Source organism: Castor canadensis, chromosome 5 (genome assembly GCF_047511655.1).
Source record: "Castor canadensis chromosome 5, mCasCan1.hap1v2, whole genome shotgun sequence".
In the NCBI taxonomy this organism is placed as follows: Eukaryota; Metazoa; Chordata; class Mammalia; order Rodentia; family Castoridae; genus Castor; species Castor canadensis.
In genome coordinates this window covers 145,652,015-145,724,103 of record NC_133390.1, presented here as the reverse complement: position 1 = coordinate 145,724,103, position 72,089 = coordinate 145,652,015, and the positions used below count along the sequence as shown (strand labels likewise).

Below are 72,089 nucleotides of genomic sequence, written 5' to 3'. Positions count from 1 at the left end.
GTAATCTTGAGACCATAAACTGGTATAGCATGTAGGCCCAATTTATTCCAAGATGGTTTTTATTTAACTCGTACAACATTTCTAAAGCATTTTAAGGTGCCAGTGTTTAAAAATGAAGGAATTTTACATAAAATTCAGAATTTCAGCCTCTTTTAAACAATTGTTCTGATGAGAACTGAACATCTAGGTTTGTGTTAAACATCATGTTAGGTATGTGTCCCCAAGTTGTGTTAGGTTCCACCATGCCCCTTCACTGATTCATTGGTGCTGCCAAAACTGATCACAGAAGATATGGAAATATTTATGACTTTTTCCTCAAGTGATAAACATCACATAGACTTAGAGGGCAGGGACAATATTTGATACTTCTTTATTGTCTTCCAACAGTTTTTTATTGTGTTTTTAGTATCCAACCATGGCTGATACTCTCCATTCTTATTCCTCCATCAAGGCTTTGTCATCCTCTATATCCCAAGACTGTATTCTAGATGTGTATGAACAACAAATAGTTCTCAGTCCCATCCATTACTGAATTTAGAAAATAAAGACAAGAGACAACTTCTAAGACAATAACCACTTGCCAAAAAATGGAAATCATGGGCTTTTCTAATGGTATAGAAAATAGAACATCTCTCATTTATGAATTTAAGACTCTCTTGTCTTTATGTGCAATAAAGATTATGTGTACACTAGTTGTACAGATTGACATGGTCTCAGGCTTCAACTCAACCTGAAGAATTTATCTAGCAGTAATGAGTGTATAATCTTTAATTATTCTTTAAGTATTGTCCTTTCAGACTATCTTCTCCTGCTCTTTGATAAATTACATAGGTTGATTGCATGTATGTTACCCAAAAGATATTTACAATCCTCTTTCAAATTAAGTAGAAGAAGCATTTGGTTACGGAAATGTGGTAACTGGGCCTAAGGTCATAGACATGTAGTCTTTTTCAGTTGTAGCCAAAATCAGATTTGGGGATTTCTGATGAGCATTTTTTGGTGGCTGTTATTAAAGAAAAAGGTTTCTTTCTGTTGCATGCATAGAAAACCAGACATTATCACCACTTGATTACTCATTTGCTAGTACAGCCTATTTCATTTACTAAAGGAAAGTCAAGGCTGAAATTGGATCTCTGCAATACATGTCCGTGGCTTTATGTGTTTGTGGATAATAAATAGCTTTCAGTGTTCGGTGTTGACTTTCTAGGTTATAACTTGGCATCATTTAGATTTTTCTTTGGGCTAGCAGACATTGTGGACTCTGTAACTTTAAATAAGAAAACATAAGGATGAGAGGGGCAAGCGGTCCCTTTGGAAGTCATCAGGGAGTTGGGAGGAAGGGGAAGCTTTTGTTCAGTCACGGAAAATGGACGTGTGTCTCATGGTGGCCGCAGTTTAAGTAAACATAAACTCTGAACCAGAGATGATACCCATCATTTCCTCAGTGCTAGCAGTACCAAACCAAAATATAGTTTTATTTGGCTAACCCCAAAGTAGGATGTGGGTGCCAACCTTAAAAACCACATGATCAGGTTTCCAGCAGACACCACGAGGGCCAGGCTTTGTCTTAGGCAGGAAAATCATAAAGACATTATTCCTCATAGCACCATCGTTATGTTTAGCAAACAGAGGCAACCATAACAACAGTTCACTGCAGAGAGAGAGGTCGAAGGGTCCTTGGCTGTCTAAGCATGATCTGAGATTGCTCCATATTATAACCCTACTGAGAGAAAGGACATTTTTAAAGGGTAGATGAGTGATAATGGAAAGCCTAGTGCAGAAGTAGTGGTGGAAGAAGATATTCTCCCACCCCAACCAATCTGGAATCCATTTCTTCCTTGGAAGCTCATTTTTTTTTCACCAAATAGTGATCCAGGAATCAACAAAACAGTAAAATGTAGTTTCCACATACCACCATTTTGTCTTCCTTTTGTAAGGAGGATTTTTTGGGGGAAATCCAGCTCATTCTAGACACCTCAAGTTTTGTAAGCTTCATGTTTGGGCTTGCTGCTTCAGGGATTTCCACGGTGAGAAGTTTTATTTATTTATTTACCATGGGATTGTTGTTTTTCCCACTCTCTGGAGCCAGGGAGGGATGGGTAGATGATAGAGTTGGATGCCTTAGTTAATGACTAGCTCTATATTCACAAGCTCGTTTGCTTTTGTCCTTACCTGACACCTCAATGCTTCCAATGAGTGGGAACTGATTTTATTGAGGACCTCTCAGTTCCTTAAAAGAAAAACTGTTCACTTGGCTGGAAATGCTTTGACAGAAGGCAGAGCAGCCGGTCGCATTCAAACACTGTGTCTTCTGGATTTGAGGGCAAAGGAGAATGGCAGATCCAGAGGAAGGAGGGGACCGAGTAGTCATTTCATAGGAGCTTTTATGGCTGACCTGAATCACAACAGGGTCCATCGAAAGCTCAAGACAGTCTGCTGTACCCTTTTCAGCCACTCCCCACTAAATCTGTGCATGACCCCTCAGCACCCTTCCCAACAATCAACTCCCTATAAGAAGGTAATCATCTTATGGTGAATTGGAGAAGAAGAAAAGGCACCCTAGGAAAATGTTATGACAATAGAAAACTTTTTAGTGTTGTAACCATCTGGTGTCCTGCGGTAACAAAGGAGTCAATAATTGAGTGCCCAGTAAGTTCTTTTGGCCCCAGATAATGGGCACTCACCCTGATTTGTGTTCTTCACAAGCCATCACTTCACACCACATCTGCACCACATTTTCTCCATCAATACAGCCTTACATATAAGTTACCACACTTAATTAAGTCCACATCATTCTCCCCCAAAGAACAGAAAAGTTTGTGTGGAGGCCCAAGTGGCAAAGAGGCACAAATGAGAATTTAGTGACTCTTGTTTTGTAGAAGAAATGGAGATTGATGGGGAACTCATGCCACCAGGGGTTGGCTCCAGGGTGGGGTGCAGTAAGGCGAGGTGGGGATGCACCCAGACAGCTTTAGGCTGGGCAACAGCTGTGGATAAGCTTAGGCAGGCAGCCTTGTGGCCAGGCGTGCTCAGGGAGAGGATGGGGACTGCATTGTCACATAATCTCGCTTTTGAAATTGTGCTACAATTGATTCAATCTGATTTGTAAGGTGCTGTCACCAGAGCATCATTAAAAGTCCTTAAGAAACTGGAGAATAGACTAGATTACCAAAGGCGGCTTTGTCGGCCTCTTCTCGGCCTTTCTTTAACGTGATTTCCCTTCTAGCTGACAGAAGGGGCAAAGCCTATAAGCTCAGTACAATTAACATGGATAATTTCATTTTTCTTTAATCAACAACACAAGGTTACTGCAAGAATCAAAGCAACACACTTTGGAAGACAGGGATTTTAAAATCTTTATTTCAGTCTTCTTGGCATGAGAAGAATGATTTCACATTCTTATGGCTAGCCTTAAGATTCACTTTACTAAGAAGTTTATTAGCTGTTTTGTGAGTGAGTGTGTGTGTGTGAGTGTATGTGTGTGTGTTTTCTCCAACAAACCACTCCCAGAGATTTAAAAGTTCCCTCCTCTAGGGGCTGTACAAGCAGCTGAGGGTGAGGAAGCCTGAGCCTAATGAGAAGGACATTAATCAACAGACCAAGTACCAATGGGTGAAAGCAGAGATTCTTCCAGTTTCCCAGCTATCTCAGTCATAAGTAAATTAGCAACTCTTTATCCTCTCTTTAAATGATAAGAAGGGAGCCACTGTGGGGACCTTTAAGATATTTCTCACAACAAGTGTCAAAATACCCCTGAAAGCTCCCAGGGGTCCACCTCCCACACACAGTATGCCCTTCATTTGTTTATCTAAATGCTGACAAATTGCAGTATTTTAACAGCCTATCTGTGGGCTTGGCTTCATTTGCATGGTGTGCTCTCTATCTTTGAGCGGATAATGAGGCTCAACATAAAGCCCTCTTTGAGGGCTCTGCTGAGCCTGACAGTGATGAATACTGAGCAGGAGAATTAGGTGGTTTAGAGAAGAATATGCTATTGTGCACAGCCCCTATCCTTTTATCTTCCCTGCTGCTCATTTTCAGGTCTTTCAAGGAAACTGCCTCCATACCATTTCCAGCTAGTGTCTTTTACCTCCCTTTCACTCTGAATGGGCACCATCTTCCAAATCGTCAGCTCAGCCTTGTACTATTTTAGTCACTATAATTATGATCTGGTCTTATCCTATGAAATGCTAGAGGTTTTCTTTCACTGTGCGAGCCACTGAGAAAATCTGTAAACCATTGTCCCAGGAGCATTTGGCCCCTCCACCCACTGGATTCTCAGATAATTTCTTTTGCACTACAGAAATCAACCACCTTCTGTCTGGAATATTCAGCTACTTCACAAGACAGAGTGGTCACTGACTACACCCTCGAGGTGTGCATGATGTTTAGGAAAGTTATAGAAATTCAGTTTTCTTCAGAAATTCAGTATGGGAAGGTAGGTAATTCTAGCTGATGTTGCTTACATTTTTAAATTGAACCCAGAGAGGATTAAGCATGTTTGAATGAGAGATGTTGCAGACAGCTTCTCTGGGAAGAGTCAATGGTTTCTCAACCTGCAAGGCATCCCTTAACATAATATGTGAGAGAAGAAGCCTTTGTTGATGAAACAATGGGCTTGTAGCATATGTTTAGGAAGTATCACATAAATGGATAGATTTGACTGATCAAATAGCCAAGGAGGCCCAGAAGGTGGAGTGATTTGTCCAAAATCACAGCAAATCTGTGAACTAATTCAGTCTCATTGCAAAGTTCAGGAGGAGATAGGAGCTAGCTGAGTTTATGCACAGGAAAACACACAGGCTGCTACATTCTACTTATCTCGGTTTCTGTAAGCAAAGGTCCCCACCTGTTTCATTTTGAGATACCTGCTAGAGTCACTTAAAAGGATTAACAATATTTCCAAGACCCCTGCCTCATCCCACACAGGTTCTTGGATCCAGGATACTTTATCGCTAATCTCAGGTAATGAAGTAGATAATCCTCATTTCATCCTCTTTCTGTACATTTCCACGTTAGCTGACCATGTAAATTCACCTGAAATCCTGGCTTCTTACATTCTGTACAACGAGACAGAAAAGGCCTTGGACCTACTAGAAATCAATGAAATGGTTGTAAAAACTATTGAGCTGATAACTGCCTACTAAGCCAGGATGATAGCTGAGATTCCATTCAACTTTCTTATTTCATGACACTCAAACTCTATAAGCTTATAATGTTTTAAATGTCTGTAATAATTTTACTTCTAAATCTTTATCTTTTTAGAGATGCATTTTATACAATTATTAATTTAATATGTGGTCATCACAGAAAATAGAAAAATACGTTTTACTCCTCACCATCTTCAGTTCATCATCTGATTTGTATTAATGTATTGGTGCATACATCTCAGTCTTACAAATATATCGATGTTCTGCACTTGCTATAATTTTGAGGGCTGCATTTCTTTGTATTGATGTATCTGATTTGCTGTTGATGTTATTGTTGTTTTTGAGATTGGGACTTAGTAAATGGCACCTGAAATTCTCACAATACTTTTGGCCTCCACCTCTCAAGTACTGGGATTACAGGCATGTACCATCACACCTGGCTCCATTTAAAAAAAAATACAGTTGCTATATAGTATATATCATGGGTCTAGGAAGTACTGTTTATATAACTGCTAATAAATGGCTGTCAGGTCCCATGAAGGAAGGTGAATAATAATAATTTCACACATAATGATAGGCTTGTATGCAGAAGAAAATTGAGAACTGTTATTACAGAAAAGTACTCAGTTTTGTAATTGGTTTAGTTGCAAGTTCAACTCTGAGGAGCTTCAACAGGCAGCATTCTTTTTAGAGTGTTCTGTATGTAAGAATCCACAAAATATGTGTAGGGTCAAACAAATGAGCACATGCTTTCAAATTTTGTCTTTATTCTTATCTGTAAATTTAGGAAAGTTTCTTAGTCTCTTTGAGTCATTTCTTCAGTTATAAATTGTGGGTAACAATGTTCCTCTCTTCTAAGATTGTTATAATGACTTATGATAACATGTTTTAGCCATTTAGTATATAGTGCCTGGCAAATAAGGAAGAGTTTCTACAAGGCTGGGGGCTTAATAAAGATGCTTGTGAGAGCTTCTGGAATTCATCTTAATGGTGGATTCTCATAACCCTAGGGAGTCTAAGTCTTTCTGGCTGCTTAGGAGAAGACCATCTGATCAGTTTCCATTGTGAAGGTATATTTGCCACCCCTCTTTACAAAGTCTGGGGACACACCCCAGCACTGCTTCAAGGGCCATTGAGAAAATGATGTTAAAACCCATCTGTCCTACTGGGATGGAGAAGTGATTGATAAAATTTTTCCACATGTTCTTTGTAAGTCAATGACTGGGGTCTGCTTGTGTCTGGCTATGCTGCTGTATAGTATTTGAACATATGTAGTGGCATTGGGGTGCTAATTTTTGCTTTGGAGAGAAAGGGAGATTTGCATTGGAAACATTAAAAACACAGATTGTGGATGTAGCATATGGGAAATAGGAAATAATCCTCACATTGCAGCATAATGGCATTCTCTCTGTGGAACTCAAGACAGCATATACATTTATGGTCCCAATTAAAAATAAATAAGATTTTAAAAAATACAGATCATTTGATAGTATGGCATAGCAGAATGCATTATGATGGCTAAAAAATAGGGTGTTCAGCTATACTAGAGTTCAGTTTATTTCCTTACAAATTGTGTGACTATGGACAAATCATTGATATACTTTGAAATTTAATTTTTTAGTTGTTCACAGAACAGTATATTTTCAAATTATCTTGCTGTAAAGTGAAGGACAGACCAAACATAATACTTAGAATAGCTTGAATGGCAAAGCCTCTAAGAAGGAAAACTGGGACACAGCTTCTGTTCTACCATGATCCTATTCATAGGAGACACATCCTCATCTGAGATGGAAAATGTCGCAGTCAGCTTTAAACAAATGCTTTTCCTGATGAACCAAAGCCTTACAAATTTTCTCTCCTGTCTGTTTTCATCTAATTCCTCAGCAGTAGAATCCTCAATTTAGTTAGGCAAATGACTTCTTAGATAAAGACTATATTTCCTAGACTTCCTTGCACTTAGACAGTAGTGTGGTTAACTTCTGTAATTGTAAGAAGTATCAGTCCATTTCTGGAAATGTCTTTTGGCTTGTCTTCTTGCATGTGAGCTGGAATGTGATAGAAAAAATAAGGGCTCCCTCTGTTCCCATATCCATCCTCAACTGTGGTACCTTGCAAATGCATCTACATGCCTCAAATCAACCAAACAGAGAACAAACACACCAAGCACCTGAGCCCTGACATCAAGTAGCATCAGAACCGTGAGTCTAAGACTTATGTAAAGAATTTATAAATGTCAAAGAAAATATTTTTGAAGCAATATCTTACAAAGGTTGTTTGCTTTATTAATATATTGAACCTAAGCTTATATTCATATTTAGCATCTCCTTTTGAAATTCAAATGGTTACCAGATTTTCGGAATTCTTACTACAGCATAACAAACAGTGATTTGTATTAGGAGGTGTGTTTGCTACCCCACTCTGTAAAGCCCAAAAGCTCACTCCTAACATGACTTTGAGGGAGGAGGGATTATAAGGCCTATAGCAAGAGTTCCTAAGGCAGGAAGATCTGAGCAAGTCACAGATGGTACAAGTAGTTTCCTGTGTAGAAGGTAGTGGGATGTAGAAGTTACATACAATAAACAAGAAAGAAAACAGCAAAATGTAAAAGAAGTAGAAGTCCTTTGGTTTGTTTAACAGACTTCTGGGTATAACGTTGTGACAAATGTTTAGATAGTCAAAATCAACCTTGGGCATGTCTGTCTACCTCACTATAGCAGTGTTTCCTCAACTGCAAAAGTTTATCCTTATTTGCAAATAATAATAATAGAGTTCTATCCAGGAATAAATGTGGTAATACATGTAAAGCACTTAGAACAGAATCTAATACATAGTACATACTCAATAAATCCAAGATATCATTATGTTGTTTTTATGCTTAGAGGATACCTATGTCTAGTGAGGCTGACATGTAAATATATTAATGGTAACACAGTATTATGATTTATATCACAGAGGTGTGGATACAGCACTTTGGACAACACAGGAAGAAACTAATTGTTGAAAGGCATACCAAAAAGACCTAGACTTGCAGAGGGGCCAAATTAGAATTTAGACATGCAGAAGGATTTCTCCCTTTCAAGAATAGCATTCCAGGCTGAGGCTAAGCTTGTGCAAAAACAAGGAAAGGAGACAAATATTGGGAATGTTGGAGGATGCTGACTGGTAGTGTGCAGAGGATGAAGTAAGGATGATGTATGGGTACAGATTGGTTTTAAGAGAGTGACTATTTATGGCTGGCATCCATCTGGTAGGGCCACATCTGTTCTGATTGGCTAGTGCCTATGTTACACTTATTGTTATTTTGAATATAATTCCTAAAAATGGTGAGAACCTATGTGGGAAATATCAATATAGGCTTTATAAACCTTAGTAAAGCATCAGGAATAAGTCCTGCATATTGTTAGTTAGCCCTGAAAATCAAACACTACTTCATAAGACATTAGCTATGGTTCTTTTTACTCTTTGTTACCAGTGATGTTCCTGGGCAAAGATTTTCAATATCATGTAGTTAATATTGGATAAACAATTTGTATGGAAAAAAAACCAAAAAATATATAGGTGATATGCTATGGAAGGGTCTAAGGTGTACCATTTGCCATATGAAAGATGTGGCTGGGTCTCACACAAATGTGTTGAGAAAGAAGATGCCCATGGAATTTCCATGTACTTCCCTGTCTTTCCCAGTTCCTGGACAACTTTTTTTGCCTAATCATAAGTGAATGGAAGCAGCATGACTTCTGGTCATGTGCTAAGAAATGATGTGAAGTTTCCATGTATTTTTATTTTTTGTTCTGCTGTGCCACTAGAAAGTAAAGAAATATGAGTAAAGAAATATGTTTGCTGACCATATATCATCAGTAAATAATGAAGCTTTGCTATGTTGATCAACTATGTTTTCAGAGTTAATTTGTAATCAAAACATGGCCTAGCATTATACTGACTCAGAATTGCTTTCAGAAATGAGATGTTACATATCAAAAACTTCAAATATGTAGCTTTGGCTTAGTTACTAGTAGTGGACAGTGATGACACTTGTTTCTAAGGTTAACAAAAACAATTCATGCTTTTGTGGAATAAACTATTTGGAAATAATTGTTATATGAGGAAATTTGCTTAGAACTAGGTGATATGGATTCTCAGTGAAAAACTCTCAGGGAAGAGGTTGAAAAACATAACCTTAACTTTGCTGTTGCTTTTCTTTCAGCTACATTTGACAAAGGATCCAAGAATTGAAAGGGGTGATTTTAGAGAAAACTGACAGATACATAGAAGATTTGAAGAGAAATAAAAATGGTAAAAAAAAAAAAAAGTAGAAATGGTTCAGAAATATGGGTCTGGTACTATGAAAAATTTGCCTGTGAGATCTGCCCCCCCAAACCATAAGAGTTAGGACATAATGTCAATTTCACTAATCAGATATTTCAGAGCAAAGATTTTTTTTTTTGAAAGTATGTCTTTCTCTCTCGGTCTGACAGCCTCTAGGTAGCCTTCATTACATTAACTAGATGTATATACTGAACAACTGAGGAAAAATGCATTTTGTATTATATCTAAAAGAGCTATCAGTGTGGTTATTGATATATGAGTATGAGTGGAAGTGAATTTGGTATATAACTTATTTTTGACAAGATTGTACTGCTAAAGCTGGAAGTCCTGTCTGAAAACATCTGTGACTACTTAGACTTAAAACAACTCTATCCATCAACCAGGCATGATCAGGAAGCAGAGTGAGACAGTTGTGCAGTCTCAAGAAAGAGTGCATTCCCTAATATCTATTAATAGTGATTAAAGAACAATAATGGACAAAGAAGACTGTCCTGGAAAAAGATCCAAGGACATTGGGAGAACAATGGGCAAGGAGTCCTCCCAGAGAATAGAATCAGCTCTAATGAAGTAACATTCTGCATCCTTAGAATCTCAAAAATTTGTCTTGATAGAGAGTCCACAAATGGCTGCTATGTTTTTTATGCTTTCCATTCTTCCTTCTTTTGGGTTCAGTCATATTCTTCTTCCACCATTGTATAATGGAAAGTGAGCAGAAAGTATGTTTATAGTTACCACATTTTAGGACAAAGAGAAGCCATATTTTTATATAACAGAAATCTTATCACATGTATATTCTGCATTTTTTTGGCATGACTAGGGCTTGAACTTAAGGTTTTATGCTTGCTAGTCAAGCACTTTACCACTTGAGCCATGCCTCCAGCCCTTTTTTCTCTGATTATTTTTGAGATAGAGTCTCACTTTTTGCCCAGGCCAGTGATCCTCCTATTTTATACTTCCCACTGTCACTGAGATGACAGGCATGTTACCATTCCCAGTTTTTTATTATTATTATTATTGAGATGAAGACTCTTGAACTTTTTTTTTTTTTTTTTTTTGTGCTGGCATGGAGCTAAGATCTCCCAATCTCAGTCTCCTGTATAGCTTGTGGTGGCAGGTACATGCCACTGTACTCAGCTATTTGTTGAGAGATGGAGTATTGCTGCCTTGAACTACAATCCTGATCTTAGCATCCCCAGTAGCTAAGAATACAGGTGTGAGCCACTGGTACCCAGCTGATATTCTGCATTTTTAGCAGGATACAATGGTAAAATAACATTTTAGATCATTCCTCATTTGGGAGGAGTTGGGTATTTTCTGTACATAATATGTATCAGGTAGAATTTCTATAAGAAACAGAAAGTACTTTCAAGTCAGGGCAAATCAAGGAAGGCTTATGTACAAAAGGATTAGTTACAAACATATAGTAGAGTATTAAGGAAATAATAAAAGTGGAATAATAAAGGATGCTGTAGAAATATGGGGTGATTGCCATCCATAGGCCCAAAGGAATGAGGAGAGTAACTGGTTGCCAGGACCTGAAGGGAAACAAGACCAAGTCATCTAGGCCAAGAGACTCAGAAAGCCAAGGTGATCTCATAGGGAAAGAACCAAGGGAATAAATACCCTGACCTCATTCTCTCCTTCTCCTAGTCTCATGGGTCTTTCTCTATAGCAATCATAGCTAGAAGACAGTAGGCACTGAAGCCTGTTGATGTAGTCCATATATATAAGCTTCTATGAAAAGAGAGTGAGATGAAAAAATGGGAAGAGCAAATCTAGAGGGCAAAGTGAAGATATATGTCATGGTAATGAAGGGAAGAAAGGATTATTCACTGACCAGAATGAAGATTTCAGGCATGTACTTTTTTTTTCTTTTATTATTCATATGTGCATACAAGACTTGGATCATTTCTCCCCCCTGCCCCCACCCCCTCCCTTACCACCCACTCTGCCCCTTCCCTCTCCCCCCCACCCCCTCAATACCCAGCAGAAACTATTTTGCCCTTATTTCTAATTTTGTTGTAGAGAGAGTAGAAGCAATAATAGGAAGGAACAAGGGTTTTTGCTGGTTGAGATAAGGATAGCTATACAGGGCATTGACTCACATTGATTTCCTGTGCATGTGTGTTACCTTCTAGGTTAATTCTTTTTGATCTAACCTTTTCTCTAGTTCCTGGTCCCCTTTTCCTATTGGCCTCAGTTGCTTTTAAGGTATCTGCTTTAGTTTCTCTGCGTTGAGGGCAACAAATGCTAGCTAATTTTTTAGGTGTCTTACCTATCCTCACCCCTCCCTTGTGTGCTCTCGCTTTTATCATGTGCTCATAGTCCAATCCCCTTGTTGTGTTTGCCCTTGATCTAATGTCCACATATGAGGGAGAACATACGATTTTTGGTCTTTTGGGCCAGGCTAACCTCACTCAGAATGATGTTCTCCAATTCCATCCATTTACCAGTGAATGATAACATTTTGTTCTTCATGGCTGCATAAAATTCCATTGTGTATAGATACCACATTTTCTTAATCCATTCGTCAGTGGCGGGGCATCTTGGCTGTTTCCATAACTTGGCTATTGTGAATAGTGCCACAATAAACATGGGTGTGCAGGTGCCTCTGGAGTAACCTGTGTCACAGTCTTTTGGGTATATCCCCAAGAGTGGTATTGCTGGAAAAAATGGTAGATCAATGTCTAGCTTTTTAAGTAGCCTCCAAATTTTTTTCCAGAGTGGTTGTACTAGTTTACATTCCCACCAACAGTGTAAGAGGGTTCCTTTTTCCCCACATCCTCGCCAACACCTGTTGTTGGTGGTGTTGCTGATGATGGCCATTCTAACAGGGGTGAGGTGGAATCTTAGCGTGGTTTTAATTTGCATTTCCTTTATTGCTAGAGATGGTGAGCATTTTTTCATGTGTTTTTTGGCCATTTGAATTTCTTCTTTTGAGAAAGTTCTGTTTAGTTCACTTGCCCATTTCTTTATTGGTTCATTAGTTTTGGGAGAATTTAGTTTTTTAAGTTCCCTATATATTCTGGTTATCAGTCCTTTGTCTGATGTATTGCTGGCGAATATTTTCTCCTACTCTGTGGGTGTTCTCTTCAGTTTAAAGACCATTTCTTTTGATGAACAGAAGCTTTTTAGCTTTATGAGGTCCCATTTATCTATGCTATCTCTTAGTTGCTGTGCTGCTGGGGTTTCATTGAGAAAGTTCTTACCTATACCTACTAACTCCAGAGTATTTCCTACTCTTTCCTGTATCAACTTTAGAGTTTGTGGTCTGATATTAAGATCCTTGATCCATTTTGAGTTAATCTTGGTATAGGGTGATATACATGGATCTAGTTTCAGTTTTTCACAGACAGCTAACCAGTTTTCCCAGCAGTTTTTGTTGAAGAGGCTGCTATTTCTCCATTGTATATTTTTAGCTCCTTTGTCAAAGACAAGTTGGTTATAGTTGTGTAGCTTCATATCTGGGTCCTCTATTCTGTTCCACTGGTCTTCATGTTCAGGCATGTACTTTTGCTCACACCCACTTCCACACATTCACAGTGGAGAATAAATACATACTGTGAGCTGCAAAGACCTGGTGTTATAGATTGGTAGAGCTTAGAGTGTAGCATATGTGACTTCTGTGTTCAGTTAGTGAGGAGTTGATCCAGGTGAAGACTCCAAGTTCATAGCTCCTTCCACGGTATCATGCTGCTGACCAAAGATGAGTTAGCATTTGATTAAAAGGAAGAAACCAGACATAGAGTGTGTGGAATTGACAGTGGAAGGACTCCATATTCCTGTTAACTACTCTGGTCACCTCTTTAATAATTCATTGCATTAATGATGTCAATTCTTTACCCCTCTTTATATTCATGACTTTTCAGTTCCTTTGGTGAAGTTTGTGTTACTACCCCTTTGAATGTAAGTTTCTCTTGCCATTTTCTTTGGTCAGATAGAAAGAGGCTCAAGTTACAAACCTAGGGATCAGGAGAATATGTCCTGGTCACCAAAGGAAGATAAAAAATACCGGGAGTTAGAGCCATGTGACCCTGATTTCTCTCTCCAGAGTCATCACAGGTTCAGCTAGAAAAACCCCATGTATGGAGTCTAACCTGACTGTAGGTGATTTAATGTTGACAGACACTGTCATATCCTACTGAGGTTTTCCTGGTTGTTACATAGCATGACTGGTACGGCAGATAACCAATATGTTTTCTCATGCTCCTTAGCCACAGCTTAATAGGGCTACTCTATTTTAATGACAGCTCTGATTGCAAAATGCCTGAGGGTCCAACTCTCTTGAGTAGCAATTTTCACATTGCCTTTTTCTTTAGTCCTTATGAGAGGTTGTTACACTCTTTTCCACACTTAAACTCTTTAATAACTTTTCAGCTTTAATTAAATATAGGCTGTAGAATTAACTGGTTCTGGTCTTAAGCTTTAGCTCTGGGGCTTTAATTGCTAATATATTGGGTAGATTAATTAATTAAATAAATCTCAAATTTCTTTTCAGTAAAATGGGAATAAGATGTTGTAAAAATTGAATGCAATATTGTATAATTCTACTCACATCCCCTTCTACACATTTATAATCTGAAGTTTTCAGTGGAGAACAAATACATGCCCTGAGCTGCAAAGATCTGGTGCTGCACATTAGAGATTAATAGAGCTTAGTATACAGCATAAGTGACTTTTAAGTTTTTTAGCATAGTGCCTTATGTTGTCTCAAATTGACCAGACTGAGTTTCAAAGAGAAAAGATCATATCTACTTCTTGCTATCACACTTGGAGCTGAGGTGTGATATATAAATTACCATGTAGGATAAAGGAATGAAGTGAACATTCTTTATAACCACAATTTTTTTTTCTGCTTGTTTGTTTGTTGTATCATTTTCAGGGAAGAAGTTTAATGGGGCCATTAATTTTAATAATAAAAACAAAGAGGCCAAGGGTCTTCTGTTTATTTATGGTTAGTGTTTACCTGTTCCTGAGAGAACCACATTTGAGGTGACTTAATTAAGTCAACAAAGCTTGGGGCAGGTGATTCCAATGGGATGTTGAAGCCAGCCTGTACATGTTGGTGACAGTCAATTGTGAAAGAGAGAAAATTTTCTATACTTATCACTTATTAATTATTTCACTACTACCCATAACTTTAAGGTATGTCAACTGTATGTGGATAGTGAAAATACTACATAATGTGTTCTGAACATCTTTTCCCAAATCCACGTTCAGTGATACAACATTGGTGGAGTGAAATTGGCCATAGTGGCAGTAGTGTATACCATGGAAGTCAACAAATTCTACAAGCCAGGGATTTTGTTTTGGAAGCCATTAGGTCAGTGTGGATAAGCATGCCTTTGGGTAAGTTACACTTAGAAGATATTGTTTTTGCAGTTGTCTAGAAGGCATTACTTTTGATTTACTTTTATGATGTTAGGACATTGCCTATCACTGTGCACATTCCTGCAAGGAAATTTTTCTTCTCTACCACTATACTAATGAGTCAAGCAAACTTAAGAAAAAGTCATCAGATTTAACTACAGAATGTGATCATTGTAATGCTTCTTAGCTACCTCATGGTCTGGCAAGGGGTGGGGTGAGAACACTATAGCAAGAATGAGGCAACCTTGGAAACCGGGTGCAAATATTTTCTGAGGAGTCTTTGATCTGACTCTTGACTGACTGTAGTGTGATGAAGGAAATATTGATTTGGGAGGCAAGAGATGTAAATTCCAAGGCCTCCCCAGTCAGTTCCTCACAATCTTTGTTACCTTGTTTAAGTCATTTTTATTCTGTTAGGCTTAATTTTAGAGAATGAAAGGATCATTTTATACCATATGTAATATCTTATTTAGCTCATAAACGTCATGGTGTCTAGTTCATAGAGGAAGAAAAAGAAAGAATAAACACCTCTGGAAGATAACCCATATTTGTATTACTGTTATTTTGGGTGACAAAGACATTTCAGGAGAATGTGACCAATCTGAGTTGTGATCGAATTGGAGAGAATTTAATGTAATGACAAAGATTTTTCATAGGGAGAATGTGATCCAGGCTGTACCTTCTAATTTTGCTACAGGTTACTCTGAAGAGAAAATTTTGGCACTTCAAGTCCCTGTACAATTATAAAAAGTGACAAGCTGTGCTTCAGCAGGTGACCAGAAAAAGGCTGCTTTGTGCATTCTTAGAGATTGTAGGTTTCTAGAACTACATCTCAGCAGGGGTTAGGGGTGGCAGAGATGAGAGAGAATTGGACCTCAGGGTTTGTTGAGTAAACAGGTCCTCTGGAACTGGTCAGCACTGGTTGTCCCCAGCAGGCCAGTGGCTTCCTCCAGGGCCCCACCTTCCTGCTGTGTTTGCTTCCATCTGACTGAGCAGGAGCTGAGCAGAGCCTTCCTTACCCTGAGTCAAACCCAGGCTGGAGAGTCTGACCTGCAAAACCACAGAACTTTCACTGCACACACACTGGAATGTGACTCAAGCCCACAAAACAGGACAGTCAGACTTTTGTGGCCAAGGTCCCCTCAACTCCTCATTTCCCAACTCCCTGGGTCAGTTCACCCATCCTGTGAATGCTCCTGATGGTTGGGAAGCCCTATAGCCTTTAAGGAGAAGAAAAAGTTTTTAGGGCAGAATGAATTGGACTTTAAAGACATGCTGAGGGTCAGCATTGTGTCCTCAGATGAAAATTGCTTTGCATGTTGCAAACAATTCCTGACATCTCTGGCTTTGACCTCCTCTTGTAATTTTGTCTCCCAACTCCACTGTAAGGCCCCAAACTCTCTTCATCTCATGCTTCTTCCAGTGGCAGTCACAAAACAGTACTAATTGGTTATTTATGACTTGATGAATCTTTCCCCCACAGGGCCCTGCTCTTCCAATGTGTGACCCCTCCAAGAGATGGCCTTCACTTGTCTGCTGATGTGGCAATGGCAGTGTTGGTCAGTGCTGTTGACTCAGTCCCCCTACTGCAAATGAGGTCTGCTTTTCTGTATACTTATATGAGAGAACAACATGCTTCAGAGGCCAAGATAACTGTGACTTACTCTTCCATTTTTCTTTCTTTGCTTCAGTTCCATGATGGAACACACACACAAATGCATGTATTTAATGCAAGACTTTTGCAATTTTGTACAAAATCTAGCTAGTCTGAATGTCATTATTACTAATTGATTAACATTGATGTGTAAATCAATTTTGAGGATTTCTCCTTATGTATCCAAGATATTTTTTCTAACTCATTCTTATAGTTCTTTATTAATTGGTTCATTGATCCAGATTGGGCAGCTAATAGTTATCATTTAATCTTATGAATATTAGTGGTCACTTATAGCTTTAAGAGTCATATATTCTACTCCTCAGTATATACCCAATAGAAACTAAAATATAAATCCATAGCAAAAGTTGCACATAACTGTGCACATCAGTATTATTCATAATAGCCAAAAATGAAAAAAATGTCCATCAACTGATAAATGGATAACTAAACTGTGATATATCTGTAAATAGAATACTATTCATCAATAAGAAGGAATAAAGTACTGATATAAATTACAGCAAGAATGAATCTTGAAAACATTATATGAGTGACAAAGTTAGCCACAAAGACCACATAGTCCACCGATAGGAAGGAACCAGACTAGGCAAATTTATAGACAGAAATCACATCATTGGGCTGCATAGGGATTAGGAGGAGTAGTGGAAAAAATGGAGAAGTAACTGTTCAGGGGTAGAGGGTTTCTTTTTGAGTGTGACAGTGGCTGTGCAACCATAAATATATTACAAGCCATTGAAATATGCACTTTAAATGGATTAACTAAATGTTATCTGAATATCTCAATAAAACTTTTATAATAAAAAATTAAGGAACCAATTTATTGACCTATTTTATCTTATAAATTAGCTTTCCTCTTTTGTATCTATTATATGCAAAATAGTTTAATGGTGTGTAATTAAGAAAAAATGTAAATGCCCTCACCTTATGTAGAACAAAGCCATTATCAATGTATTCATATCAAAGTCTTTTGCAAAAGGATTTTCTTTTCCTATGGAGCAAGAAGCAAGTACTATTTAGTTGAATGTGTTGGCAACAGCTCCTGTTTATTATGATATATGACCTGCTTTCCTGATTTTCCTGTGGTTTAATCTATTCCTTGTTGCTCAGCAGCCTCTTGCTTGCTCTCTATAACAAACTTGACATGCTTCCACCTCAGGACCTTAATCCTGGCCTGCATCTTTCTCGTGAATATTTCTCCCACATGTATGCACATGTCTTCTCACTCACTAATTCAAGTTTTGTCCAGAAGTTGACTTCTAACTGAAGCCTCCCCTGACCACCCTGATATATCTGTCAAATATACTAAGTGATGTACTTATTCTATTTACTATAATTGCACATTTCCCCTGCAAAAATACCTGCTCTACAAAGTCACGAATATTCAGTTGTTGCATTTCCTGATCTATCCCTGGCCTGCACAGCGGTGACTGTCACTCAATAGATGCCCCATTAATGTTTTATATGAATGAATGGGCACAGATACTTATGGTCCAGAGTTCTTTGTTGGTTAATTTATCAATGAGTTAATGTCAACTTTTAGACATCCTCCCAACTGGGATTGAATAAACAATAGAAAAAGACACCAATTTGCAAAACAAGGAAAATGTATCTTTGGAGATTTAGAATAAATCATCTTATAAGTGGAAACATAAAATATAATGTATTTTTAAAATCTGGAGTACAACTAAGTGGTTATTCTGGAATAACCACTTTGAGGTCTCCTTAAAGTTAATACCATATATAAATTTAGCCTGTCAAATAAACATTAATTAAGCACCTTCTCTGTGTTAGGAATATAATGATAGTGATGTAATAGTGGAGCTTATATTGTCATGGGAAGATCAACAAAAACCAGGTAAATAATTATATGAAGTCAACTGGTGCTGACAGCTATAAAGAGAGACCCTCAGAGAAAAGAATAAAGAATTAAAGGGATTCTGGAATGGTCAGCAAAGACCATCTGAGGTGGTAACATTTGAACAAAGACTTAAGTAAAGTTAGGTAAGAAACTCATGCACTAATTTATAGGAATTCCTCAAGGAATCAAATCATTCTGGGACCTTGCAGATTACGGTCAAGACTCATACCTTTATTGTTAGGGGTAAAGGAGCCTCTTAGGGCCAAGGGAGGCCAAGTTTGATCACTTCTAGATATGATCTGGTCTACATTTCAGAAGACTGTCTTAATGTCAGAAATACAAGTATAAGAAAATCAGTATAGAATGCATGGCATATGGAAATCAGATGGAAATGTGAGGCTATTCTTGACCTGGAAGGCAACAATGCGCTCCAAGGCAAAAGACCTAAGGTGATCAACTTTGGAAAGATCAGATCCAAATACAACTTTGCCTCTATCCTGGTGGCTGCTGGCATGCATCTAGGGAACAAACAAGACACTGAAAAGGATGTACCTCTTCAGGTGAGGATCAGCCTGTGCTGCATGTGGTGGGTTCTGTTTTCTCAAAGGCAGGATCCAAAAATATGGCGTATCCTCTCTCTGGTTCCGGATGTAGTGTCAAAATGCTCTACTAGTTCCCCAAAGTTACATAAAACAGGACATCTTAACCCCAAGATTGAGTCTCACAAAAGAAGTCTTGAGACATAATTCTATGGCAAGTAGTTTCATGGGGGAGGGCAGTTGGAGATATAGATAAGGGAGAGGGAAAGTGAAACAGGGAGAGGAAGGTAGTCCTTAAAGGGTGTTTTATCAAGCCAGCTACCACCATGAGCAACTAAAATTTAAACTTGGGGACTGCTGCTGGGAAAGGGTGTGCGTACATGACTTAGATTATCCCACTTGAGCAGCAAGGGACCTGGGGTATGTATTCACCAACTTCTTTCAGTCCCCACACTAGGATATTTCCCAGGCAGTGTTAATTTCCCATATTTCTGGCCTGTGTGAATGGCTAAGTTGGCTCAGGGAGTCAGAGAAAGACTTTGGGCAAAGAAGAAGTTGTGTGGCCATGTTCAAAAGAAGTAAAGTCAGTGGGTATGGAGAGGTTACCCACAGGATCTGCTACAGTCGCCATTCATTTAGGCTACCATAAAAGTGGCACCACTTGGGGTTTGGCAAAGAGTAGCTTGTTTCTTCTGCACCAACCCCCATCACTGTGACATAGGCAGTGTAGGAAGAATACATAATTCTCAACATCTAACCTTTGGATCCAGCCTTTAGTGAATTCACAATATCTGTAGAGCAGTGAGCAGTGAAGAGCAGAGAGAACTTGGGTGAATTCATTTCATGTCAGCAATAATGCTCTACAAAATTCTTTGGGGAATTCAATTACAGGAAAGCAAAAGTTCATTGCTGAGAATCAGGTTATCTCCAACCACTTGTGGATGGAGAAGCTTAAAAAGCCAGAGGTGTCTTTTCCTGGATTCCATGTGTTGATATTTTTCTTGTATATTTATCTTTTTTAAAATAGCATATTCAGGACACATGCATCCCAAACAATTTAACAAGAGGTACTCTCTTCTTGGCAGGTAATATAGATGTGATATTGATTTAAATCATTTTCCTTCTGAGCTAAAGTTTTAATTTGATGCCAGCATTGATCTGGGGAAAAATTAGGTATGAATGAGTTTTAACTAGACTATGAAATCAAGTGCGTGTGTGTGTGGCGGGGGGGGGTGTGTGTTTGTGTGTGTGTGTGTGTGTGTGGGTGTGTGTGTTTGTGTGTGTGTGTGTGTGTGTGTGGGTGTGTGTTTGTGTGTGTGTTTGTGTGTGTGTGTGTGTTTGTGTGTGTGTGTGTGTGTTTGTGTGTGTGTGTGTGTGTGTGGGTGTGAGCATGTGCACACAGTTGCATAGAAATATGACCTGGTTTTAACTCTAGTGTACAAGCAAGGCTGTTGTGAGGCAGGAATGACTTCATCAGGAAATCAGGAAATCCTCATTCAAACTTCCAAATATACAAATGGATGCCTTTTATTCTGCCGTGAATCAAAATGATACCACGTCCTGTAATTACGGATGTTACTGACCAGGCTGAATGGGAGCCAACCATGCTTTGCCTTTGTTTCTAAGACAGTTATTTCAAAGTTCAGCATCTTAAGGCTGATAGTTGCCTTATTTGGCAAACATTCAGTTCTGTTTCCACATTTATTTTAAGGTGATAGAATTTTCACTCAATCTTTACCTTGGTTTAGGAGATGTGTTAATTAAATGTTGAATATTTTAGGCAGGTTACCATGCTGCCAAAAATAAGAGAGTAATACCTAAAATAAAACAAATCTTAACTGTGACTTGAACTAAACAGTTATTGAGCTATAGGATTAAAAAAAAAGTGTCAAGTGCAAATACGTGTGGAAGTTGGTCAATAGGTAACATTGAATTATTATTTCTTTCTTGCAGGAAGCCATATGCAACCATGAGTCTTTCTAAATATTAACTTCTCAAACTGACCAGGTAACTGGCTCCTGGGGTTCTACACAATGGCAGGATGATATGGTCTGTTGAACAGCACACAGGATGGGAGGTGGACTGGAGGACATTTGCAGCAATGATGCAAACATTTCTGAAATCAGCAACTCCAGCCTCAGAGACACAAAGTTGTAAGTCTCATAAGCCTGAGGCCTAGGGCCTGTATGAATCGTTTCTTTTGGATTTCTGAGAACACTCTTCCCCGCTTTTCCAGCTGCAGGAAAGAAGAAATTGCCCTAAATGCTTAGATAATGCCTGAACTTGCCATGTCCTCAGCCCGCCTTCTGGTCCACCCCATCAAATTCTATCTTTGTTTTAGGCCATGAGTCATGACCCACCCTCACCCCTCAGTCAGCTGTGACTCACAGCAGAGGCCAGATAAACCCAAGCCGAGCCATAAGGGTGGGAGAGCTATGGTATTTTTTCCTTTTTTTTTTTTGCCTAGTGAGAAAAGTTAGGTCAAACAGTCAAGTCTTGAGAATTTTCTCTAGGGATTTTTTTCTTTTGTCTTTAATTTTGGGGGAAATGGTTGGGTAGTCAAGTGGATGTTCTCTTTAAAGGTAATTCAATGATGTAGTGGTTCAAACTTCTACCATTAGGAATAATCCTTCTTTGGTTGATTGCAAAAATGGTCTCCATTTATTTATTTTTTTAGCTACTCCCTGTATTGTTAACCTTTGCAATGTGACTTTACAGAAGGCCACTATAGTTAAGGGGTGTATATTCTGTCTTTACTTCTTCAGTCTGGGTTTGGATGCATGACTTTCTTTGGTCAATAGATATTATAGAAATGTTGGGCCAATGTAGTCTCAGTCTCAGGACATTGAACGTTCACTTTCTCTGTCTTTTTTCCCTCTGGTTTTCTGTGGAAAAGAAAAGGCAGGTTAGCCTGCTGGAGTCTGACAACCATGTGCAAGAGCCAAGTCTAAGACTATCCTAGACCAGTCAGACCAGAGCTGACTTACCCCTTAACTAGAAATGAGTGAGCCCAGCTGAAATCAGTCAACTCTCATTCAAGAGAAGAGAACTGCTCAACTGTTCCCCAGCTTCATAAGAAAAACAAAACAAAACAACAAAAAAATAAAAGCAAAAACAGGATTGTGGTTCAAACTACTAAGATTTCTGATAGTTTGCTTTTGTGGCCATAGCTAACTGCATACCACTCATCACATTTTATCTTGAGTATATGGACTAATACTTTTAGAATCAGAGACTCATGCCCTAAATGTTTCAGGAGACCATATTTTTGGATCCTGAGTCTTCTCAGTTCTTAAACCACTGTAGCTCATAGACTCTCCAAAGTAGATGTCTATGGTTTGAATATATGTCAGATGAGGGACAGGAGGTAACTCAGTGGTAGAGCACTTGCCTGGCATGTACAAGGCCCTGGGCTTGATTCCCAGTGCTGCAACAAAACAACCAAAAGATCCCTTTACTCCTAAGATATGTCACACTAACTCATTAACAAAAAATTAATTATTCTATATGTAGATTATGAAACCTAGATGAGAGTGCCAGATGCATTGTTTTGGTTTGCTAGGGCTGACATTGCAAAGCAATACAAGAGGACTCTTCTGAGGCCTTTCTCCTTGCTTTGTAGGTGGCTGTTATCTTCCTGTGTCTTCACATATTCTTTCTTCTGTATATCTGTGTGCTAATCTCCTTTTCTTATAAGGACACTAATCATATTGCATTTGGGTCCACACTAAAGGCTTCATTTCAATGTCCTAATAACCATATATTCAGATGAATTCACATTCTGAATTACTGTGTATCAGAACTTTAATTGAATTTGGAATGAAACAATTCAGCCTATAAACCCTTTTATGTTATTTTTATATGAAATGTTACATGTACTGTTATATATCTAAAATACAGACTTGATTATATTACTATCTTTCACAAAATCTTTCTATTGGTTCTGAATTGTAGATAAGAATAAAGTCTCACTGTGTTTTAGCATGATCACCAATAATTCCACCTTTATCTTATTATCTTAACCTAAACTTTCTTTCTGTCTTTATTTCTAATTATTCATACCACCATGGCCTACTACACACACACACACACACACACACACACACACACACACACACACACAGTTCCCCTAACTCTATGCCTCTCTTTCTTGTGTCTGGGTTGACTTTATCCAGCGTATTGCTTGTCAAAATCCCTTACAAATCCTATAACCTCCAAAAATTCCTCTAGATTAGTAAGTACTCCAATCACAGTGAATCCCTTCCAAGTATTCTGGTATCGTATTGCACATCTGTTGCTGCACTTTTTATACTTTACCTTATTACAAGTAGGTGGCCCCTGTGAGATGGACCTATAACTTGTTCACTTTTGAATTTTCTATAGTTTAGCATTGCAATGCTTCTCATATTGTAGGAACTTGTGGTAGATAACACAACAGTCGCCACTTTTCCTAGTACTACTTTTTTCTTGGACACACAGTCTCCCTTGAGCCTAAGGTAGGTTTTGGGACTAAATTTTGGCCAGTAGAATATGGGCAGAAGTAGTGCATGGCAAATCTCCTATGTGTGGTTATGCCTGTCAACTTCCTATTTACCTTCAAATATATATATATATATATATATATATATATATATATATATATACCACTTTTCTCCTGTTCTGTTATGTATTACCTGACTCATTTCCAAGCCTACCTTCCCTTCTGGATTCTAGGTGGGTTCAGCAAATGGGATAAAATTTCAGCAAATGGCTGAAATTGGATTGTGGGAAGGAAGGGGAAAACAGGACAGTTCTCTCTTTCTGTCTCTGTTTCTTATGGCGTCTCTGTACATTGCCACTTCTCTGTGGCTGCAAGGACACTGGACAGGAGCCATAATGACTCTTGTGTCTGTTGAATATTTCAAGATCCCAGACCCTGGTAAAAAATACCATAGCTCCCACTATCCTACCAGCCCAGAGTCATGGCTGCTTCACGATGTTCAGTTGAGGTGAATTATCTGTTCCGCATTTGACATTTACAGAACACTGACCTTAATGCTTGCCTCACAGGGCTATTCTCAATGTAAATAAGCTAAAATACATAAAATTAACAAGTGAGGACCTAGCATGAGATGTAAAACACCTGTTTTTCTCCAGAGAGAAATTTCCTGCCCTCAGTCTCTGATACTCTGCTGATACTCTGCAGGTCTCCATTTTTTTTTTTGTCTCCTATGGCCATTTGTAACCTGTCTGATTGCTGTCTCTGTGTCCCTTTCAGTCCCTACTCTGTAGAAACTTCATATGATTCTCTTCACTACATTTGTTTTTCACTCCATTTATGAGAAAGCTTGCTGGCCTTTATGGCTTCAACAAAGACCCTTCTGCAAAGAGGATATGCCTATGTACATCTTTGTAGGTTATCATCATTTGAGTTTCCATCTCATTACTCCACTTGTTTCCAGGGCTCTTCTTGTTGGCCCTGGTGCTGGTTCATGAAAGAAGTGTCATTGGGGAAATGAGAGGTCTAGTCTCCATCTCACCACTGATCCATTTCATATCTTGGGTCTTCTCAGGGCCTCAGGTGTTATCGTAAGAAAGATACAGTTAACAAAACAAACTGATCAGGTAGATAGAACTACTTGTTATCGATGGGCCTTATTGCCATATTGAAAAGGAAACTTATGAAGAAAAGTTCCTCACCTGTGGATGCTTAATTAAAATAGTGAATTTCAGACTCTTTCTCAGAAAATTTGTTAGTCCCTAGAAATTCAGTTATCATTCAGACATTCCAGGAAAATATGGCAGGGATTCCCTCAAACCTTCATCAGGATGAAATCTATCCTACCTCACAAGGGATGAAGAACTCTGAGGTGGCATACTAAGGTATCTAAAATATATTCAGTGCATGGAAGGGAGGAGGGACCCCACTCCAATCGTAATAGGAAGGAAGAATGATGTCAAGTATTGACGTAGTAGTGGTTCTCATTTATTAATGCTTCCTTTTATTAGTGCCCTTTACAACACACTTCTGTATTGACACTGGGCTTGCCCATGTGACTTGCTTTGGCCAATGAAACTCTATATTGGCATATTATAATAACTAATATATAAGAGAATTTAATATGATAATATTTTATTGGTATTATACATAATATGTGTGTCTATACACATGCACATGCATATGTATACACATATAAAGTGTTAAAATTATTTTGGACAATGGAGATTGTGGATGAATATTAGTATTTTGATTCCTAGTACATCCTTTAATTCCACACTGCTACACCAACTCATCCATCCCACCATTCATATATCCATCCATCCTTAATTGTCTATGAAATACTGACTACATGCCAAACTCTATTAGGCTCTACAGTTAACAGCGCTCAAACAGCTGGTTGCTAATGGCTCCCTCCAGTAATCTTAGCTATTTTGGAGGCTGAGATCAGAAGGATTGCAGTTTGATGCTAGCCTGGGCAAAAAGTTCGTGAGACCCCCTTCACAACCAATAGCTGGGCATAGTGGTGTACACCTGTCATCCCAAGCTAAGCAGAAGGCTAAGATCAGGAGGCCCACAGTTCCAGGCTGGCCCAGTCAAAAAAGTTTACAAAACTCCTTATCAACAGAAAAAAAGATGGTTATGTTGGTTCATGCCTGTCATCCCAGTGACAGCAGGAAGCTTAAAATAGAAGGATCAAAGTCCAGGCCAACTTGGGCAAATGAGACCCTATCTCCAAAATAACCAGAGCAATAGGGCTGGAGGCACAAGTGGTAAAGTGCCTGCTTCACAAGGGTGAAGCCCTGAGTAAAAACTCCAGTACTGTAAACAAAATAAAATAAGTAGCGCTCCAATAAGTGATTTGGTTGAAACCCTTTCTCATCTTTTACTGATCTTTTTAACTCTGATACAATCTGTTGAGATTGTATTGGGACCTGATTTTTAGCAGTCGTATAATAAGATCTGGACTTTTGTCCTGGTGGTAGGACAGTGCCTGTGTACTTCAGTTTAGGTGATGCTTAATAGGCTTCCTATTTCTTTTGACTTCACTTTTCCAGTCCTCTTCCAATTGCTAATGGTGGCATAAATCTATCTATGTCCATTCAAGTTTTAAGGCTTTGTTGTTTATTAGGTAAAGCATTCAGCTTTTATTAATACCTTGCATTTTTATGACACTACCAGAACTTCCTACTTCCCACCCATCCCTTATCCTACTTATAATGGGATCTTATCCATGTTTTTGCAGAAGAAATACACACACACACACACACACACACACACACACACACACACACACAGGTATGCTGCTGAGCTAGAACCTAGCAGATATTTTTTATTTAAAAAGTTAAATTCAGTCATTCCTCAATATGCATGAGGGGGAGTTGTTCCAAGACCCCTGTAGAGAATAAAATCTGAAGATGGCTAAGTCATTTATACAAAATGGCTGACCTGTCCACATCCTCCTCAATGCTTTAAATCGTCTCTAGATTATTTATATTCCTATCAGAATGTAAATGCTGTGTAAATAGTAATTATACTATATTGTTTGGAGAAAAGTGACAAGAAAATAAGCCTGTGCATATTTAGTATAGAAACAATTTTTTTCTTCTGATATTTTTTACCTGAGTTTGGTTGAATCTGTGCTTGTGGAACCACATATAGAGGGCCAAATGTATAGGAAGAGAGCCTCAGGGAATAGGGTGACTACTTGATGGGTGTTCTAGAAAAGGAGCAGAGCAAGGAACAATTGCAAAATATGTGCTGCCAGGCTTACAGTATGAGCTGACATATTCTGAGGCCAGCCAGGCATGGTGCCGAGTACTCACAAAGGGGTCTCATTTCCTTCCCAGATCACTCTCCACCTCTCTTCACCATGCTCTGTGCCCTGGGAAGCCCATTGGACCATGCACTGAGTTTTGCCTTCATTTAGGCTCCTCCAGAAGCAGGCCTTGAGAGTAAGGATTACAGTATTATGTATGGGGGTGGGGAGGCTGATTCCAGGAAGCACCCATAGAGAAGCAAGGAAGTGAGACAGGAAGGAATGAATCCAGTAATGGGTGTGCCATTAAGCAAGTTCTCATTGTGGGCTCCTGTGGCAGGATTCAGCTGGAACCTTGAGGGACATGCAGGATGAGGAAACTGGCTGTTGATTCACTAACTCTCGTCAGTCACTAACTTAGGCCCCTGTTGGTGTATTAACTCTCCAGCACATCTGCAGTGCACTTAGGCCAAGCATGCTGCCCTGTTAGAAGGAAACCCTCAGGCCAAGTGTCTCAAGAGCAAAAGGCCTTCCGTGGTTTCTTGAGTGCCAAGGGGACCTGGGCAGGGTTGCTCCTTACTCTGGGGAGTGGATGGCAACAGCAAGAGTGAGAGGAGCATGAGATCCTGGGATTGATTCTCACCCACCGCTCCTCTTGCCATGTTTTGACTGTGTCCTCTGATGATGCCCACTGTTTGTGTCAGAATGTCCCTCTCCCTACATCTCCTCCTCTGGCTTCCAGTCACTCTTTCCTGACTGCCTCTTTAGCCCTGACATAGTGACAGCTCTGGAATGTCCCAAGTCCTGGCACATATTGCACAATCCCTTCTTGCTTTTCCTAAACCAAACCTGCACCTTTGTAAAAAGTTCCTTTACTGAACAATTCCATTAAAAATGGACCCTTGGTTTCCAGTCTGATATAAACTATACTTTTGTATCTGGTGGTGGTGGCAGAGGTGGGGGTTATGAAGACCTCATAACAGTACAATTCTCACTATTTTTCTTCTTTGCAGATGCAAACACCCCAGTTAAGTTGCTTAAGGCGTGTGATGAGGAGGCAAATGAAATCAAAATTGATACCCAACTTTGCTGTTTAGAAGCTCAAATTCTAAAACTATGTAATCCAGTCTTCTTGTTATTTTTAATATCATGTTACCTGCCGAAGGCTGAGTGAACCCTATGGCCCACCATCCAGCACTCGGCCAGGTCTCGGGCAGGCACTGAGGCCACCTGATGCAGAGGAATGCCAAGCAGTGAGCAGCGTGTGGCCAGGCGGGCTCAGCCAGCCAGGTGACGCTTAGCCAGATGGTCACCCTCCCACTCACAGAGGCCACTATTGAAAAATCTGAAAGAGACAAAATGTCTATGGAATCCTCTGAGAGGGATCAGATGCTGCATAGGGAAAACCTGCCCATACTGGGCATCAGGGACCATGTGGAGCAGGTCCCTTGAGGAATGATGAATAAAGCAAGAAACACGGAGCAGCTTTGTCATGTTATAGAATATGTCTACCGCCTCTTGATTTTTCATTTTTGGTTATTAAAATGAACCCATAGCCAAAGATTAATATTAAAGACAAACACTGAGAAAGAAACTCCTTATATCTACCTTAGAGATTTTCACGAGAAATATCCAAAGGAGAAAAATGAACAAGAGGAATCTACCTAGGAGATGTTGGACCTGTGTGTTTTCATTTTCTTTTCTTTTCTTTTTTTTCCACTGCAACTAGTATTTCTGTTGGCAACTAGTGCATGCTATTGGAGCATATCCCAAAGCCCTAAGTAAGGCAGTGGTCTGGTGGAATGAAGTCTTATCAAATGGGGTTGGACTATGGTTTTGTCTGATGTGACCCCAGGGTGTCCACTAGGATCTTTAAACAGACAGCCGCCTGCAGGAGTGCCCTCTGCCTCCCTTTGTCCAGCTTGGCTCCAGGCTGCAGCAGCAGCTGATCTGCTTATTATGCTCCTGAAAAGAATGTCTAGGTGGCCACAGTGACCATAAGGAACCCAGAAACCATGAGGGCTGAAAGCCACGGAGAACAACACATGGGCTATTGAGTGCTAAGCCCGCCCATAATTAGAGGATTTCTTCAGCCTGTGGTGCTCACAGAAATCTGAACTAAGGCAGAGAGGAGTGACCCGGGTCTGTGGCACCCCATTTACCCCATGTGCTGTCATCAGCATCCTTTTCCTTTTTGGTGGGATTGATATCTTAAAAAGAAAGGCAGAAAGCTATATAAAGAGTAGATTTGGGGCAAAATCTGACAACATTTAAGATTTAATTAAAATTATCTTAACTTTCTCAGTGTTTCCCCCCTACTTCTCCATTCTTAAGATCATGCATACGTTAATGGAAATTTAATTTGCGTGGGTCTGATTTGTTTACCTTGGTCTGTGAGAGTGGTTTCATAGCCACCAAGATCTTCATAACTTTCTTTTGGGCTACATATAGTTCTTAGAAATAAGAACTAATGTTCGGGCCCAAAATGAACAGGTTTGCCTCTTCTGAGATTGTCATGGTTTTAGCTGTGACAGTTGCTCTCTGCCTATCTGTTTTTCCAACAGCATCCTCATCTGAAATATTTCAAGGTTTCCATGGCAATAAGGATGAGCTGTGCCTATCATCTGATATTGGCTAAAATATTAAATTTGCTTTAAAAAAGAAAACTATGAATAACTTTTGAAAGTGTTACAAATTCACTTCTGTTCGAATCTATTTAAATATGTATGTTGCAATTATTAGAAGGATGATAATTTGTGATTCTTTATAACACTTTAGAATTATTTTGGTCAAATTTGTTACCTTGATTCCTCTAACACATTGTGGGCTAAAAGAAGATTTTCTTGGTTTGGCCTTGATTTTCCACAGCCACACAAAAAACTCAGGATCATATCTGAGTCTTTCATACCTTATTTGTGCTTATTTATTAGAACAGATCACAGGCAAGGGAGCAAGGTCTTAATTTAGAGACCCACTTGACTAAGTTCCAGTTCACATCTGGTTCTGCAGGTAAGGAGAAGGTGGGCAGACTCTAATTGCTAGTTGCCTTGGGTAAAACTCCTGCTTCCACCAGATATGGGTAAATAAACACATGTAGGTGAAATTCCACCTGAGTCAGCAGGATCTTCCTGAGGAAAGAATTGTCACAAATTCCTTGGAGGGCTAGGAATAAGAATGGCAGATATATGTTACTGGCTTCCTAAAACACTGGGATATCAACTTAAGTTAATATCTTAAGTACACATTGCAAATATAGCAAACCTTGCTGGGAGAAATTCCAGCTGAGGGTCTATTGTCTAACCAACCATACCTGTGGCCTCAATAGGCTGCATATAAAAGACAGAAATTTTGAAGGATATTGGCCAGATATTGAAAGCATATTGGACAGATATCTTTAGAAGGGTATTCTTTACCTTGGAATGGATTTATAAGGCTACTTACTAACAAATATTGCAGCTATGCTTAAAACCAATTTTGAGTACCAACTTAATGTTTCATTTTGCTTGAGAGCAAGTTGGAGTGTTTGCAGGAGATAGCCCTGAATTAGAAGTAGCAAATAAATAGCCAATTTATATCCTGTCCATAATTCTAAACATAAAGAAGCAGTGAGAAAGATTAATTTACCATGTTTGACTCCTCCAAAAGGTCCTGTTGAATGACAAAAGATTTGCCCACATTTAAATTAGATTTCACACAGTCTGTAAAATGACAAAGTATTAGAGGAGATTAACCTAATTAAATGAAATTGTGAGAATACCTCAAAGAGATCCAAAGTACAGATATCCTCCAAGTGGGATCACAGTGAAAGCTTCCAGAATCTATTTTGCCTTTCCCCAGTTCTTGGGCTTTGATGCCCTCAGCCCCAGCAGTACACTTGTGTATGCAGTGACATCTAGTGACAAAGGAAATAAAGCCAACTCAAGGCTGCACAGAATGACCCCATCATCCTAATTACCACAACTTGCTCACAGTGCTTTCTATTGCAAAACAAGCACACTAGTTTCTACACCAAATATGTTTATAGAAGGTAAAGAAAAAAGTATCAAAGAGGACTTAGGAAACTGCCCTATATTCAGAATCCAAATAGGAAATAAAATAGGGTCTTTTGCTGTCCTATCTGCTTACACTGCACAGACTGGTGTGTATGCTGTGGACCCAAAGTTAGTGTGAAGTGTTCCCAAGGATACTGAGTCTTCCAAGGAAAGACTGCATTATGAGTGATCTTAGAATAACTTGCCCCAAAACACATTTAAAATCTTGGAAAAAATATATATACAAGTTACATAGGCAAGTCAAAGATTTAACTAAATCTTGTATTAACCTTCATCTACCTGAAACTTATTCTATATTAATTAGTGTAGGCCATAATTAAACATTTCCCCCCCTTTTTTTTTTTGCCTGATTTTAGGATTTTAAGTGAAATTATTGAAATGTATTTAAAAAAATCTCTTGTCTTGGTACAGGAATAAGAATGTGAAACCCAGAGATGTCAAATAGCTTCTTGGTGACTGGTTAGTGCTAGTTGTGCTACAATCTGTCTTTACTACCCATACTCACCCTGCATTTACAGAAACTGTGAGGATACATCACACTCACCTGGAGACCATTCAGGTTCCTAGGACCTGTACTGGGGCCCTAGAGTTTGAATTTTCAACACCTATGTGGTTTTTGTGTAATTGTGACACAGTCTATACTTACCGTGTATGTCCCAAAGGAAAACTACCACTGGCAACATGAAAAGGGTTCAAACTTTGTAAAGGTATCTACAGTGCCATACCAGTTGCCTGGGACTCAGTATATAAATGTGTGGGAGCATGAACTAGGTTATCTACATATTGCTACAGCATTAAAAAACTTGTACAAGTGTCAGAATATTTTCAAAATGAATTGCAAAAGAACTGGCTTCTTTTCATTCTTTCTTATTTTTTGTTGTAATTGTCACTTTTATCTTTAGAAATCTCTTTCCTTGCCCCCATAGAGAAATGAAATCTGTGAGCAAAACAAAATTATTTTAAGGAAATTAAATTTAAAGTTTACTCTTACTTTTATTTATTTTTTGATAGCAAATTTTTTAGTTTAGATATACTTTTTTATTAGCATATATAGTTGTACAGAGGGGCTACATTGTGACATTTATATATGTGCTTACAGTATATCTTAACCAGACTCATTTCCCTTTACCATTCTCCCTCATCCTCTCTCCCCTCTTCTTAGAACATTTTCAACATGTTTCATTGCTCTATTTTTATATACACAGTTTTGAACTTGCATTTTGCCACTTGGAGCACACCTCTGGTCATTTTTAATTCTTTTGCTGACAAATTCTCATGGTTTTTTCTTGGGCTGGCCTCAGATCATGATTTTCCTTATTTCTACCTCCCAAATTGCTGAGATTACAGATATGAGCTACTGCACCTGGCCAAAAGTTTAAATATGGAATATTGAAGCCTGCTGAAGTTGTTTTAAGAAGAGGACTGGGGTATGAGGGAGAATAATGAACTAAGCCTGGGTATAATACATGTATATATGGAAATATCATAATGAAAACACCCTGTATAACTATCATATACTTATAAAAATGTTTTCAAAAGTTATGCTTAAAATACTACCCATACAGCTTGATCAGGGTCTGACAAAGGCGTTCTGGGTTTTCTGAGTTGTTGATTGAAAATTAAGTGCTTGTAAATAGAATAATCACTGGTATATCAAGGGAACCTATATTTAAAGTATTGCCATAGTAAGTCTTGTATTCAAACTTTTATAAAAAGAATAATCAACCAATAATTGATTTTCTGATAAATTAGATTTTTAATATATATGTATATCAGGCTTTATGCATAACTATATAGTTTATATGTTGGTTTTATGTAAAGATGACACATCATGAGGATATTTATGACTAAACAGTGCTTTTGTTTCATTTAGATATTCACTTGCTTTCTGTCTTAGAATTTAGATCCCAGTGCTGGCAACTTTTGGTCAGATTTAGGTTGTTTTCTAAGATTTTTTTTTTTCTCATTTGTGTTGGTTTTCAATGTCTTTCCTTTGAAGTTTTGAATGTACTGTGACTTTGCCGTAACCTTTTCACATATAACTCCACTATCTGAGAAACCTAGGAAAAACCCATTAAAATAGGATTTCTACTAGATAGAGAGTTGGTCTATGGTTCAGAGAGCCTCAGGGATCTGAGAAATGCTTCAGGAACTAAAGAGAGTGGTAGCGGTGTGGGTCAAGGTGGGGGTGGCCCCAGAGTCCCCTCAAGCAGAGTTTTGGGGTGTTATTTATAATTTTGGTTTCCTGAAGAAGAAAAGTATCTTCTGCATCAAACAGGTTTCTTCTTCATTAGATACATTTGCAAAATTCTAATTTAGAGATTTCCTTGGAAAATTATCCTCTTCCCAATACCCCCGCTACTTTTCCCTTCTCTAGTTCTTTGGTTTAGTTTGTTTCTAGGACCAATGGTTATGACTTTCACAGATTCATGCAATATGAATTCCAAAGACTATGTACAGATTGGAACAAGGGAACCCAGAAATATCCTGTCCTTCACTGAAATGCTTATACCCACTCACATGTTCTCCTGTGGGCTGCTTTTTCTTTCTTTCTCTTTCTTTCTTTTTTCCATCCTTTTCTCTTTCTCTCTTTCTTTCTCTCTCCTTTTTTTCTTTTAGAAGACAAGTGCTTAGATGATAGCAGGCCACTCACTCCTTATATTTATGCCTGTAACAGGGAAGAGCTTTGAAAAACTTAGTAAATCATCCAGTTTTCCGCCTCAAAAATTCCTATTGGTTACTCCTTCAGAAATTCAAACCCTACCTTATTTGAGTACTCTCTAGTTCTTGGTCAGCATTTTTCACTCTATACTGACATCCTCCTTGCCCTTCATTAGACTATTCACAATCAGCCATCAATTTTCAAATCTCTGCACTTGGCTCCATCTTGTCTTTGTACCAATGTTCCCTCTTCCATCCTTCAAATATCTTTGTCAAACCCATAGTTTTGCCACAAAACCTTTTCAAGTGGCACCTCCTCCAAGAAGCATCTACTCCAGCAGCAATCCGTCCTCTTCAAATGTACTCTTCTCTCACCAGATAACTAGTTCTCCTCTATCTCTCTGGTCACTTCTCTATCTCCTTCACCGTTTCCTCCATCTCTGATGTTGGACGGAGGCCCCCAGAGCTCTGTCCTTATCACTACTTTCTCTCCGTTATTCATCGTATTAATGCTGACATTTTCATTCTTGGCTCAGAGTTCTCTGTCAAGCCCCACATACTCTAACTGTCTGCTGGCCAACTCTGCTTAGAAGTTTAACAGACTTCTCAATTTTCACATTTCAAAAAACATACTCCTGACTGTCCCCACTGAAAACCTGTCCCTTCCTTAATTCTCCCTCTCAGTTGGGGATGACTATATCTTTCCAATTATTTAGGCCCAAATCCTTGAACAATAAATACATGAATGCTCTCTTTCTCTTATATCTCATCATATCCCATCTGTAATAAAACCACAGTGCCTCTTATTTCAGAATATCTAGTATCATGTAGTTTCTCATGACCTCTTCTGGCACATCTCTAATCACCCCCATCTTCCTTCCTGGATCACTGTAACAGTGTTCTAAATGGTCTCTCTATTTTTTCTCTGCTCCCCATGAAGTCTGTCCTAAGGCCAGAAGGCAGAGTGGTCCATTTAACACATATGTCCAATCATATAGCTGTGCTTAAAAGTCTGTAGTAATTCTTCATTTCACATGGAATGAAAGTTAAAGTGTTTAGGCTTCCAGGCCTCTTGTGGCATGGTTGTGTCTGCGAATCCTCTCTCCCCTACTTTCTGTTCCAGCCAACCTGACCTCCTTGCTCTTTTGAAAATAGGCCAGGCAAAGGCCCTTTGCACTACCTCTTCTCTCTGCCTATACTTTTCCCAGTTGGATAACTTTGAGGATTTGCTCAAGTATCATCTTCTCTTTGAGGCTTGCTCAGTTATCCTACTTAGCAATACAAGTTGTCACCACCCACAAAAGAGTCTTCTTGATTCTTCTTACTCTGTTGTTGTTTGTTTTCATATCACACTTTCACTGTCTGATATGCTATTATTTATTTCTTTATTTCGTTATCTGTCTCTATTTCATCTATTTATTTATTGTCTGGAATCTGAGTTATGGTGGTTGAAATAATTGCAGATGCTGGAATGGTTTCCCTGGAAGCATACTTGTGTCTCATTTTTGGCTGCCACCCAGATTCCTCTTTTCTTACCCACATGGTGTCTTCTGGAGCTCTAATGTTGAGACAGCTGCTTTGCTTACATCTCTGACACCTTAACTGGGATAACTGAAGTAGAGGGGCTGCAGGATATCTCCTCCTGCTACTTCCCCATGGGGCTGATTTGAGTTTCCTCACAGTATGACAGTTTCAGGATGGTGGTCTTACTTGGCAGCTCAAGGTCCTCCATAACTAAGAGTTTCAATTGCTCCCAGCAGAGGCTACAAAGCTTCTTCTGTGCTCATTCTAAAGCCTACAGTATCACTTGCACCACACTGAAATGGTGAGACATTAATTAAGTAGCAGAATGTGTTCAAGATGTATTTCTGTAGTGGTATATATCAATGCCTCATTTTTATAGATGAGTAGTATTTTATTCTATGAATATACTATAATTTGTTACCTTATCATTTGATGGTAGACATTCACATCATTTCCAGTTTTTGGTTATAAGTAGATTGTTCATTGTTTGGAACTGGGGGCAGAAGGGAAGAGGGTGTAACTGCTAAAAGGGTAGGGGATTCCCTTTTGAGGGTGTTAGATCAAAATTAATTTGGCTTTAACTACCCTCCATGCTTATATAATAAATTTGACCTGAAGTGGTCTCTCTAGTGAACTGTAACTTAGCTCAATATGAAAGCATGTTGTAGCCTAATTAACAGTATATCCTTATAAGAAGCAATTGAGTCCCAGACAATCCCATAGCAGCTGAATCTCCAGTCAAGCAGAGACTGAAAACTGCCAAAACCTGATCATATAAGGCAAATGCAGTCTGCAGCCAATCAAGTTGCTTCTGTGTGTCACTTCCCTTTCTCTGGCTAGAACTATAACCTGCGCATGTGGTGGGGTGGGGCATCCACTTTGGTCTGGAACACTTCCCAGTTCTAGAAGAGTTATCTTAATCTAGTAAACTTTGTTAAATTGAACTGTTCTTAGGTTTCTTTTAATGAGAGTGAAGAATTATTTTGGAGCTAAATAGGGTGACGGTTGTTCAACTTTTTGAATGTACTAAATATCACTAACTTGTTCAGTTTTAAATGATCAACTTAATGTTATGTGAATGTCACCATAATAAATAGAAAAAAGTCAGTAAAGACAGCAAAGAAGGAGAGCAAAGAAGGAAAGAAGACTACACAGATGAAAGCTGGGAGATGGGATTCTTTTGGAAGTTAATTTTGGAGAAAAGTTACCATACTCACTCTTGGCTATAAGTCCATTGAGGGTGGGGAGCTCTGCCTGTTTGAGGAATAGAAACATTCTTCGTCTCTTAGTTCATCATGTCAGGGTAATTCTCCCCTACTAGACTGTCTTAAAACATTTCAAAACATAAGAACACAAAGTATCTTCAAATTATTGCCTATAGATTGATAATAGTATTTTGCTGTTATTAGCTAGGAACTTTGGTATTAATTTCTAGTCAATGTCTTTGGCCAGTCCTACTTCAAAGATATTTCAAATTGGTTTTATGAAACTCAAAATTTGTTTTTCTTTAAGTTCACTTTTGGAAAATGTGCTCAAGATTCAGTTGTATTTCAATAAAGAGATTTTTTTTTTTTTTTTTTACAATCAGATAATCTTCACTCACAAAGCTATGAGATCTTTACCTTTACTGATTTCTGAGAGCAGCACTGTAAGGATGTCACTGTTATTTATTTTATTGATTTGGAAACTAAGGCATAGAGAAGTTAGATAGATTATCAAAACTGAACAATATGTAGCCTAAGTGTTATAATTCAAACAGACAGGATGACTCCATAATCCATGCTCCGAAGTGGTCTTTTCTCTTCACTTTTAATGTATAACTTAAACTCTCTAACTCCAAGATTCTTCATCAGAAAAATGGGGGTAATCATGCCTTCTTCCCAGTGTTACTTTAAGTTTTAATTAAGAATATGCATTAGAAAATGCTTTGCAATCATTAAAACAGTATGTAATTTTTGCTTTAATGCATTACTTGATCTCTTTCAGTCATTCAAGTTTATTAACCAAATACTTTCAATACACTACAATCAGATTGAGTTATTGCTCTGAAAACTCATGCTGTCTATTCAAGAAACGGATAGTAAAACAACTAATTATACTAAGAAATGACAAATTTTCTATAGTAAGAAAATGAGGCTTTGGTCTAGTCCATCACTGAACCTGGAAATGAGTTTCTGAGTGCCTCCTGTTTGTTGGTAATGCAGCACAGGAGCCTCTGTGCTAACAACTGCAGTTAAAATTGATGTAACCAGTGGCAAAAAGAGCATGTTATTAAGTGCAAACGTTTTTTCTCAAAATCACTCAAGTTGAGGTACCAGGTCTAATTGACCATAAACACAATTAATCCTGAATTTGGTGGAGAGCCACATAAAGCCAATAATAAACACCAAGTCCTTGAGTAGTCAGAGACTTACTACCCTGCCTAATTGGCAACCTTAGTATCGTGGTTGAGTTTTTTCAAAAACTAGGATATTTTTAATGGCTTTCATGTTTGGGATAATGAGTAGGAGCTATATCTTACAAAAATTGAAAGCATCATATTTTTACACGTCTTCAATTCAACGAATGTTAATAAACCTCAAATTATCTGAGTACTTTCGAGTTTTCATAGACAAAGGAAAGATAGAAAGCTGCTGCCCAAGTTGTGTTACACCTAACATGTCATTGATTGAAACACCTAAAATGGCAAACATAAATTTTCTTCCTTCAGAATACAGGTAAATGATACAGAGTGAGTCACAAAGGATTCACTTAAGCTGTAGAAGGATGACTGATCTGTCTGGAAAGAAATTAAAGCCTTCACTTGAATATTTGACATTGCTCTGTTAAAAGGTAGGGTGAAGATAAGGTTGTCCATCAGGTAGGTTTTTATTATGCAACATGCATATAATTCCTTGGAGTCAATTTGTATTTGAGTTTTGTATAGAAAAAATGCTCTAAGAAAGAATGTGTATTGGAGACAGTATTATAAAGTTGTGTGGTTACAAGAGAAAATGAGAATGAGGTTTGGGAGAGAGAAGTTTATTATGCTCAGAGATCCTAGACAGAGAGTCACTGTGTGCCATGCAGGGCCACAGGAGAAAGCAGGGTTGCAGTTATGAGGCAGATGAGAAGGCAGGAGTCAGGGGATGTCTATGCCACAGTCTTTGTGGGGGTTTCCATGAGAGGGGCAGGGTAAAGCAAGGTAAATAGCTTAGGATTGGCTGGCTTGCATAATGTCAAAGAGTTTCTGGGCAGTGAGGTGATCTCTAATCTGGTATCTTCCCCTGGTATGACTCAGGGCAGGGGAAATACTGACTTGTCACATGAAAGTCAGAGAAGGAAGTGGCTAAGACTATGAACTCAGGATTGGTTTGTTTATATGTAGGAGACTTGCTCATGGCCTAGCCCTTTGCTGTGCCAAAAGCTACAAGTACTAGAGCACCAAGAATGCAGAATACAAGAAAATATAGCTAATAAAATTGGCCTGTGTTGAATGAATGCAAAACAGACAAATGCAAAATCTAGGAAGCACAGAACACCAAGGTTTGTACTTTTGATTGCCACTTGAAAAAACAAAGAACAAAACAACTTGATGTTTCACTTTTTCTTTGTTTTGGACTATCTTTTTAGTAACTTTTAGAAAGAAACAAAGGAGGCTCTGGTGGAGTGCTCAAGTCATAGAGCATAGTGGGCATGAGGTCCTGAGTTCAAACCCTAGGACCACCAAAACAAACAAACAAGCAAACAAACATTGGGATGGCAGATTGGCTCAAGCAGTAGAGAGCCCGGCTAGCAAGTGAGAGACCCTGAGTTCAAGCCCTAATACCACAAAAAAAGAAAAGAAAAAAATTTGGGGGAGTGAAGAGGAGGGGGAAAATTGAAGTATGATATATATGATACATTGTAAGAACCTTTGTAATGCTACAATGTACTCACACCTGACACAACAATAAAAAAAGAAAGAAAGAACCAAAGGGAGAATTCAGGGATTTCCTTTGAACCTATCAAAATCAGGGGCATATACTAGACTTGGCAGAACCAAGAAGGTTCACTAAAATGAAAAAAAAAAAAAATTAAAAGATGACACGCAAGTTCCCAAACATGAATTATTAAGGTAGAATTTTGAGACTTAAGGGAAATACTTTTTAAACCTAAAAATATAAACAAAACAATGTATTTAAGATAAATTGTCATTGTAGTGCAAAAAATATTCTTGAATATTTAAATAAGAAAAAACAAATACACCTGAACTGACGAAGATGGGTAATTAAAATAATTGTAATTATTTTATAAATTATATTGTATGTTTAAAATTATTTAGCTATGTGATGAATGTTTTATTAGTAGTTTCACTTTGAAAAGCAAAGGAATCTGTGAATTGACTGAAATTAGGAAATTGCTCAGGTCAGCACAATTCACAAGTAAGTCTCCCACAGACAAAATGATCATCCACATAGGACGACAGTTCAAATCATTATGGGTTTTAGTCTTTACTTTTGTGTTGTTTACATGGTATATGATGTTTACTGATAATTCTTTGATTTATTAAATCCCTTTTTTTTTTAAAAAAAAGCTAATTCTTGCTTTAAAGTAATGTGGCTTACTGATACCTTTCCTATGCATTGTTTAAACAAATTTTACATCCGTCTAAACCGTTCTATTTAATGGTATGCATTCTGGAGTTCCAAAAAAGATTATTTTATGAAATTGCTAGAATGTTTCCTTTCCCACTGTTTAATGCCTAAGAAGAAAAATATGTTTACTACAAAATCCAATGTGTTTGTAATTTTATTTGATGTGTTTAACCTGAATAAACTTGGTGCCCTATCAACCATCAAACTATTCTCTCATAATAAAGAAAAAATTATTTTGGGGACTATGAAAAATGATGGCAAAGTTAGGTGTGGTGATGCATACCTGTAATCTCAGAACTTGGGAAGCTGAGGCAGAAGGATCAATGTCAGTGTGTCCTACACCAAGAGATCCTATCAGAAAAAGGATAATGATAACCTTGTGAAAAGCATTTTAAAGTTTGTGTGGTACATAGCTACTGACCTGAGCTTTTGGGAATAGATGCTATTAGAAATCACATTGCTATGGCCAATTGGGTTGTTTTCTTCAAAGACTTCAAAATTCTATGTGAAATGATTGGTTTAAAAAAATTCTGTATGTTGTTAAAACTCAATAGGGAAACCAGCCAAATTTTTACCCCCAGGATTTTCATGAAAATGTATGAAGTAAGGCAGAAGATGGATAACACTGACCCTTAATCCCTGCCCCATTATTTAAGTTAAAGCAGGCAAAATGAACAGGAGAGGAGATATAAGGCATCTGTAAAGGGTATACAGAATGGTCAGTGGTGGTAGCAGAACAAGTTATCTCTTCCTCAGTCTCCTCAGGAAACTGGGAAAGCTCAAACTAGTTCACAGGTATGCTGTTTATATTCCCTTCAGTAAAGTGTCTCTTATTTTCACTGTGACTTTAATCATGCACTATAAGGGAACCTAGACACACATTGGAGAATACTGTGTTTAGCAGAATGTGTATATTTACACAGAGAAGCATTCATGCTGCAATCTTTCTTATCACTATACCTGCAGGGATTTTTATATTTGTAGATTTTCCTAATGGATAATTAAAACTAAAGTAATAGAACCAATGAAGGAGGCAACAAAAGCATAAGTAGACAAATAAGATTGTGTGTAACCAAAAACCTTCTGAACAGAAAAAGGAATAAGCAACAGACTTTAGATACAACCTATAGATTGAAAGAAATATTTGCAAACCACACATGTGGCAAGGGATCAATATTAATATATAATATTATATGTAATATTTATATATATATATATATATATATATATATATATAAAGAGAAAACTCAACTAAAACCAGGAAAATAAATAAGCATGTGAAAAAATATTCAAAGCACTTTAATAGACCTTTTGTTTCTCAAAATAAGACATACAAATGGCCAACAGGTGTATGGAAAAATGCTGAACATTTCTTATCTGGAAAATACAAATTAAAAGCACAAACAGATATCACTTTAGAATGGCTACTATAAGACAAAGATTGTTGTTGCTGAAGATATGGAGGAAAAGAGAATCCTTGCATACTGTTGGAGGGAATGTAAGTTAGTACAACCATTATGAAGCAGTATGGGCAGTCCTTAAAAAATTAAAAATAGATTTACTATATAATCCAGTAATCCTATTCTGGCATATAGCCAAAGAAAATGAAAGCAGTATTGTATAAACACATTTGCATTTCCATTTTCATTGCAACTTTATTCACAATTGCCAAGATATGGGATCAACCTAAGTGTCCGTCCACAAATGGATAACTTCATGCAATGACTAAATATTATTTGGACACATAAAGAAGGAATGCTGTCATTTGCAACTTTATGGATGAATTTGGAGGATATTATATTAAGTGAAATAAACCAGGCACAGAAAAACAAATACTTCTTGATCTCATTGCTTTATTTGTGGAATATAAAAATATTGAAAAGTAGAATAGATGTTGCCAAAACTGGGGGTGGAGTAGGGTCATATGGTGGTCAAAGGGTACACAGCTTCAATTAGATAGGATTGAGTGAGTTCTGAAGATCTATTGCACAGCTGTGATTACAGTTAATAATAATGTGCTTAATGATGTACTATATACTTGAAAATTGCTAAAATAGCAAATCTTAAATGTTCTCAACACACACAATTATGTGAGGTAAAGGATGTGTTAAGTATTGATTGTAGGAATCATTTTGCAGAGTGTATATATGTATATATATGTATGTATATCAAAATATCACATTGCACACCCTAAGTATATGTAATTTTGTCAATTATAGCTCAATAAAGGTGGAAAAATTTAAAAAAAAAGAAGGAAGCAATGAAGTACTCCATTCAATACTTTAGTGTTGTTGTACATAAAGATAAGGCTGAAATATTACACAGATGATAGGATGGAATATCTGTAAATACATTCTGCCATACAAATAGAAAATAAGAAAAAAGGGGAAATTGCATAGAAATTTATGTTATGTATCAATCTACATAAAATATTATCTTATTCTAATTAAATTATATCTAGCAGCACTTTAAATTATTTTTTAATCAATTTCCCTAAAACAATTAAAATCTGACTTCCTTGAATATTCTTTCTGTATTAATTTGATGCTCATGACACTTATTTGCATCATCAATGTCCAATGCAATTATAGCTACACAGTAATAGAATTAGTTGCATCAATACAAACATCAATATGAGGTTTTTCCCCTTCGTACCTGTGCCATAAAAGTCTTTCCCAGTGATTTTTCAATATATTGAAACATTCATCAAAGACTTTGGGAGATTCTTGAAATCCAACATCAGCTAGTTGGAAAAAATGCCTTGACTTTTTAGGTTAAGTGTAAAATTTTTTATTAAGAAAGAAAGAAATAAAATGAGATTATAGAGATGGTAAACAATTTTAAATCCAAGAGTTATCTGTTTTAGAGTAAGTGTCCAGAACATTTTGTATGAGTAAATTTTTGAAACAAAGTTGATACATTAAACTTATGAACAGTGAATCACAATCAATATAAGTTTGATAAATAAATTTGCTCAATTCATAACATTTTATCTATTTGTTTTGATGATTGTGTGTCAATATATAGAGAAATGATAATTGATCAATGATTAACACATTGGATACTGCACTTGTATACATGCATAATCATGATAGATGATGCTAAAAGGTAGAGTTGAAATAATGCTGTAGATTTTAATATAATAAAATTAATATTAAAATTCTGATAATAGTAACAAAAGCAACCTTAAAATAGTCCCACACTTCTGTTGTAGTAAGCAACAAAGTCATAAATTCCAAAAACGTTGTATACAGAAATAGCATCTCTATAATGGAAGTAAAGTTTCCAATAAAACTTGTTTTGAAGGACAGTTCTTGTGAACCTGTATTAACTCTGCTTTTTGTTCATTATAAAAATAGTCATATCACATTATAATTACTTCCCATAAGCTCTTTCATATGATTACATTTGCAATCATGTCAATTTATACTTGTCTCTTCTATTTACATGCCAAGAACTGCTCTTGGAGCATCTTTTAAAAATTGTTAAATAAATTTTGTAGGAAGGCATTGATTCAAACTAGGCTCCTCTACTGGGTCCAACACAGCAAACCAATATGGAGTCATTGATGATGAATTAAACTAATCCAGCAATATACCCATATAACAAATGGCTTATTTTTGGCTAATAATAGCAGTTGAGCTTTGGTCAATCATAGAAGGCCAACTGATTGAAAGAAAGCAATCAAATTACCTCTACACCTCACTTGTATTTGTATTCCACACTTCCATTTTCTATCCGTAAATACTGCCTGACCATGTGGAGCCCCAGACTTCTTCGAACCTGTTTTGGTTCTGAGGGATACATGCTCTAGAATCATGAATAAAAACCAATTAGAATCTTGAAATTTACCACATATATGTCAATAACAGTTTTTCCCACCCTGATCCAAAATAGATTGTTTTCTCTTGTGCATGAAGATATGTGCACTCTCCTAAGTACACATTCCTATCAGAGTTTAAATCCTTCCTCTCCCCTTATAGCCTTAACCTATTGTACAAGGACGAGTTGCAGTTTTATTTTGCTGTTGAATTGCTCATAGTTTGCCTTATTCAGTAGAGCTGGAGAAGCATGGAAAGTCTCATGCTGTGTTTCTTTCTGGGAGACCCCGAACTCATCAGCTTTTGACTCAGATTAACACTTCTCTGGAGTGACAGAATGTCATCTTTCTTCAACTGTCACATACTTTGTACTTGATAAGGATTTGTTCCCAACTCTAACACATAGTCAAACTAAGGGGTTCTGATGAGGGGAGAGATCACATGCTCTCCTTGATGGGTGGGAGTGCTGAGGAGCTGAACAGCTGGTGGGAACAGCTTTCATATCAGTCTCCTGGGATGGTCATGTCAGGAACCATTCTAATCAACACAGTCTTCGATTTTATCAATGTTCTTGATTTCCTTTGAGGTTTTAAGAAAATATTTATTTTGAAATGTTTCAGATCTTTATAAAATGGATAATATAATGAAGTTTTATATATTCACTATCCACTAAAATTTTCATGCATTTGCGCATTTTATTATAATAAAATATTTTAAAATCAATTTTCATTTATCTTGGCATTCCTCTCCTTCATATTTATCATGTATCTCTAAAAGTGATGGACTTTAAAAAAACATTACCAATGCACACCTAACAAAATTATCAGTTATTCCTCAATGTTATTAAATACCTCCTATATAATCACTTTTCCACGTTCTTAAAAATGTTATTTTGTAGTCTGTGTTATGCTATTGGAATTTGGTTGTGTAGTCTCTCTTAATCTACAGCACTATTTTATTTTTATTTTTAAATATCAGATACTAGAATTTGACTTGTAGATACTGGCCTATTGCTTTGTAGGTTTAAACACATTATAGAATTGCTTATTTGGTTCCTATTGAGTTATCTAACTTGTTTCTCTATTTCTTGTATTTTTCTAGGAATATTTTGCCATATATATATTATATATATAATATTATATTATATATATATATAAGCTCTACAAGTTTCATTAGTTTTAAATTTAAATTGTTTTCCCAACAAATTCTTCTTTGATGAAGCTGTGTGTTCAATCAATATGTAGTAAGTAATCACACGTTGTTGTCACATATTTAGTGATGTTATAGGAGTGAACACATTCCCACTTGTCATTTCTTCCAGGCCTTTTTAATAGAAAATGCTTTTTTAGTTTGAAGACACTAGATATTTTTCATGAAATAAACTGTATTTTTCCCAAATGTGCTATTTTCATTTTCCCTTTCATAGGTGATCTTTTTATTTTAATATAGATGGTAGCTAACATATACTAAGATATACATACTTCAGATTTTTTATTTTGATTTTTCCACAACTAGGTATGCATGATAGGATACTTTCTTATGATGATAGGCAGCAGTAGCAAGCCACAGCTCCTGGTTAGCCATGAGCAACTGTGTTGTTCAGTTCTGTTGTTGAGTTGCTTAGGTGTATTAATGCACTTTCACCTTGTGATATGTTCAATTTATGATGGGTTTGTTTATCAAGACCTAATCCTGTCATAAGTCAAGAAGCATCTTTAGTCAGTATTTTATGCTGCATAAAGTGATCAACTTATTGTCTATGTGCCACCTACTCCTTTATAGCAATTTTTAGTTAAATGCACTGTGCTTTTCAGAAAATCACTGAGATTCAGTTAGATCCTCATTAAAACTGAAAGCTGCTACATAATCTTAGTGCTGATTCTACTCAATATCATTACAATTCTGTAAAATAGCAGGGTTGCAATGAATTAATCTTGAGTCAGGAATTCCATTTTATTTCACTTAGATGAGAGAAGGAAAATGTGCTCTTTGCATTCACCAGGAAAGATATTGTTATGTAATTAGAAACAGAAAGGAATGGGATGAATGTTGTTTATCACCAATGGAATAGCACACTCACTGCTTACAGTATGTAAGGACAGCACTTGTTACTGCTGGAGTTGTTTGAGAGCTGAGAAACCAAGGTTTTAGATGTCTATGAGTGTATGAAAATTCTAATGACCATCAAAAGATTTGGGCAGAAGTGACCAATTGTGATGATTTCATGATGGATGACTCAGAGAGTGCAAGATGCAATTGCTGAAATAGAATTGCACCAATAAATGACCCTGTCATTTTCCCTTTTTGTTGACTTATTAACTGTGTGACCGTTAAAAAATACTCCAAAAAATAAGTTCCTTGAATCACCAGGATCAGCATCACCAGAGATTATTAGAAATAATAGTTTTTGGTCATTTCAAACTAATAGAACTACTGATTCAGAATGTCTGTGTTTTAGCAAGCCCTCCAGATGATTCTGCTATACATTAAAGTTTGAAAAGCACAACTTTGAACAACATAGAACACAGGGACTTAAATTCTGAAAATAATTAAGGGTGATTCATGAGGGGCACACAAGTAATTCTGGCAAATTAGATTATTCCCTGGGAACTATGGGAAGACCATAGTTATCCATCTGAACTCCTTTGCTTGGTGGATTACACACTTGAGGAACAGAATCCCACTAAGATGATGATCAATTGCTCTGTTTCACACCACACTTTCCAAGTATAACACCCAAAATCCCATGTCCTTGGAAATCTCTAAATTCCAGGTAAAGTCAGTCAACAGATCTCTCAACAAATGCATAAATGGGGCAAGGGCTCTTGAAGTGTCTTGCTGCCTCCCTGATATTACACAATTGGCTTTGTAAAATGTCACTAGTTTCCCAGGGAAAAGGTTTATATGGAAAATGTGGTACCTAGAAATTAAGTTAATCTTAAAAAAACTTTAGTATCATTTCGCTAATTTTTTCATTTTGTAATGGTTAAGAGTATGACTCTGGAGCAAGGCTTAAGTGTTAGAATTTTGTTTCTATTATTTTCCAGCTATGTGGTCTTTGACAGAGAAACTAACATCATAATGTCTTGATTTCCTCATCTGTCACATAAGAATACTAAAGCACCAATTCAAAGTGTTATTTGGACATTGGAAACATTTCAGCATTTAGAACAATGAAAGTAGACAATAAAAGTTCAATAAATTGTACACATTATTAATAGTAACCAGGAAACTACTAGTGTAAATTCATTTAATTTGGGAATGACTTTAGCATAGGAACATCTTGAACACCTCATTCAATGCAAGAATCACAGCTGTAATGCTAGGTGCTTGAGAGGCTGAGACCAGGAGGATCATGGTTTGAGGCCAACCAGAGGAAATAATTTATGAAACCCCCATCTCCAAAAATAACCAGAGCAAAATGGACTGGAGGGATGGCTCCAGTGGTAGAGTGCCTGCTTTGTAAGTGTGAAGCCCTGAGTTCAGACCCAGACCCACCAAAAAAAAAAAGACACTTCAATTAAGAGAATAAATATGTTCAAAGCACACTTCAACTGTTGATAGTGTTCTGAAGGATTCTGAAGCTGTGAGTGATAGCAGCAGGAAAGAGTACTTGATTTATTACTGTACTCATTCATTAAGAGTATTGATTTGTTTTGTCTCTGGAAAATTGGGGGCAAAATGAATGTTATATAATTGCCAATACTATGATCAAGTGTCAAGAGCAAGAGCAACTTGGCAGTATTTCTAGACACACAGACTGTATATCTTTAGCTTTACATTGTAAAGTTGCAGAGGATCACATAGTGCACATTAGTTTTGCAACCATATGATGGCATTTGACTAAGAAAATTGTCTTTGCACTTACTATATTCTTGAAATTAGGTAAAACTGAATCTTGAGTTCAGGTATGTTATAATCAATTTTTTTGTACTTTTTTACTTCCTGAGTTCGAATAAGACATACAGAGATGTATAGTATTAGTGTTGGAGTTATATAAAATACATGCTTATAAACACATGCATACGAATACGTCCACACAGAAAGTATTAACATAATGAAGAAGACTGAGATTTTTATTTGTTGAAAGCTATCGATTTACATTAAAGGTTTATCTACTGATACTTAACAGTTATTTATCATCCATACAGTAGTAGACAAAGTAGACGTGGTTCATGCAAATAAGGTTCTAATGTGGAAGACTGACAATAAAATGTCATATTTGTAACTGTATAGTTACAACGGAGATGATTATTATGGAAGAAAATTCTTTGTGAATCTCTTGCGTTTCTGAACTTCTTTTGAACAAAATTACTGACTGACTGTCATGTTTCTTGGACTATTTTTTAAGAACCATTCTTTTCAAGGTGTTTTGTATATTAAATGAGCACCTTTGGAAGAGAGAGTTAGGGTCTCCCTTCAGAGCGAAGTGAGGCATGCTGCCAGCGTAATGAAGTCTCAGCTTCCCCAGACTCAGAGTTCCTTATTTATCATGCAGTCCACTGAGAATGTGGATGTCATCTGCTTTCTGCCTCTCGCTGTGGGAGCTGAGAGTCAAAGAAATTGTGCAAAAATACTAATACTCATACCCACCATTATTTTTGTGAGTTTTAAAAAAAACTGCTGTTACATTTCTGGGCCAAGAGTCTACAATCTTCTATCAGCATCCATGAAACTATGGCAGGGTGAAATCTGACTTTTACCTTGGATTTAAGGAATGAACAAATGTCTTGATCTCTGCCTCTGTGCATGTTTCTCTCTCCCCACCCTCTCTCTCTCAATAAATGCAACGTAGCACAATTCTTGGACAAAAGTTCCTCATAAGAGCTTGTAAACCTGAATATTTCACTCATGATTTGAAATGTATCTTTCTTAGTGTGGCCCACTTGCAAATATCATTTAACTGAAAAAACTTCCATTCTTGCTTATCCAAAATAGAAGATCAAAAGATAAATAAATTTATGTTGAGCCTCAAGGTGTTTCAGGCCTATAGAGGAGAATTTGACCAAGAGAATTCTGAAATACCAGCAGTTAACAGAGCGCATTTGACAATAGTGTTGGGAGCAATCATCCTCTGCCATTGCTGTTCCTGATTTTGTAAGAAGGCCTCTGGTATCTCACTGTTATATACTAAACTGGCTCTATAATTTAGATTTATATTTTTAATCAAGTTCAAGAACCATTCTAATTCATAGACTACTTATTTAAAATGGATATTAAAACTTACTAAATTTCTTTTTAGGAGCTCTCTTAATATTATAAATTATACTAATATATTTTTAATAATGAAACTTCTTTGCATTCCTATTTGTTCATGTGAACTGTTGTTATATCCTTCAAGATTAAATTTTTAATATGTTTTTACCATTGTAGTATTTGTTCCTGTATACTTTTATAGACTCCCATTATGCAAAATGGAAAGTTTGTATATTTATGCTTCCGATTTGACTTCCTAATTTTGGTTTGTTAACTTATTTTTTATTCTCCAAGTTGTTTCATTAGCAATTGTATAACTATGAAAATTCCATAAGAGAAATAAATATAGTGACATGGGACCCAGGCTATAAACAGAGAAGGATACTCTTGGTTTATAATTTGTAATGTAGGATGACTTTTAAAACATTCCTTTAGTTTGCAATCCTCAGTTGTACTTTGCAGACTCTAGATGTATTTTTAAATTTTCTTTGGTTTATTTTTAAATTTGTCAGATTATTGTACAAAATAATACTTTGTTTATGTTTTAAACTTGCTCTTTTATTTTTTAAAATACAAATATTCTGTATTTTACATTTGGTGCAGCCAATTACCTCCATAGGTGATTCTGTAGTTTTTGATATCTCCTTCTCACAATGTCTTGTATGATGGATATTTCATGGTGGTGGGGTATGTGTGTGTGTGTGAGAGAGAGAGAGAGACAAAGAGAGAGAAATACAGACAGAGTAACACACAGAGAGACTATATTGTTAATTTTCTTGTGGAAATTATTTGAGGAAATATTTGTGCTTACATCTCCATTGTCTGGGAAACATACCCATCACCACTTAAAATTGCCTTTCTCTCTCTCTCTCTACCCCCCTCCCCATGACTTAGAGAATATTCGAATATTCTTTTTATTGTCATTATCAGAGCTCTGATCACATTTCCTCCTCACCTCTACCTATTGGTTGTGATAGTGTGTGTAGTTTTGTGTATGTGCAGAACCTTCATTCCTAACACCTTCTTTGCTACTTTACCCTAATAGAAAAGGCTAGGAGGCAGCCATACCTTGATGCTTCTTACAACAGAGGGGTCTTTTGTAGGGGTTTTTTGTTTGTAGATAATATTTTTAGGTAACCATTTTGTGCAGAGCTATTTTTCAACTCTTGACTTTTCTCTTAACCAGTTGTCCTTTTCATTGCATTTTCAACACTTCTTTCTCAGACTATGGTGTGAGATTTTGCTTTTGCTGCCTTCCAATTTCTTTGAAGATTTTTTTCTATTATTAATATTATTGTTGTTTTTTTTCCATGTTGGTTTCAGAAAGGATTGAGGGACAGAGGTGGCTTCACCAAAGATCTTTAATTGAAATTTGACTCAACTGTGATTTTTCAGACCATGTTAGGAATCTCTGAACTCAGAACTTGTAATTAGATTACAAAATGTCAGAAATTACATGGAATACTACCTAGGTTAACTTCCCAGTGATTCATTGTATAATTCTGGCTCAATTATTCCTTAAAATTTTACAACTTTTGATTGCTCTGCAGTTCTACAATTTTGTGACTATTTTCACTGTTCAAATGAACTTGTTTATTACAATAGTTATTATGCCAGAAAATTGTATTAGAGTCAAATTTAACTTAAGTTTGAAGCTTCCAGTCAATTGAATGTAAAAACGGCTTTAGACATTTCTTGTAAAGTTTGGATTTATTGAAAGCTACAACTCAGTTAATATGAGTGGTGAAGCTAGAGCCTAATATGAAGAACATTGTCTCTAACAAGTATTTTCGAATCTCTGGGAATTCAAATTTCAAGATATTTTATTTAGATGAAACAATTAGGAACTTATTATGCAACTATTAAACATGAAATTATAGATCATTCTGAATAATTTTGCATTTCTTAAAATTATTTAACTGTCTTAAAATGTGCCATGTAGAGTTTTGAAACTCACCACCTTCCATAATAAATTTAGTACCTAAAGTTCTATGTTTATAGGTCTTTGGGCAGATAACTGAGCTTGGAGAATTCAATTCAGTTTTCAGCACGGCATTGTACCTGTGCTGTCATTCATCACAATTCACAGGCAAAAGTAAGCTCAACACAAAAGCCACCTTGCTATCTTGTCCATTCTGTTTTCTCTCTCTTCATGTTGGAAAAGATGCTCTTTTCTCCTGACCAGCAATTAGAAGTCAGAAGGATTTAGAGAACAAGGGTAAATTAAGCCAGGACCCTCACAGAAGTACTAAAATCCTCTGTATGTTAGAAGCCCTTATCATAAACTCTGGTCTGGCCCTAACCTTTTTTTTTTTTTTTTTTTTTTTGCAGTACTGGGGTTTAGATTCATGTCCTCACACTTGCTAGGCAGGTGTTCTATCACTTGAGTCATTCCACCAGTCCTGCAATTCTGTTTTTTTATTCAGCAGATCTGAGAGAATCTATACAGGAATATTTTCCATATTTTTCTCTCAGAAGGCTTATTTAAATGCCACATTTTTAAAGTTAATGGGTTCCCTTGTGTGATCTTACATTTATGACTAGGAAGACCACGGTGAAAATTAAGTTGGACTAGGAGAATCAATTCCATGTGGGTGGTCAGGCAAAAAGCAATCTGTAACCTTCTAGATCGTATGTATGTTTTTCCAATCCCCTCACAGTGAGATATTGGATAAATAGCCTCATTGCACTATGCCTTGGTGTCTCTAACATCTCCATATGATCTTTAATGTCTTCTGATAGTGTTTCTTGAATTTTAATGTTCACAACTTTACTCTTATTAAAATGCAGATTCTGATTCATAGATCTGACATTGGTCTGCCTTCTGAATTTACCAACAAACTTTGATTGGGTGCCAATACGGTGATACTCAGGTCACACTTCAAGTAACAAGATTTTAGAACTGTACTTTCCAATGTGGCAGCCACTATACCACACGTAAGTAACAAGTGCAAGAAATGTGGCTAGTAAGTTAGAGGAATTTAATTTTTAAGTTTTGAAAATTAATTTAAATTTAAAAATAATACTTGATTAATTATTAGAAATTTTATTTTTAAAGCAATTTGGCAAGCTGAGCATAGACCTGGTATCTCAGCTGCTTGGGAAGTGGAGGCAGAAGATCATGAGTTTGAAGTCAGCCTGGGCAAAAATTCTGTGAGATCCTGTCTCCAAATCAAAACACAAACAAAATGGCTGAGGTGTGGCCCAAGTTATAGAGTGTTTGCCTAGCAAGCACTGAGACCCTGGCTCAATCCCCAGTTTGGGTATATGCATCTGTCTTTTTAATGGTACATTTAAGGAAGTCTAACTGTATAGATCAAGTGGTCTCAATGAAAGTTTAAATTCTATATGTTCAATTGTCTGGTTGTTGTTAATACAATATTATATATTAAAAAAAGCATAAAAATTCTACCAAAAAACTACTAGAATTTAAAAGCAAATTTAGTAAAATTGAAGATATGAAATCAATATAGAAAAATCAGCAGGGTTCCTTATACTAGCAACAAACTATCCAAAAAAGAAATCAAGAAAAGAATCATATTTATAATATCTGCAAAAAATGCTTATGAGTAGGTGTAACCAAAGAGGTGGAAGACCTGTACACTGAAAAGTACAAGACATTGATCAAAATCAAAAACATTAAAACAACACAAATAAATGAAAAGACATTCTGTGTTCATGGATTAGAAGAATAAATATTGTTAAAATGTCCATACTACTCAGAGGTAATCTACACATTCAAGGCAATTCCTATCAAAATTTTAGTGACATTTCTTAGAGAAATAGAAGTGAACAGCCCTAAAATGTGATAGAATCACAAAAGGTTCTGAATATACAAAGCAATCTTGTGTCAAAAAAACAAGCTTGGAGGTACTGGACTATTTAACTTCAAATTATATTGCAAAGCTATAGTAGTCAAAACAGCATGCAATATAAATCAACAGAACAGGATAGAGAGTCCAGAAATGTGCCATACATTTACAGTCAATTTTCTACAAGGTACCAAGAACATGCAATGCTTGAGTAATCTGTTCAACAAATGCTCTTGGAATGTCCACATACAGAAGAATGAAATTAGACATTTTTCTCATGTCCTACACAAAAATAAACTCAAAAGACTTAAATGTAAGACCTGAAACTATAAAACTGAGTAGAAAACAGGGGGAAAAATGCCATGGCATTGATCTGGATAATGATTTTGGGGGTGGGATATGAAGCTCAAAGGATAGGAAACAAAGCAATGCTTTTAGCACATCCAATGAAACAAGGTAAAAAAAAAATAAAAGACTACCTATGGAATGAGAAAAGATATTTGGAGGACATACACTGATAAGGGACTAATATTCGAAATATGAAGAAAACTTAAGATCAAGGAAACAAACAATCTAATAATTAAGAACAGAAAAGTGAAGAGGCAAGAAGAGTGCTACACACCTGTAATCCCAACACTTGGAAAGCTGAAGCAGGAATTTGCCTTGTCTGCACAGTGCATTATTCTCTCAAAGCAAAACAAACAAAATATCTAAAAATGAGAAAGGACTTAAATAGACATTTTTCAAAAGAAACCATACCAACGACCAACAGATATATGAAAAAAGGCTCAACTTTGCTAATCTTCAGAGACATGGAAAGAAAAAACACAATGGAATGTCATATTACTCTTGTTAAGATGACTATTATAAAAAACACAAAACATAGTAAGTGTCTAAGAGGAATATGGAGAAAAGGGAACCTTTTTATACTTTTGGGTGGGAATGTAAATTAGTATAACCATTATGGAAAAGTAGATGGAGATTTCCTAAAAAAAATTAAACGTGGAATTATCCTATGATCAAATGAGCCTACTTTGGATGTACATGAAGTTAGTATATGTAGAAGTACATTTGCTCTCCTGTGTAACAAAACTCATAATAGCCAAAATATGGGATCATCTTAAGTGTCCATTCGTGGATGAAAAGTTAAAGAAGATGTTACCACATTTCACACTCTATTCGGCTACAAGAAAAGGAAATCCTGTCATTTGCAACAACATGAGTGAAACTGGAGGGCATTATGATAAATAAAATAAGTAAACCAGAAAGAAAGATGAACACCTCATTTATTTGAAATCTAAAAAAGTTGCCCCCATTAAGTAGAACTTAGTAAGATGGTTACCAAGGATCTGTGTGGGTGTGGAGGAGGAGTTGGGGGGATGTTTGGAAAGAATGCAAAATGTCTGACAGAAAAAAATTCTAGGGCTCTGTTGTGAAAAATGATGACTATGGTAAATAACAGTGCAGCTTATTTTCGAAAAATTGCTAAGAGTGTAAACTTTAAATGTTCTCACTGATAAAAAAGAAGTATGTGAGGTAATGCATATGTTAATTAGTTTGATAGCCATTTCTCACAATGTGTGCATATTTCAAACAACGTGTATATAATAAATACAAATTTTTGTTGTCAATAAAAATAAGGTAAAAACTTTAATGTCTAAATTAATATAAGCTGTAATTATAAAACGCATATTAAATTTGGAAGACTTAGAATGAAAATAGAATGAAATATGTTCATAATATTTTATTGCATAATAAAATAATATTTTAAATATTCTGAGTTAAGTATATTAATAAAATTGATGGCCTGTGTTTCTTTTACCCTTAAAAAATAGAACTATTAGAAAATATTTCTATTGGATGATATTGGTCTAGAGGTTTCCCCAGCCTTTAATTCCACCATAGCTGGGTTATCATAGGGTCGGTTACTGAAAATATGCAGAAACAATCTTCAAAATGTGTTTGTTTTTTTCTTGCTCCTTTACTCTCTTTTTCTTTCTTCCCCATATGTCTTATTTTCTGTTTGCTCATGTTCCCCTTTAATCTCTCTCTGTGTGTGTGTATGCACACATGCATGCAAATGCACCTCATCCTAGGTTCCCATTTGTCACACATTCATCTTTAATAGATTTTACCTCCTTAATGACTCTTGCCCATACCCAGCTCTAGCACCTGTATTCAGGTCCTTCTTTCTTCTCACATGATTTTTTTCATTAATTTCCTCACTGGGCAGAGTTCTTACTTCTGGCCCTTCTCTCTGTTTGTTTCTTCACCTTGTATACACTTTTACTGGTACTTGAGTGAGCAAAAATAGAAACTAATTATTTTATTCTCTTTTTAACATGCTTCAGTGGAGTCACATAAACTTTCTGGATGAAATCCAAATTTTCTGCCTCTGCCTCCATTCAGGATTTTTTTCCTTTCATTTCACCCTTTAAAATGTATCCTGTATCCAGCCACACTGCATGACCATCATGTGACATGGGAGGTCCTGCTTTATTGCTTTCACACGTCTCCATCCAGAATGTCTTTATCATCTTCTTTTTTTGTGTGAAATCCTACTCATGCTCCAATATTAAGCCCATCTTACTTACTCTACTTCTAATATGTTGATTTAAATACTTCTTTTTTTGTACATTTCTCACAGGTAATTAGTGCAAAACTCTGTTTCTTCTGATCATATTTTTAACCCAGTTCTTTTAAAAAATAATATGACTAACTTTCAGATATTTGTATAATAATATGACTAACCTTCAGATATTTATAGACAGTACTCTGACTATCATTTATTCTCCAGGATCTTAGCTATAAAAGAACTCATAGAATTGGGAATGCTTCCTTTTCTTGCTTAAGACCATACTTTGATTCTTTTTCATGTAGGTAAGATGAAAGCTATAGGATTTAAAAAGCAGAGTCTGATGAACTTTGTACAGATATTATCCTTCCGATTCTGTCTTCTGTCTGAAGAACAAATTTCCTAAGCAGGTCTGAACTCAAGTTGGTAAAGCTCACACAGCACTGGGGCTTCCCAGCAGAAACATTGTCCATGAGAAGACAAAGATACTGTGAGCTCCTATGTATCAAATGAAAATAAACAAGGGCTTCAGATCCTATTTATTACTTTCTTTGTGGAAGAATTTATAAACTCACTGTGAGAGTCAATTAAAACTCCATTACTTCGCAGACTCATGGAGACATCCAATGATAACTTTATTATCTCATATGTGGCATTGAAGGAGAGTTTTTCTTTCTCATGTTTATGGAAATACTACAAGCCAACAAGATGGGTTTCTAAACAAAGAAGAAATTTTAACAGCTAATTTGCAGCTACTGCCAATGCATAGATTATACACAAGAAGGGACTCAAAGACCCTTTTTACAAAATGATGATCTCAAACCTCCTTAAGTAGGAGGGTTTTTGTTTGTTTTCTGGCTTAGTTCTCTATCATCAGAGCCTGAGGCAAGGATTGAGATGCTGGTGATTTATTGAGGGAGTGTTTCAACAAAAAGAGAGCAACAGTGGGGGAAGCAAGACAGGGCTGATATAGGAGCTAAACAAGAATGTGCTCTCAGCTGAAGTCCAGCTTCCAGCCTACCCCATGGGGGCATTCTGGAGATCATGAGCAACTAGAATTCTCTCACCTGAAGGGAAAGGAGCTGGCAGTTATTTGCTGCATGCTGCCCTCTTAGGCAAGGTAAAACTTCCTGAGGTAAGCTGATGACTGGATCCTCTCAGAAGATGGCAATTCCCTGGAAGGGGTAATGTCAAGCCATTCAATAACAACCAGCATAAAGCAGTAGGAGGTAAAGGTACCTGTATGGGGAACCTAATGTGTCTGCTGTGTGAATGCCTCAAAAGGGATGAGGTTTTCCCTTAAAACCAACTTCTCAAACAGCATAATTTTCAGTTTTAGGACTATCCAATTTATCTTTGTCTCACTGAATGTCTCTTGTGACTTGTGGCAGTCAGAGTTGAGCCAAATAATCTAGGTCAAATTGAGAAAAGTATGATCAAAGTATATTATATATACATGTTTGAAAAATTTTATTAAATACATGTATGAAATTTGGGCCATAAAGAGCACAATATTTTATGAAATTAATATACACTAATGAAAAAAGACAAGGGAAAAATGATTATAGTGAAATTGGATCTCTTTTATTGAGTTGTAGTGATAGTGAGGGGAGAGAGTCCAAAGATCAAGGAAGGGAGCTGCAGTGAGATACTGATGTAGGCATAGAAGGTGGCTGCTAGGTGGCTAGATAATAGTCTTAATACAGAATACATTAGACTATAAAACACATTGGAATAAATTTATAAATACTCAAACTATACAAAGTATGTTTTCTGAGCAAAATGAAATGAAATAAAAAGTCAATGATAAAAAGAAATGTGTTGACATTTACAAATATTTGGAAATTAAACACTATAGTCCTAAATAATCAACTGGACAAAGAACCAATTACATGGAAGTTTGGAAAATACAATGAGATTAATGAAGATGAAATCACAGCATATCAAATTTACTCAAAGGAAATAATACTCAAAGAAAAATTCACAGCAATAAACATCAGAGTTTAAGACAAAGAAATATTTCAGATCAATAGCATTACTTAAGAAACTAGAGAAAGAGAAAAACTATACCCAAGGAAGGCAGAAAGAAGAGAATGATAAAGAATAGGGAAATACAGAGTAAAACTAGAAAAAAATCAACAAAACCAAAAGCTATTTTTTAAAAAAAAAGATTTACAAAATCCACAGACCTTTAGTTACATTGATAAAAAAAGAACTCTAATTACTAAAATCAGAATGAAATAAGTAACATTACTGTAGACCTTATGGAAATAAGTATTATAAGAAAATAGCATGAAAACTTGTAAGGCACACACCTGTTTTCCTAACAGTAAGGAGGTTAAATCATTGTGGGTTACATAGTGAGACTCGTCTCAAAACCATACAAACAAACAAGCAAACAAACCATCAATCCCCAAACACTGTTTGTCAACAAATGAGATAACAGATGAAAAACTTTCCAGAAAGACACATATTACAAAAATTTACTCAAAAAGAGATTAATCAATCTTCATTGGGGTACTTATAGGTATGCATGTAGTGAGTAAAAAGACTAAATTAGGCATTTTAAAACTTTCATCAAAGAAAAGCTTAGGTTCAGACCAAACATTAGAGTATTAACATCAATCCTTCACAAACTTAAAAAAAGAAGAAGATGGGTAGCACCTCCTGACTCATTCTGTAATATCACTACTAACTGAACACTAAAATAAGACAAAGACATCACAAGAAAACTGTACCCTTTATTAATGTAGACATAAAAACTTCAATAATATATGAATAGGCTAAATACAAAGCTTATACTGTACCATAGTTGAATTTATCCCAGGAATATATGTTTGATTTAACATTTGAAAATTGAGCAATATATATACAATATTAATCGAATAAAGGGAAAAACAACACGATCATTTCAAATACAGGAAGCAAAAGCTTTTGACAGCATTCAACAACTTTTTATGATAAAAACACTCAATGAACTAGAAAGAGAGAACTGTCACAGTTTCCCCAGAGCATCTATGAAACCCACCATGGCCAACGTAAAATTTAATGGTGAAAGATTGAATCTTCTCTGCTTAAGATCAGAAAGAAGACAAGAATGTCGGCTCTCTACTCTTCTACTCAAGGCAATTAGGCAATAAGAAACAAAAGGCATTCAGATCAGAAAAGAAGTAAAACCACCTCTATTTTCATATGACACAATTTTGTACATTGGAAAACCTTAAGGAATTTCCTAAGAAATTATTGTAATGAATGAATTCAGCAAGGCTCATGATACAAGATTAAGATAAAAAGTATTCATGAGTAATATCAATAAAAAAAGTAAAAGTGAAATTACAAATATAAAATAATTCCATTAAAGTAACCTAAAATAATTATGGACAAACTTAAGAAATACAAGATGTTCATTAAAACTACAAAATATTGTTGAAATTAAAGATCTAAATAAATGGAAAAGTAGCCCATGTTCAAGGATAGGAAGACATAATATTGTTAAGATAAAAATATTCCCCAAACTGATCTATAGATTCATTGTAAACGCTATCTGATGCACATCTGACTTTTTAAAAGAAACCAACAAGCTGATCCCAAAATTCATACGATAATGCAAAATTTCTGGAATAGCAAAAGCAATCCTGAAAAAGAACAAGGTTGGAAGACTCATACTTTCAAATATTACTACAATAATGTAATAATGAAGACCAAGTAACACTAACATAAGAACAGATATAAAACAAAAGGATAGATTTAAATAAAAAATAAATTCTAAAATTTATGGTTAGTTTAATTTTGACAGGGGTGCGGAAAGAATAGTCTTTCAATTATACTAAGCTAGGACAACATGCATGACAATTAATTTGGATACTACCTTACATCGTACTGAAAAGATAAAGTGGATCTTAGATTAGAGCCTATCTATATGATATATGAAGAACTTTTAGAACTTGGTAATGAAAACACAAACAGTCCAACTAAAAAATGTACAAAGTATTTAATAAGCATTTCTTCAAAGGAGATTAACAAATGAATGATAAAGATAAGAAAACATGCCTAATATCATTATTAGTGAAGTACAAACCAAAACTACCATGAAAGACCTATGTACACCAGCAAGAATGGCTAAAATTAAAAAAATAGTGACAAATGTTGGTGTAGATGTAGAGAGTCTAGAACACTCACCAACTGTTGGTAAAAATATAAAATGGTGTAATTTTGCCAGTTTTCTAGTTCGTCAAAATGTTAAGCAGAAGTTAAAACTTATATACACATAAAAGCTTACATGAAAATATTCCTTGTATTCATAACCAAAAAAACCAGAAATAATCCAAATGTCCATTAATGAATGAAAAGATAACTAAATGTGTCATATCTATACAATGGAATGTTGTTCAGCCATGAAAGGGAATGAAGCATTGATACATACTACAGCACGAATGAAGCCTGAAAATATCATCCTAAGTGAAAGAAACTAGTCACAGAAGATCACATATTATATGATTCAATTTATATAAATTTCCAAAATAGCAACGCCATAGAGACAGAAAATAGATTAGCATTGCACAGAACTGTGCATGGGAAGGAAGATGGGAAGTGACTGCTAATGCACTTGTTTTCTTTTGGGGGATCACAAGAATATGTTAAACTTTGATTACAATTACTATCATTTATTCTGTGAGTATATAAAAACCATAATGGTATAGGATTTAAATGACATATGAATTACATTTTAGTAACTTTTTAAAAAAATGACCTTATGATTTATTATCTGTACTGGTTTAAAAGTAATGTGTTTTAGGAGGAAGAGAGGTAGAAGTTGACAATAGATAACCTAGGTTTAAAAAGCATCGTATGTTAGCCCATGTCAGTTTTCTGAAATGGAATAGTTTACAAGGAAATTGAACTACCATTGTTCCTGAATTCACAAAGACCATTTATACCTTCTCTACATGAAGCTTCAGTTGGGAGCTAATTTTAATGCACAGATAAAAGAAGATTTATTTTGGAACTTCCAAGTGATTATTTTCTATAAAGAACCTTTGCTGTTTAACACAGGAAGACTTGCTTCAGGGATTAGGAAACAGCAGAGCTATTTCTAAAACTGCACCCTAAATGTGGTTATTATACACCCACGGTGGAGGGCTTAGAACAAGGATATATTTCCTCTCCTGGTTTCTGTTTGGCACCAATTGTGCTGAGGGAGAATCAGACAGAAGTTCCCCACAAAAGCTTTTCTCCTGGTCTCTGGCACCTCTAAAACCTGTCTGTACAATCTTCCCAAAAGATTTGCCCACCTGTAGGTCAGCTGAGCCCTGGGTGAGTGGAAAAGAGAGTAGCTGATCGTGTTTCCCAGCTTTGAAGTGAAGAATGACCCAGAATGAAGAAGCTCCTGATCAAAGGCTGCAGAGAGATAAGGAAGGCGACACTAACTCTCCAGGGAGAGCTCAGGCACTTGAGGACAGGTGGGGAGAGCCTCTCAGCTCTCTGAATGGGCACTTTTGTTTCTGTACTTTTTGACAGCAGGAAATATTTTAAGCAATTGGAACCAGAAATTTCTAAGTCAGATTGGCCTATTGCAATGCTTCTCAAATGTTGAAATGCATCAGAATTGCTAGAAGTTTCTGGAAACCCAGATATGTGGGTTTCCCCCCACTCCATAGGTATAATTCATTAGGTCTGCTGTGGGAGATCTCAGCTCTGCATTTTTATCGGTTTGTTCCAGGTGATTCAGATGCCCAATGCAAGGGCTCACCACCAATCTTGAGGGGAAAACTTTATCTTGAAAAAGATTACTTTTTTCATTATCATTACCTTATCATTTCTATATTTCTCAAAATCCCTCACAGAAAAGAGTTTAGTTTTTAATTAATCTTATCTACCAACTCTGAATAGAAAACTAAATTTCTCTGACTACCCAATAGCCCTTGTTAACATTCCAGGCACTGCACTAGGTGCTGAGGGGTGGAGATGTATAACACTGACTTGTTTCCAGGAGCTCAGCATCTTGTTGGGGAGACAGACATGTAAACAAAATAAGTGAAGTATTAGGAGAAGAATGTATAAGGCTATGATCCATCCCAGGAAGAGAATGACTAACTCTGCCTGGAGGGTGGGAGGAGAGGCTGCCTAGGCTTTCCCAAAAACACAAGATTGGAAGCCAGTCTTTAGTGCTGGGGAGCAGTTTGCCTCCCTGGCTAAGGAGGTGCTGGTGGCCTGGCAAGGAAATGGGGAGATTCCAGTCCTAGGGGAAATTCTGTGCAGACAGAGAGGCCTGTAAACCCTGGGAGGTTTGGTATGGCAGGCAAAGCTGAGGAAGTTGATGATGGAGTTGCTGGGGATAATGTAAATGGGTGACCTCAATATAAAAGAACCTATAAGCCCTATGAAAAAACCCTTGGGACTTTGTAGGGGTGAGGAGTTAATACAGAAATTTATCCTATGGCTATGAACCACAGAGCCTGGAATCCTGGGCATAAAATTGTTGCTCATATCCAGTTAGCCTGAACTGGGCAAATATTAGGAATGTCTTTCCAGAATTATAAAAATCCAGTATATATTTCTCATTTTCATTTTGTAATTGCCAAATGAATATGAATTACAATTAGTATTTGCAAGGTACTTTATAGCCAAAGAAAAATTAATAGCTGTTCTCATAGATGTTTCTATGACATTGGAGTTACCATGCATGTTTTGGTTCAACAAGAACACATATCTCTTAGAGAGATTAAATAACTTTCCAACATCACCCAAGTTATGACATAGCAGACATAAGACTCCAACACACATTTCTGATTGTAATTTTATGAAAATGGAATTTTATTCAGTCACAAAGAAGAATGAAATTTTGTCATTTTCAGGTAAATGGATGGAACTAGAGAGCATCATCTTAAGTGAAGTTAGCCAAGTTTAGAAGGCCAAAGCTGCTTGTTTTCTTTCATATGTGGAATATAGACTCAATATAATTACAGCAATATTGTGAAAAACAGTTCATGCTAGGAGAGGTCACATATGAGAGAGGGAGGATAAAAAAAAGGAAGTTAAAAGTTGATTTACTTCCTATACAAGAATGAATACAGAATTTTTAAACCTGTTGAAATCACCATATGAAGGGAGCTAAGGTAGAAAAAAAAATAGAGGATATGAACAAATTTGGGTTATAATACACAAATACATGGAACTGTCACAAGGAAAATTCCTGCACAGCTACCTTAAACAAACAAAGATGTCATTTTTCACTTTTACAAAATTCGAGAACAGGAGGGTAGAATAGGTCCTGCCTTGTGGTTTGGAAACAGTGGGAGAGGGTGGTTGTGGGGAAAGGGTGTAGGAGGGTGAATATGGTACAAATAATGTGTACACATGTATGTAAATGGAAAAATGAGACTTGCTCAAACTATCACAGAAATGGGGGAAGGGGAGATAAAGGAGAATGATGGAGGGGGTGAATTCAACTATGATATATTTGACATATTATAAGAACTTTTATAAATGCTACAATGTACCTCCAACACAATAAAAAAGGTGAAAAAAAAAGATATGGATTTACTGAGCAAAAATATAGCTCTGAAAAAAACCACAGAGACCAACAAATATACCATGAAGATCTATTACAACCTACATGAGAATTCAAAACAGAAATGTTATGATTCTTGTATTTGTTCACATAGGCCTGGCTAGGCAGGGTTACAAACAAATAAGCCAAAACTAACCACAGCAATAGAAACCAAGAACTTGGAGACTTACTATATAGTAAGAGATTGCCTCTTCCTCACTTCACAGTCATTTTGGGCTGTACTATTAGGTGCCTCTCTTCCCCCTGGTAACTTGAGGTCCAGACTGCTTCATCTTGGGGCCACCCCATTTTATGACTGAAAGGTTTCCCTGGCACCAGCCAGCCACAAGATGAGACTTTATAGAACTATCTCACTCTGACTCTCAGCTCAACCATGTGATTTGTTTGGGCCAATGAGCTGGTAGCTTATGTGGTACCAGCTTGGAAAAGCACTGAACATCTGGCCTTGCTTATCCTTGTACCTCTGCCATCTGAGACACATGTCCTGCTCAATAAAAAATATCCTTTTCCACACTTGAATGCTACGTGTTGTGAGGAGAATAACTATGTCCATCACTGATTAACTTCAGCTTTCTTTATTATATGTGGTAATGTATATGTGAACAAAGTGCTCATAGTACAGACATCTTTGTACAAATGTCAGTGGCTTTTTATCTTAAAATTAAAACCCTAATAATTATCATGTCTAGGCCATCTGTATTACTGAATTGATAGTCTATGGTTCAGGAATGGCTAATGCAATCTGATGAAGACTGATGAACAATAAAACCATGTATTATAACAGAACTAAATTAATTGCACCCCTTGTTAGAATCTTTTAGGTGGATTATGGCAGCCACTAAAAGAATTTGATGTAAGTGAGATTTTGCTATTTTCCCACAATTTCACTGGCAGATTACAATGGAATCAAGTGTTAAAGTAAATTCCACCTTACATATAGACATTAATTTATAAAAATAGTTCATAAAACCTGGAAATGGATGATGTTCCTTGTGAGAGCTCTCTTCACACCATATCATTTGAGAATCAGAAAATCCTCCCTTGTCCTGTATCCAGGCATTGCTGATGTCTGTCCTCAGAGTTTTTATCATATCACTATTTTCAGAGTGATGTGTTTGATAATACACCTTCCATGTTTGACACAGCCTCAACATTCATATGATAAAAGACATTTTAGTTTTAGACAGTATCTATAGGCTAGAGGCTGATGGTCTATAAAGAAAGGTCACCTTTAACTGGGGAGACATTAGTTTCCAGAGATCTTCACAACCTGGCAAAGGTCTTAGTGGCAAAGTTAGTTTCTTCCCTGGCAAGAAGGAAGGTATTTTGTGAGATTGATTGGATTGGATCTCACTCATTGCCTGGGAGAAAACAGAAAGCTTTGTCTGGCTTTCAGGTATCCTCCCTTCAACAGTCAAACTCCTTTCCCTGACCTACAGAGATGTGGTAATTTGCAGCAGCGCTAAACTAGGATTAAATGACTCCCACGCTGACATTAGCAATTGATTGAAATGTGGTTTCAGGCCAGGGCAGAAGGAAATAGCATGGAACAATACAACTGAGTTCATTGTGCTAACTCTGAGGCACAGCTCCCTGAGAACCAGGTGTGAATTGAATAGAAAGGATATTATAGGCTCAAGGTTCCAATGGGTGGTGTAGAAAGGTGGGCATGTGTTATACCTGTCAACCTCACTTGACTCATAACCTGTATTTCTCCATTATTTTTTCTTAAACTCCCTCCCCTCTCCTCTACCTCTCTGCCTGTCTGTCTTTTTTCCTTAACCCATCTGATAGGCAACTGTTCACATTTCAATAGAGAAAATCCTAGGAAGATACTTCTCCAGTCTGGACAACTATAGTCTCCACCACAAATAATGAAAAGAATTGACACATGGGCAGTGCCACATTTGGAAGAAGGGAACAGGATGTAATGATAAAGTTTTGTAGGCTTGTTCTGTGTCAGGTCAAATACAGGCATTTATCTCAAAAAATCCTTGGTTGTTAGGGATAATTAATAATTCAAGAGGTGAGAAAACTGAAGATCAAGATGTTTAATAACTTGCCAGTGGTTACCCAGATAGTAAATGATGGAAATAGGATTCAAGACAAAAGTTCATTCATCTAACCAAGCTTCCCCAGCATCCATTTTGTTTATATTATCTATTTATGGTATTTTTATCTTATATATGTCATTCATTTGGCTAATTTTTTGGGCAAAAGTTGGATGTCAGATACCATGAAGAATTACCAATGACTTTCTATGTAGAATTCAGATATAAATTCTACATAAAATTCTTTCTTCCCTTGTTTTTGGGAAGCCCCCCACCCTAACCTAGTCCAGATGGTTTGAGTGAGCCTAACTTTGTCTTTTGGACCTGGAAACCATTCCTGGCCAAAATAATTGTTTCAGAATTGGGTATGTGATACAGTCCATGTTGCTAAGAATTAGGCTGGGAACTCTCTCTCTGGAGCTTTTAGGAAAGAGAAGCATTTTCTGTTGGGATAGCCTAAGTGGTAGAAGTTAAGTCTGGGCTGCTGCTAACCATTTTTCTGAAATATAATGAGAGGTTCTGAGAATGAAGCACATGTAGAAGAATAAACAGAACCAAGAAATGAGAAGGAAGCACTATTTTCAATTACATTAATTCATCTTCCCTTAGTCCTTCCCTCCTTTGGTCCCTCCCTCCCTCCCTTCCTTCCTTCCTTTCTTCCTTCCTTCCTTCCTTCTTTCCTTCCTCTCCTCCTCCTCCTCCTCTTCGTCTTTTTCTTCTATCTTCTTCTTCTAATCTCTCTATTTCTCTCTCTCTTTCTCCCTCTCTATCTCTCTTCTGTCTTTATCTAAATGGGTTTCATGTTTTATTTGCAAGAGAAAAGACTTGTCTGGTCATTATGCAAGGTTAACCAAGAGCTGGTCTCTGATTTCATGAAGATTAGAGGAGGGAGATGGGCAGTAATCAAATACTCACTGAAATGAGTGAGCATTGAGATGAGTGAGTGTTATAAAGAGTAATAGATGCCCTGAGGAAGGAAACACTGTTCCATACAAACATATTGCAAAATTTTGCCTAGGAGGGGAATCAAATAATCCTTTCCTTTAAAATTTATCAAATATCTGAAAGATACATAGGATTTAAGTAGATGGAAATTTGGATAAAATGTCTCAGGTAGCAGGAAGAAGATTCAAAACAAATAACTGAATACTAAGTAAAATGAATGATGACTAAAATAGTTGGTACAAGAAAAGAGTAGGAGTTTAAGAGACAGTGGAAACGTAGGCAAGAACCAAGCAACATATGGCCCTGTAGACTGTAGGAAGGAGGTAGGTGTTTATCTGAACAGATATAAGAAGTTACTGCAAGTTTTTAAACATGCTGACATGATTATATTTGATTTTTAAAATCAACCTACAATGAAGAGAATGCAACAAAGATAGCCACAACAGATATAGGAAAATCAGTTAGAATAATGGTTTTCATCTAAGGAAGAAATAACAATATCTTAGATGAGAAAGAGTTATTAGTAATGATAGAAAGACCTGGATTGGCTTGGGAAATGTTGTGAAAGTGAATTTATTTGTAGAGAAAAGAAGAAAAATAATGATTCCTAGTTGCCAGGCTTATGGAACTGGATGAAAAATGTTCTTTAGTGATATAGAGAGGAGTGGTAGAGTAGGACCGAAACTTGGGGATTGAGAGAATGAATCCAATCCTGTTGAGCTAGAAGTGGTTTTGAGATATGTATGTGCAAATTTTCAGTAAGCAGACAGAATTAAAAGTCTCTGTCTAGAGCTCTAGACAATGTGGTTTTTGACAGAGAAAAAAATGTAAGACGCTGATGTATACATTAAGGCTAACTGAAACTGTGTATATGAATGAAATTGCTTAAGAAAAAATGTAAAAATTGATTAGAGTCTAGAGATGAACCATGTAATGCTTTAATATTTAATAAAATAATAAAATAATTTTCAATAGAAATAAAATAATAATTTTCATTAAAAAATGAGTACATGTTAACAACTTTATTAGCTTCTTAATGATGGAGCCAAGAGGATCTCATGCCAAGTTATATCAAGTTATAAATTTAATGGAATTCAAAACATCCAGAATGACTAAATCTTGAAAAAGAAAAAAAGAATGTTGGAAGATATACATTTACAGTTTCAAATCTTACTATAAAGATAAAGTAATTAAGACATTGCAATACCAGTATAAAAATGGACACACATCTATGAAATAGAATTGACATTACCGAAATGAGATCCAACATTTATAGTCAATTGATAAAGTAGACAAGCAACTCAAGTCTCACTCTATGTATAAAAAATAACTGAAAGTGGATTATAAACTCAACTGTGAAAGCTAAAACTATAAAACATTAGAAATAATACATAGGTATAAAGCTTTGTGAGCTTAGGTTAGACAATAATGTCTTACATATGATACCAAAAGCCCAGGTGACAAAACAAAAAAAAATAGGTAAATTGTGCTTAGTCACAATTAAAAACGTGTGTGTTTCAAACTACATAATCAAGTAAGCAAAAGACAGCACTCATTCCAAGATAACATATTTACAAGTCATACAGCTGATTAGGGGCTTGTATCTAGTATATAAAAATAAATCAGAGCTAAATAACAAAAGGGTAAATGATCCAATTATAAAACAGAGAAAAGATTGTCTATTCAAAAATTGAATAGATAATTCAGAAATCATAGATCACGTAAAGTACCACTAAGCATATGAAAGGATGATTGATATCGTTTTTTATTAATGAAATGCAGAACAAACTCACAGAGTTACTACTTCCTACTCATCAGTTGAGCTATAGCAGAAAAAAGACAATAGCAAATGTTAACATGGATATGGAAAACTGCTCTCTCCATACATTTCTGTGGGAATGTAAAATGGCACGAGCATATTGGAAAACACTTTGGTAGTTTCTTCACTATCAAATGTAATATTACCATCTGGCCTAGAAATTCCTAAGCATATGCCTGAGAAAAATGAGAACATATGTTCACACAATATCTTGAACACACTTGTCCATAGTGGCATTATTCATCACAGCCCCAAAGTAAAACTAATCCAGATGTTTATCAGTTGAGAAATGAATGGAAAATGTGGTATTATCTGTACAAAGAAATATTATTTAGACATAAAAGTAATGAACTACTAATACATGCTGTAAACAAATGAATCTTAAGAAATATGACAAGTGAAAGAGATCAGTCAGCAAAGAAGGTGTATTGTAGAATTCCCCTTATACGAATTATCTACAAGAGGTAAATGTATAGCTAGTACAGACAGAATTTTTTTAAAATGTTTGCTAAGGTGTAGGGTAGGGTCAGAGGGAAGTGTTTGGTGAGTGACTACTAATGGGTACTAGTTTCTTTGTAAGGGGACAGAAACTTCTAAAATCAGATTTTGTTGATGATTTCATAACCCACATAAAAACAATGAATTGTACTCTTGAAATGGGTGAAATTTATGTTTTATAAATGTTACTCCATATAGTTGTAAAAAAAAGAATGTGAGCCAAAATAATGTACATACGTGTAGATCAAGAATATTGAAATGAATTTGCAATGGTCTCAAAATTAGCTTTTCCATAAGAAAGAGAATTATTTGTTCACAAAAAAAAACCAATTTGCATGTGTAGGGACAAAAAATCACTTGCATTAGTTATGTACAACATACAATGCTTTAAAATAGTTTTGTACAGAATTACAAAACACTTTATAGAAGCAAAAGAGCTAGAATTGCTCATAGAATAAAAATCAGATAATTCAGAAAAAAATTTAAATATTTGGTGTCATTCTTTTGATTTTTTTCAATGTTGTAAAATATGTATGACACAAAATCTACCAGCCCAACTAGTTTTAAGTGTACAGTTCAGAACAATATTAAGGATATTCATCTTGTGCACCCATTACAACCACAATCGATATCCAAAATTTCCATCTTGCAAAACTGAAAATCTATACCCACTAAACAGTAATTGCCCATTCTTCCATTCTCCCACAATCCTTAGTAGCTACCATTTTATTTTGTATCTCTATCATTTTGACTACTTTATTTACCTCATGTAAGTGGTAATACTCATTCAGTATTTGTCATTTTGTGCCAGGCTTATTTCACTTAGCACAATATAATCATGATTCATTCATGTTGTACTGTGGATCAGAATTCTCTTCCTTTTTCATTTATTTCTTTTTTATTATCATATTATTGTTGCACTCAAGGTACATTGTGACATTTACAAAAATACTTACCATATATCTTAGTTAAATTCACCTCACCCATCATTCTCCTTTAAAACCCCTCCCTCATTATTATAATAGTTTCAAAAGGTGTTATTTTTCCATTGTCATACATGACACACAATATTTCTACCATATTCATCTTCCTACACCCTTTCCTTAAGACTGGATAATTATCTACTCTGTGCATATTCCACACTTTGCTTATCTATTCATTTGATGGATATATGGGTTGCTTCCATTGTACAAGATCTCTCTATGATATTTGATTGGTTAAAGCAAGCACAGAAGCCAGTTCAGACTCAAATGGGATGAGGGAACAGACTCCACTTCTTGGGAGGAGCTCCAAAATCATGTTACAAGTTATGTGGAATAAAGACACTTTTGCAAACAATTTACTACAATAATCTTTTAACTGTTTTCCTTTTCCATAAGATTTGCAATTGCACATGGTTTACTGCGTTTATTTAATGTCCGTATCTTTCATTATATGAAAGCTACATACGGGCAAAGACTTTGTTGGTTTTATTTAAGCTGGAGTTTATTCCTAGGACAATTTTTGGCTCCAAATAGGCACTAAGTGAATGATTAATTAGTTACCTCATGGCTAATTCCCCAGGTTGATGCAAGTACTGGACATAAAGTCTTGGCAAAGTGATCCAGACAGATCTTGAAATTGACTATCTGATATCCACTAACAAAAGAGTTATGGCTGGTAACAGCTCAAATACATTTATACCACCAATTGCTGGAAAGGTTAAGACAGCTAAGGATAATTCATAGACATAAAATTTGTTTTGAACACCTGAAAATGCTTTGGGAAAGAGCCTGCAGGTATGGTGGTACCACCTGTGTTGACAACATCCATCAATAATTAAAATATTGTTAAAATATACATGCATAGGCAACCTGCTCTAAGATTTTGAGTCAACAGATCTGGAATGGGGGTCCTGACATTACTTTTCAAGGCAGTCAGTTGGTTCCAGTTGCCATTTTCCTTGCATCCCCGGGACAGCTCACTCCAGCCCCTGACAGGTACCAACACAAACTAGTCACAGTTCTGAGTATCAGCCCTAAGTGTTCCTTTTTTGTGTTTCTGAGGTGTCAGCAGTATTAATTAGGAAGAATCCCCATTTTGGGAGTCTGTGTTTTTCTGACCAGATCTTAACTAATGTACACAGTTCCACATGTATTCATTCTTCCAATGGAGTCACCTGGCAGTTTTCTCCACATAGTTTTTCTGTTGAGGAAAGTGCTATGTAAAATAAATCCTTGCCAGTCTCACACACTCACCCACACTGATTGTTTGGAAAACTCCACCCAGAATGATGTCTCTACACACCCAGGAGCCCAGAATATCCCCACCTACTAGTGGAACGTGTTACACACATATGACAATTACAACAGCAAACATCTGTTTTGAGATATTCAAGGCTAATCTATTTGGCATGCAGAGATGGACCCACATGCACGGAGGGGAGAAAAGCAATTTAGTCTTGCTTGCTAACAGTGGCTCTGCAGGAGAATGAAGGGTGATTCAGGTCCCACCTTGTTGGTTCCTGGAATAAAAGTAATCATAACTTGTCAAAGCCAAGAAAATCTCACCCTCTATTTATAACATATTTGATTCCATAGTGATAGATACAGAACCTAGCCTAAGCATCTGTCTGATTTTATTATCTTTTAAGATCCTATAATCCTCTAATAGGCAAAAGGAGTATGTCTTATGCCAACAGATGCTTCTTAGGGGCCAATGTTTTGTGAAGATGTTAGATCAAAAAAGAAAAAACAGAAGAAGACAACTAAGACTTATTTTTCAATTTTAAATCCAGTTGTTTTATTTATTTTTGACTTAAACACAAAAAATTTCTTAGCTTTCTGATGCCACAACTTGCCAAGTAACAGAACATCTTTCTACCACAAATATTACTAGCTAGAACTCTTGAAGGGCTAAGCCATGCCCAATGTGAAAGTTAATTCTTAAAGAAGAGAAAGTCCAATAAAGTCTCCACATGCCACAAATCCATCAAATCTATATGCAGCACAAGCCCAGATCAAATACCTTGTCCCCCAAAAACCTTGCCAAATGTCCACAGCTAGAAGTAATATGTTCTTCCCCTGCTTTCTAATAATATCATATCTGATCTGACCACAGACATTAATTTCTTTTTTACTTATTGTATATTTAATGCTTGAGCCTTATATACTGTTGGGACAAGAGTTCTCCAAAAGCCCATTGTTAAAGACATGGTCTATGTACAGCATGGCACTATTTGGATGTGGTAGAATCTTTAGGAGGTGGAGCCTAGTGGGAGGCATTTTGATCATAGGGGGTGTGTCTTCAAAGGGCTAATGGGACCTCAGTCCTTCTTTCTCTCTTTCACATTTTGCCCATGAATCAAGTGTTTTTGTTTGCTTGCTTATTTGTTTGCAGTACTGGAGATTAAATTTAGGGCCATTTCCACTTGAGTTATACTCCCGGACCTTTTGTTTTTGAAATAGGTTCTCGCTAACTTTGTCCAGGCTTTGAACTTGTGATCCTCCTGCCTTTCCCATCTCAGTAGCTGTGATTACAGATGTGTCCCAACATACTCAGCTGAGCTGAATTGGTCATGGACTCAAACCTCTGAAACTGAGCAAAAATAAACTTTTCCTCTTCTTTAAGTTGATTATCTCAGGTATTTTATTAAAGTAATGGAAATCTGATTAATACAATATCAAATAGAAAATTCACATAAAATTTTATAAACATGAATTTCTTACAATTAGGAAAGGTAGACAAGAATAACTGAATTTTGTATTGAGGCCTACTCTGTGCTTCTCTAGAATTGCTTCCTCTTTGATATACTTTTTATTTCTACTTGCTTTTAAAGCAGGAAAATCCTCAAAGCACACTCAGCTATAAGCTCAACACATATTAAGCATAAGCTCAACAGTGCTTGAAAGCTATGTAAGTGATGATTTAAAAATATTTTTGTAGTTAGTATTGTTGTATAATAAACCATACCAAAACTCAGTGACTTAAAACAATTACCATTTTGCTTGTTCAGGATTTTACGGGTCAGCAATTAGAGCTGAGATCTGCGGAGCTGTTCTGTTGCTGGTCTCATGCATATGGAGTCATGCATGTGGCTGCAGATGACTGACAGATCAACTGGGATGTAAAGTCAAAGATAGTGTCCCTTATATGTCTAGTAGTTGGTGGTGATGCTGGCTTCTGGATGGCTCATGCATCTCTAATGGCCAATCTGGACTTTTCACCCAGAAAAGCCCTGGGTGCAGTCTTTTGCCTGCACCATATTTATGGCCATCTCATTGGCCACAGAAATTCACATGGTCAATTCCACAATT

At 36.5% G+C, this 72,089-nt stretch overlaps 1 long non-coding RNA gene across 1 annotated transcript; it reads left to right on the top strand.

Annotated features, from left to right (window-relative positions):
* The first annotated feature begins 11,816 nt into the window (after positions 1-11,816).
* Positions 11,817-40,669, top strand: LOC141423366 (uncharacterized). The gene is made up of 3 exons (XR_012448170.1): positions 11,817-18,939; positions 20,872-21,071; positions 27,668-40,669. It is a non-coding gene; the product is annotated as an uncharacterized lncRNA (long non-coding RNA).
* Positions 40,670-72,089: the final 31,420 nt, after the last annotated feature.